Genomic DNA, 64,745 nt, shown 5'->3' on the forward strand with positions numbered 1-64,745 from the left:
TCTTAAATGGTCTTTGAAAAGTATTTCTTGGTGTTGATGTATACAAAAATCTTTAAATTATAGTTGTGGGTGAAAAAGATAAGTACTTCAAGTTGCAAAATTGGTCTAGGAGGAACATTAAGAAAGTAACTTGCTCTGAAATGGTCTTTGAAAGGTATTTCTTGGTGTTGAGGTATCCAAAAAGCTGTAAAGTCTAGTTGTGGATGAAAAAGATAAGTACTTCAAGTTGGAAAATGGGTTTAGGAGGGACATTAAGAAAGTAACTTGCTCTGAAATGCCTTTTGAAAGGTATTTCTTGGTGTTGGGACACTCAAAAAGCTGTAAAGTATAGTTGTGGGTAAAAAATATAAGTACTTCAAGTTGAAAATGGGTTTAGAAGGGACATTAAGAAAGTAACTTGCTTTGAAATTGTGTTTGAAAGGTTTTTCTTGGTGCTGATGTATTCAAAAAAAGCTGTAAAGTATAGTTGTGAGTGAAAAAGATAAGTACTTCAAGTTGGAAAATGGGTTTAGGAGGGACATTAAGAAAGTAACTTGCTCTGAAATGCTCTTTGAAATGTATTTCTTGTTGTTTAGGTATCCAAAAAGCTGTAAAGTTTAGTTTTGGGTGGAAAAGATAAGTACTTCAAGTTGGAAAATGGGTTTAGGAGGAACATTAAGAAAGTAACTTGCTCTGAAATGGTCTTTGAAAAGTATTTCTTGGTGTTGGGGTATCCAAAAAGCTGTAAAGTATAGTTGTGGGTGAAAAATATAAGTACTTCAAGTTGGAAAATGGGTTTAGGAAGGACATTAAGAAAGTAACTTGCTTTGAAATGGTCTTTGAAAGGTATTTCTTGGTGTTGAAGTAACCAAAAAACTGTAAAGTATAGTTGTGGGTGAAAAAGATGAGTACTTTAAGTTACAAAATGGGTTGGGGAGGGAAATTAAGATAGTAACGTGCTCTGAAATGGTCTATAAAAGGTATTTCTTGGTGTTGGGGTATCAAAATATCTGTAAAGTATAGTTTTGGGTGAAAAATATAAGTACTTCAAGTTGGAAAATGGGTTTAGGAGGGACATTAAGAAAGTAACTTGATCGGACATGGTCCTTGAAAAGTGTTTCTTGGTGTTGAGGTATTCAAAAAGCTGTAAAGTATAATTGTGGATGAAAAAGATAAGTACTTCAAGTTGGAAAATGGGTTTAGGAGGGACATTAAGAAAGTAACTTGCTCTGAAATGGTCTTTGAAAGGTATTTCTTGGTGTTTAGGTATCCAAAAAGCTGTAAAGTATAGTTGTGGGTAAAAAAGATAAGTACTTCAAGTTGTAAAATGGGTTAAGGAGGGCAATTAAGAGAGTAACTTGTTTTTAAACGGTCTTTGAAGAGTATTTCTTGGTGTTGAGTTATACTAAAAGATGTAAAGTATAGTTTTGAGTTAAAAACAATAAGTACTTCAAGTTGCAAAATGGGTTTAGGAGGAACATTAAGAAAGTAACTTGCTCTGAAATGGTCTTTGAAAAGTATTTCTTGGTGTTGAGGTATCCAAAAGCTGTAAAGTATAGTTGTGGGTGAAAAAGATAAGTACTTCAAGTTGCAAAATGGGTTTAGGAGGGATATTAAGAAAATAACTTGCTCTGAAATGGTCTTTGAACAGTTTTTTTTGGTGTTGAGGTATCCAAAAATCTGTAAAGTACAGTTGTGTGTGAAAAATATAAGTACTTCTAGTTGTAAAATATGTTTAGGAGAGATGTAAGGAAAGCATATTGCTCTGAAATGGTCTTTGACAAGCATTTCTTGGTGTTGAGGTATCCAAAAAGCTGTAAAGTATAGTTTTGGGTGAAAAAGATAAGTACTTCAAGCTGGAAATTAGGTATAGAAGGGACATTAAGGAAGTAACTTGCTCTGAAATGCCTTTAGAAATGTATTTCTTGGTGTTGAGACACTCAAAAAGCTGTAAAGTATAGTTGTGGGTGAAAAATATAAGTACTTCAAGTTGGAAAATGGGTTTAGGAGGGACATTAAGAAAGTAACTTGCTCTGAAATGGTCTTTGAAAAGTATTTCTTTGGTGTTGAGGTATCCAAAAAGCTGTAAAGTATAGTTGTGAGTGAAAAAGATAAGTACTTCAAGTTGGAAAATGTGTTTAGGAGGAACATTAAGAAAGTAACTTGCTTTGAAATGGTATTTGAAAAGTATTTCTTGGTGTTGTGCCACACAAAAAGCTGTAAAGTATAGTTTTGGGTGAAAGAGATGAGTACTTCAAGTTGGAAAATGGGTTTAGGAGGGACATTAAGAAAGTAACTTGCTTGTCTTAGTCGATTACGTCATTCTATGCCCATAAATGAATTCCCGTCATGACCTTCTGATAGGGTTCTACTGATTATGTAATCAATTTCTCATAAATCCATTTTTCTAGTCGATTACGTCATTCTAAGCCCATGTATTGACTCCAGTCATGACCTTATGATAGTGTTATACTGACTATGTACTAAATATATCATTACACCATTTGTCCTACTCGATTACGTCATTCTATGCCCATGTATGGACTCCCGTCATGACCTTCTGAAAGGGTTCTACTGATAATGTAATCAATATATATAATAACTCCATTTTAAAATACGAGTAAGTAATTATATTCACATGTATGGACTACCGTCATGAACTTCTGATAGGGTTCTACTGATTATGTAATCAATTTCTCAGAAATCCATTTTCCTAGTCGATTACGTCATTCTATGCCCATGTATGGACTCCCGTCAGTATTCTATGCCCTTATTTCTGGACACCATGACATACGCGATCGATTACGCAATCAAGTTCTCGGAAATCCATTTCCCCTTCGATTACGCAATCAAGTTCTCGGAAATTCACTTCCCCTTCGATTACGCAATCAAGTTCTCGGAAATTCACTTCCCCTTCGATTACGCAATCAAGTTCTCGGAAATTCACTTCCCCTTCGATTACGCAATCAAGTTCTCGGAATTCCACGTCCCCCTCGAGTCCTAGATCAATAACATTGTTCCCGTTAGAATTCAATGCGCATGTGCAACCTTCGCCCCGTAGTTATTACACATAGAAACATCAAATAAATCGACCTAGGAAAAAGAGGCCATTGACCGATTACGCAATCATTCTCCCTAGGGAGGCTATGCCCTTATTTGGAGCATAAACCACGTGGTTCGTACCGGAGTAGAACCCCCCTCTCTACTCAGAAATTATTACGTATATGAGGGGGTTTGCCCCCTGGTCAGTACGTCGCTCTTTACACTAAAGTTCGAATTTTGTTTGAATCACAAATCCCTGAATCACAAAGGCCGTTTAATTAGAATAGATAGCTCTTTTGAAAGTACTACAAAACACTTCAGCGTAAAGAGCAAGGTATTGACTAGGGAGCAAACCCCCTCATATACGTCATAATTTCTGGTCGTTCTAAGTTTTAATGTTGCTCCTTACTTTCAGTTGAAAAAAAAACTTTTTTTTTATTTAATTCCTGATCGTTTATTAAATAATGCTAGGAAATCTGGCGCCCCCTTCATAGAAATGTCCCTTCCCCCAAGGGAATACCCTTCATTGAAAGATCCTCCCACGTAACCTTCCTCTCCCTTTTTTCGAAAGTAAGGCAAATGTTTTCAGGCTTGTAACTTTTGATGGGTTAGACTAAATTTCATGAAACCTATTTATTAAAAATCAGCATAAAAATTTAATTCTTTTGATGTATCTACTGGTATCAAAATTCTATTTTTTTTTAGTTTCGGTTACTATTGAGCCGGGCCGCTCCTTAATAATACGCCGGTTTTGATATCCTATGTGTGAAACTAAACTTGTATTAAACAAGGAATAAATTTTCCCAGACCCTTGAATCAAAATATTGTACTTCTTCTAAATTTTTGAGATATAATTACGAAAAAATCAGTCTTGAAATGTTGAAAAGCTCCAAAATTTTGATTTTGGAGCTTGTTTTGTGAAAGAAGGGATTTATATATTTCTGCATATAACTTATATTGTCAGTGAGTTATATATATTTATAAGTAGTAGGTTAAATGTCAGTAAGTTATAAATTTCTGTATATAACTTATATAGTCAGTGAGTTATATATATTTATAAGTAGTAGGTCAAATATGTCAGCGAGTTCTATATTTCTGTATATAACTTATATATTCAGTGAGTTATATATATTTATAAGTAGTAGGTTAAATATGTCAGGGAGTTCTATGTTTCTGTATATAACTTATATATTCAGTGAGTTATATGTATTTATAAGTAGTAGGTTAAATATGTCAGGGAGTTATATATTTCTGTATATAACTTATATAGTCAGTAAGTTATATATATTTATAAGTAGTAGGTTAAATATGTCAGTAAGTTATATATTTCTGTATATAACTTATATAGTCAGTGAGTTATATATATTTATAAGTAGTAGGTTAAATATGTCAGTAAGTTATATATTTCTGTATATAACTTATTTAGTCAATGAGTTATATATATTTATAAGTAGTAGGTTAAATATGTCAGTGAGTTCTATATTTCTGTATATAACTTAGATATTCAGTGAGTTATATATATTTATAAGTAGTTGGTTAAATATGTCAGTGAGTTCTAATTCCTGTATATAACTTATATATTCAATGAGTTATATATATTTATAAGTAGTTTGCGTGTTTTGGTACCTCCATAGGAGGCACGGACCAAGGGGGAACCTTGTCCCTGGGGGTCCATAAGAGAATTTGGGACACCCTCGCCCAGGGTCATAAATACAGGCGGAAGAGGAAAAGGGCCCCTCAAATGTACACTCAAACGGACCCACTGGTTTGTCCACAAGTCCCATGAGTTGCAAACCTTCTCTCAGTAATGGGTTAAATTGCATGGTGATGCAGAACACCATCGCGGGAAGATCCTCTATAGGAGGACAACTGTGGCAGGGCGTAAGATCCAGATCTATGGACAACGGCCTCTGCAAAGGGTTGCCTCCACCCTTTCGGGGTACTTACAAGACTGGGACCTTGCGGTTAAATCTATTCCCACTTGAGGATTGGCGCCCCTTGAGGAAATTATAGCCTAGTAAACGACACAGCATTTGCACAGGATTCTGATTAATTGACAATTTTTCTGGGCTTGGTATTTTTTGAGGGGCGTGTTGGGGCTGAAAAACCTCTTCCTAGATAATTTATCTATTATGAGCTGCCTCCCTATAGTAGCATAATGTTTTTAGGCATGAATATATAATGAGTCGGAGGTAATAGGCTTGAAAATGTCTGTGCAGGATTTCGACTCTTGTTGATAGAAGAGCATTGCCAAGTGCTGAAAACCATGTTGTGACCAAGATGAGCCCAGGATTGCATAAAGCCCCCATTCATGGAGGTCCCAGAGACTTCTTGCTGTCCGGTTCTAAAACGGCTTAAGCACTTCGGTGTCGACTTGAGAAGATATGTGATCCCCGTCTTGCGCTGGTATCCGGGGCGAAAATAATTCGCCCCGGATAGTAATATATATATATATATATATATATATATATATATATATATATATATATATATATATATATATATATATATATATATATATATATATATATATATATATATATATATATATATATATATATATATATATATATATATATATATATATATATATATACATGTATATACAAAGAAGTAAAAGAAACTCGTCGTTGTCACCCAAACTTACATATATATATATTTATTTATTTGTGAATATTTCATCGAAAACAGCACTACAATTCTTTTTGAAAATGGGCATTTTACCATCCTCCGGCATGAAAAAACGGTCGAGATAGGTTAGGACCGTGAAAAATTCGTTTGTGCCCTTAACTTTGGAAAAGTACTGTTCAAGTGAATGACGTCACAAATAACGCGAATTCCAACACTCTGATGGTTTTAATATCTCTAGCGAAAAAAATAAAAGGAAAGAGATTTAAAAAATGGTCTTTATTTTCAGCAAACGAAGCAACTGTTCATTACAAGTCATCAGAACCCTTCAACGTTCTATGTGTTCCCTGGAGAGCTCTCCATTTTCCCGAGCAAAGAGTAGCAAACAAAGCTGGCTCATTTGGAGGTTGTTATTTACAATGAGAATCAATATACTCAAGCCTATCGCGTACCGAGTGCCAGGGCCTGGGTTCGACTTGTAATTTATCGTCAGATTGGCTTCTGATGCTTATTTTTGGAAAAATATTTATTGTTACAAAATTGGCATGTACGTTGCTTGCGTGTCAAACTGTGGGCAATATCTTGTGGTATCTTTTTTTGGATAAGCTAGATACCCTGGTACCAGGTTTAAAGTCTTCTTCAAGCAAGTAATATTTCCTTAGTGCATTACCCAGGTGTGTTAGTCAATTTCATTAGCCCATATGTATTTAAATTGCCAAAATCTGATTTGGAATATATGTTCAAATGTATACAAAGAATATGAAAAGAATTGGGGCTTCAATAGATGGATAATATAACGTCTCTACTTCAAGTTAAACGCATAAAAACGAGACTTGTAATAATCTTCAAGAACGAATAAATATTTTTTGCTGTGAAATTCGGGTTACTTTTTATCATATTCTTTTTTTGTCAAATTCATCTCGAGTCTCCCGTTGATAGAGACAAAATCTATCTGCCATTTATAGCGATAAAACGCAAAAGTAATTCTAAAAAAAAAACAGATCTTTCCGCAATGATGTAGGCCATAGGTGCTTTTTACTGTGATCATTTGAAATCGTCTACCCAATCGTTTTTTCAGTCTTAATCTTGTTTTCATATCACATTCATTTGGAAGTATTGCGAGGACACCCAACCGTGAATTCTCCTTAAAGTCTGCCGTCAGTACAAGTAAGAAAGGAATAAAACCATTCAACTCGGATCTTCCTGTTGTTAAACCAGAAAAAGCTACAACAAAACTAAACGAGTTACGCAAGCGACCCCCTGCTATTCCAGCCAATCAGAGAAGCCTAATTAGGACTTGTACCTTAATTAATGCTCCAATTGTGGGTTTTCTTTACAACCAGATTAAGTAATGTAATATGCACTTGCAATCCATAATAGGGGGAAGAGTTGCTAAATCTTAGCTACCCAGAGCTGCGATACATTAATATGGAACTAGATACCCTGGGTAGTATAATAGATGGTTAACTTGAGAGAATAAGAAAGGCAAAGACAATATAACTACCTTAATTGGTCTTTGGCTGAAATAATTGATGGTTTTTACTTTGCTCGGCTCCTTTAGCGATGAAAATATCTGAGATAGATTAGGGAGGTAGACAAATTTAATTGACCTTAATGAAAGAATATATCAATTAACTAACATCGCCGTTGGTTCTATTTACTTTTAAGTGAAATTTTGGCTTGTCATCTTCATTGGTCTTATGTTAAAATGAAACTTACAAGATGTTCCACTCCTGGGGATGATTCGTTTTAACTTGACATGACAAGGTAGCTGCTGGATTTTCTTCTTCGGTGTTGCGACTGCCATAATTCTAAAAGCGTTATGTGACCCTTTTTGTCAAAGGGTTATTAACATCTTATTACATAAAATATGCTTAATCGATTGCCATAATCTGCATTCCTGTAACTTATTTGGGTTTCAAGATAATTCATTTTCTACATTTCCAGAAATTTCTGCGTTCCCGTATTTTAATCTGTGTTAAAATCTTTTGATAAATTTTCTGCATTTCTGTGTTTTCTCGGAGGTTCAAGATCATTCAGAGTTTCGATTTTTTCCAAAATGCACTATATATCCTTTTCTAAGATTATGTTTAAAAATAGTAAGAGATTCTATTTTTCCCAAAGTGCACCATATATCCTTAATTAAGGTTATATTTAAAAACACTGCCTCGAACGTTAGAAGAATTGATCTACCCTACATTTTTTTTTCTTACTTAGATTTCAAAATAACAAAACAGTTAATTAATGTTTATGCAGTGGTGGATCCAGGGGGCACCCCCCCCCCAACATAGTCTAAAGTAGTGTAATTTACTTAATTAGTGGAAGTTTGCGTTAATTAAACTTGCTCCTGGCGCAAGTTTATCGGATCAAGCTATCCCCCCCTAAAAAATCCTGGATCTGCCCCTGTGTTTATCAGGGCACTTGAGCTTAATGATATTTTTTGGATATGCAGCCCTGGTTCTTGAATTGTTCATATATAATCTGTTTTTTGTCAATAATGAAACAACGGGCTATTTCTGCTATTAAATAAGATTCTTCATTTTATTAAATTATTTCAATTACCTAATTTTATTTCTACGTTCTTATAAATATCATTTCGTTAATCATTGTAATTTCGGCTCAATAATGCATTTTAGACGTGCAGTCCTGGGTATTGGCGTCACTTAGGAGGGGAGCAGGGAGATAGTTACCCCCCCCAATAATTTGGAGAGAAAAACCTACCCCCCCCCCCTCGGTAAAATGCTGTAGCTACGCCCCTGGGTCTGGATATATTGCTTGTTGCCACTAAAATAATCTTTGGCATCGAATTTATTTCAAGTGCCATTTTTACTTACTCGATTTAATAACAGTCATTTGTTCAGATTTACTATATTCTTATGATCACTTTTTTATATATCAGTGCAAGCTCCTTCAGCTTTATTTTCATAGGCATAGTCCTGGACCCTGATATAGCTGTATTAATTTACTCTTTGCCACTAAAAACAAAACCTTTGTATTCAATTTATTTTAAATACCATTTCAATTTGTATAATTTATTTCATATTATTGCAATATTTCAATTGGGCTGTTTATACTAATAATATTAATTTAGTAAGAACGTTAATATCATCACTTCGATATCAATTTTCTCAACAGTTTCATTCTGTTCATCACAGCAATCTGGATTTGTGTTTCATGAATGTTGAGGGTGGGTCTTGAAAAATTCAAATATAATATTTATTTTATCACAAGTGTACACTTAGTGCAATTTTATTTGGGGGTTATTTTTTTTTATTGGGTGCAATATTTAGTGCAATTTTATTTGGGGGCAATATTTTTGGGGCTTAATTGAGTATTTAAATCTACGCATAACAGTAATTCCTTTGTTATAATGGTTGCTTATTGTCCAGAAGTGTGGACTTAGGTCCCACCGATGACAAGTTATGTTTGGCAAAACCTTCATTGTGTCGACGTGGTAACTCAACGAGCCACAGTGGTGTCAAATTGGGGAGAGAGAGGCTATGCCTCCTAAGTTTTTTGTCCCATTACATTTTGAAATAATCTTTTTGGTGCATATTTTCAAGGTAATTTTTTTTTTTAGCATTTTCATTGAAAAAACGAGAATTTTACTCCACCCCTAAAATTCCTGGAATTGACACCACTGGGCTACCATTCCCACTCTGACGGCTTAATTGTAAAGATGTACTTGATCCGAAAATTTTTCGCAAGATCTGAATATATTAATATTATTTGAAAATGTGCATGTGTCTCCAGAGGTGGCTTGATATCCATTTGTTGCTCAGCTGAATGTCAGGAATTATCACGCCCTAGGAGGCGAAAATCTCGGAAACTGATGGCTACCATGCAGATTCAGATAAGGTCGTCGCAAAACTTCTCTGTGCAACTCTGAAGACACCCATCATAGTGGGAAACCAAAATACACTCTACGTTGAAAGCACCAAAACAGTTTGTTAAACGTAAACACTTCACTTTAGCCAGAAGGGGAGAAAAGGTTGGGAGTAAGACAAAGGTAAATGACAAAGGTGAACTGAAGTCACTAAAGTAAGTTTCAGAAAACCTTGATAAAAAAAGTATAACAAAAAAACATGGTCTTTCTCCCTCTTTGATTTGGAATTTGACCCTCAGATGATAAACAATTACTTGGGGTTCCGGTTATGTTCATCCTCTACAGGAAGCCAGGTATTTTTAGTAAAAGAGACTCTTCGACGACACTAATAAAAAAAATATGTTTATAAATTTTAATCAAACAGAAAAAGAGAGAACGTCGACCCGTGTTAAAAAGTATTAAAAAGGGTGCTTGAATCCATTCGTTTCCCTTTGCACATGTCAATCCTTATCTCAGGAGATAAAATAACCCCGCCTCATCAAATCCAGCGCGCTAATGCTAAAGGGTAAATTTAGACAGGCAAGGAAATGTAATTTCTGGAGAGACAAACAAGGCCACCTTTTTTAAGCCTGTTTTGTTCTTTGGAGGTAGTAAAAAGAAAGGACAGTTTTTGGGTTACAATATTTTTCACAAATAACTTGTCTGTTTTTCTACGTTTAAACCCTTACCAACAGCTTAATTTTCGTCTTGTAATTATGTAGTGCATTTATATTCCAACACTGCGTAAAACTATTACCGTTTAATACTATTAAAATTAAATAATTGAACGAATTTGATGTTTATTCTACTTTTCTCCAGTGGATCAAGTGCCAGTACATCAACTAAAACGTACTGGTATTACAACACACTCCCAGCCAATCACTATCGAAATACTATCCTGTGATTTTGTACAACGGGTAGCTTCCGTGTCTCTGAGGAGAAAGAATCTAACCTGAGGCGTCTGTATGCTTCCAACAATCGCAGGAGCTAGGAACATACGCACGAATTTTCTTTGTGGGGGGGGGGGGAATAATAAACTAGTTATATTTGTAATTTGAGAAAGAAGTGCCCAAAAAGTCATGATCATGTAGATTTCCTGGGGGCCTGGCACTGAGGCTCCCTCTGGATACGTCCCTGACCAGACTATATAGTTTTTTCTTGTACCTTTTTTATGCTTGAGGGCTAGCGACGATTTTAATTTTATTGCGCGATGGGGGGGGGGGGTAAAGAATCCTAGATTCTTGTGCCATTGGGAAGGAGGCCAAATATTCTTACGATCCTCACAAAAGAGTATACGTTTTTTCTGTTTGATTTCTATCGACAAGTGCTTCGGCTAGTCAAGTAAAATAACTATAAATCATCTACTAAAGCAATTTTCAACTTTCCTTGGCCAAAAGAGTGAAAACAAAGTTAAATATAGTAATCTGCTGCTCCGATTCCAAAATTACATTGTTCCTTTTTGGCCTCCTTTTGAGTAATAAAAATTCTAAGCTTGCTCTCGAATATGACCCAAAATAGCGGACATAAACTTTAAAAAATGCTTGCTGAGCTCGTAAATTCTTCCTTAATTGCGTAGACTTTGAAAATGAACCCGGTGGCTGAAAGTAATCACCTGACTTAAAACCAATGGGTTGCTAACTCTTTAAGCTCTTCATACACATGGTTTCTTTCTGCGACATGAAGTTACCTTTCCAAAAGGTGGCTTATATTAGATTACGTTGATCACGCTTAACCAAGAGAAACGAGGCGATTATAAATAATGAGGATCGTCGTAACTTTTTTGAATAATCATTTCTATATTCTGCCTTGGAAATTTTCAATTCCCAAAGCATACAATTTGTTTTCGTTTCTAAGTAGTAAGTTAATTTTTGTTGCACAGACGCAATTTTAAATTTGCCTCAATTTGATTTTTCCTAAAGCACCGCGTAAGAATTTGGGTCAGAAATAGTCCAAATCGGTAACAGATCAAGACAGCTACTTGCAAATACTTGCAAAAGCTTACTGAATGAGCAAAATTATTTTGCTCGATTGAACACCTTTTAATCATAAAAATGAGTTTCTTCCAAAAAATTAAAAATAAAATTCAATTTTGCAACCCCGTAGATCCTTTGAAATAAGTCAAAATATTGCTCGTTTATACCACAGTATATAAATAATAGATTATATTATCTTAATATAGATTATAAAATAGATTATATATGATAGATAATATAGATTATATTATATTATATTATAATAGGTTATATTATCTTTATACAATAGTTTATACTGATAAAATAAATATTCCATGAATTGTCGATTATTAAGAGGAGGGATTGGAGATTATTGATATACGAAGCACAATAAGTAATTAATTAATTTAATGGGTTAGGAGAAGCGCTTTTTTCTCAAATTTTTGTAAAACTTTCAATTTAATACTATTTATATTTTATAACATTTAAATCAAAACTTTCAAATTTAAAACTCAATTTTACTCATCCATTCCACAACTACTCTTTCCCTCCATAGTCGACTCCGTCTCAATTTATCCACATAACTTTCAAGCCAAACATTCGCCAATGGAATTTTGACTTACTTTTGACGTTGGAGAAGCACTTTTCAACGCAATTCAATAGATGCGATTGCCTTTTGAATACCAAAAATTAAAAAAAATAATTGCAAATATGCAATAAGCTCATTGAATGTAGGACAAATTAAGAAACAGTGAAAGTTGTAACTATCCATAAGGGCTGTCCGAATTATCTCCATGAAACTGAGCCAAATTCAAATTTTAAGAGTCATCATACACATTTTTAAAGAAGCATTTCCCAATTATCCCACTAGAATTTTCGCACCCCTTAGTAATTTTCCTTCCTCATGAAAACAAGACCAAATTTCATCTTCTTCCTTTGAAGCTGCAGTTTCATTTTGCAGCACAATTTGTAATTTGGCTTAATATGTGGAAAAACCAAATAATATGCAACAGTGCAGATAGTTGTTCCTAAAAAGGTACTTTCTCCACCAATATTTGGGCAGGAAGGGGCCTAGCTACAGGCACAGTAAATGACCTCTCCGCAATATATTGTTTTCTTTATTGTTGGGATGGCCTATAATTACTGAATAAGTTTTTTTGGCTAACTGAAGTAGTATTTTTTTGATGTTATAATCACTTTGCAAGATCATAAGGTATAGGTATTATCAAGGAAGCACACTTGTGCCTCTATAAAGAGGCGACCCACCACAATGTTAAGCGATTTCCGGTCCTAGCGGTCGCAGAGAGACAGGGGTAATCGCATTTTGTAGCCCAAGCTTAAACTAAGAAACGTGCAAAACTTCACCCCCCTCCGACTTTATCTTCATGGGTAAAAGTGGGCCAGAAGTTTCGACCCTCCGACGGCAGCCCCCCTTTAACGTTGTCAGATTGGGTTGAAATTTAGAGGTTAAGCTTTACTAGGGCCCGGGAGCCTATCCTCGAAATTTCAGCTCAATCTGATCTCTTCTTCCCTGTTTTCAAAAAACCAAATATAGCCATTGAAAATTCATTTCTCTTTTTTTTTTGTTATCCACTCCTACAGGTCATAGTTGGCAACTGATCCAGGTGAATGAGGACTCATTCGAAGCAGAATTTGACCTGTTAGGGCCTTTTGATATTTTCAGACCGAAAAAATTATCCTCCGAATTTACATTTACGAAAAACCTCGTTTTCCTATAAGAGCCCATGTTAATTTTTCCCACCACAGCCCCCTTTAACATTGTCTGATCGGGCTGAAATTTAGAGGATAAGCTTTCCTGGGGCTTGGGAGCTTATCCTCGAAATTTCAGCTCAATCTGATCACTCCTTCCCCGTTTTTCAAAAACCAAATATCAAGTTTTTTGGGGATTTGCTTGCGTCAAAAATAGATTCCACTTACTAAAAAACAATTACAATTGTGTCTCTTTAGTACAGCGGTCGATACTCCTGACTGTCAGGCGGAAGACCCGGGTTCGATTCACCGTCAGAGGAAATTTTTTATATACTGAATTTAAAGTTTAAAAAAGAAACTCAGTTTCTTTTTTAAATTATTTGAAAAAAATTACATTTTCTAAAGAGTTAAAGAGGCTGAGTTACAAGGTCAACCCTTAAAGCGTACAGGGATTAGGAGGCACAGTTGGGGGGCTGTTAAAGAGGCTGAGTCACAAGTTATAAACTGTACAAAAACGTGCAAAAATTATTTGAAAAAAACTACGTTTTCTAAAGAGTTAAAGAGGCTGAGTTACAAGGTCAAACCTTAAAACGTACAGGGATTAGGAGGCACAGTTGGGGGGCTGCCGCCCCCCAAACCCCCGCTTTTGCAGCCTTTAAATAAAAAAAAGTTTTTTAAACTGAAAGTAAGGAGGAACATCAAATCTTAAAACGAACAGAAATTATTCCGTATATGAAAGGGGCTGTGCCCTCCTCAACGCCTCGTTCTTTACGCTAAAGTTTTTATTGTTTAAAAAAAAGAGTTGTGAGAGAGTCAAAATTTAGCGTAAAGAGCGAGGCGTTGACGACGGCACAGCCCCATTTCATATACGGAATAGTTTCTGTTTATTTTAAGTTTTAATGTGGCTCCTTACTTTAAGTTTAAAAAACTTTTTTTTTTATTTTAAGGATGCGAAAGTGAGGGGTGCCCCCCAACTGTGCCTCCTAATCCCTGTACGTTTTAAGGTTCGACCTTGTAACTCAGCCTCTTTAACTCTTTAGAAAACGTAGTTTTTTTCAAATAATACTTGAATAAGTTAGTTCGTAGTAATTCAAAAGCCACCACATATTAGGAATTACCAAGAATTTTAAATGAGTGCCAAAAAAACTGGAAACACATTTTTGATTTTTTTATTGTTACTAACCAACAGTTATTTGTAAAAAGAAGATTGTTGAAAAACAGTTGTTGAAAAAAGACGAAAAAAAGATCTAGCGTTCAGGATACGGAAAACCCAATAATCATATTAACGCTAAGAATTTTGACTGTTTCTGCATTTTATAAAATGAAATATAGTTGTTTTTTTTGAAAAATCAAAACTCAGAATTATTTTAAAAACCAGACAAGATGTAGAAATGCAGATTATACCCCATAGATGAGCACATTTCTTTTAATATATGTTTTATTAATATTCAAATCAGAAAAAAAATGTCAGACCGTAATCAGGGCCGTATCCAGGAGTTTTTTGGGGGGAGGGGTTACAAAAACACTTTAAAAAACGCATGAAAAATTTGTTGATACTCATTTTTGTTACGTCTTTTTGAGTCGTGCAAACATTTCAGGAGGGTGGGGTTACCCCCCCCCCCCCCGGAAACGGCTGTGACACCTTTTGAATTACCGCAGCCGAGACATCGTGTTTCATTCAAGTAAATATAGTTACACTTTCAGTAATGTTTTTTTAATTACACTGATTAGTATTGATTTTATATAAAAAAAATTGCAACAAGATCAGACTTTTTCTTATTTTTCAAATTTTTATCTCCCTTACAGGTCAAAAATAAAATAAAAAAATACATGAATTACAACTATTGGCAAAATATTTTTCTTTTATATTAATAAATAAATTTAATAAAATTGTCAAGTCTTTTAAAAAGTTGAACACCAATTTGGTGTTTTAGACAAAAAAAAAAGAAAAAAAAACGGCCTTTTACTTGCATTTTAGCCATGCACTCGCTGTGTTTTTTGGACCGAAAAAGGCTCGCACGCAACAGACAAAGCAAAAATGTAGAGCAATTTGCAAAATTTGGTTTATAAAAAAACTAAAAAAACTAGAAAGTGTAAGAGAACGCATTGCAAAAACGAAAGCCATTCACGGAAACTTGGTTTATTCCATCTGTTAAAACGTTAAAGAAAATTTAAAAATATAAGCCCAAGCTGTTTCTTTTTTTTTTACGTAAAAGGACTCACAACACATACGGTAAAAATGGAAAAGCAATCGCATAACTTTGGCTGATTTCTTCTGATAGAACGCTAAAAGAAAACTAGAAATATAGAACGCCCTACCCAACTACATTTGTTGATCTTGCTTTGGTTGTCGAGGTTGCAGCAGGTTACACCTACCGGGACATAGCTTACTCGATTTGTTCTTAAGTAACAAGACTCAGGCACAACGGATGTGGCAAAAAACGAAGAACCACTCAGATAAATTTGTTTAATTCCTTCTGTTAGGAAGCTAAAGGAAAAACTGAACCCTCAACTGCTAAATCGTCTAAAATGCTAATTATTAGAACCTTTGGTCGAAGATGAACTAATAATAAAGAATTTAGGTCATATAATTGTGAAATAAATAACAGATGCGGAAGCTGCGGCCTATTTCCTAAAAATTAGGCCTAGTATTCATTGGTGCAGCATTGTTCAGCCCAGTTTGGCTTCTAATGCCTCTCGTTTATATGATTAACATATTCTATAAAAAAAAAAAAAAAAAAAAAAAAAAAAAAGATGACCGCACTTTTAAGCTAATTTTAACTCTATGGGTTTGGTTTGGTTTGGGTACAATGGCTGATAAATAACTAAAACCGGTACCATTTATTGAGCTCAATTGATCTGTCATTCATTCATCGATTGTTAGATTTTAACTCATTTGTTCAGTAGCCTAATGTTTGTGAACGCAGTCCTGGCGGCAATTTTTTTTTATTATTTGATCCAATGTTCCCTATACAAAGTCCAGCTCGGCTCTTTGCTATCCTAATGATAGCATTTATGAGCTATCTTGATTGTAATATCGTCATCTTAAACTAATAGTCGGAATCAGTATTGCTAAATGCCTGGTTGTGCCACCGCAAAAATGCACCAATTCCTCATTTTAGAGCAAAATTATGCCAAAGGTGCAATTTTCCACAAAAATTCCCTGCTATAAATGCACCGATTAGATAAATTCAATGCACAACTACCTTGAAAAAAAGACCTTCTAATGGTGGGAATGTTCCACATTTGGCAAAACTGATAACAGTTTCTTTTCCAGGAGTAGTAATGACAGCAATACCTTCGTTACGGCTGACTATAAGATCATGTATGCGCAAAAACTTTTGACTTTTATTAATTTACAACTTTTCTATCATTTCTTAACTACGGTTTTACTGGCTTAGAAGCCTCTCCCAGAAAATGTATACTCTATAGATCAAATCTGGCCTACGATGAAAAACCAAGTTCTCCAAAAACATACGAGATGGTAAGCGTTTAAGCTCTGAGCTTTGATCGCCAATAAAAGGAAGAATAATGGATTAATGGTGACAGTCATTCAAGCTAACGCGTACAAAAGTAGAATTTCAATACATTTTACACAAGACTGAGTATTTGTGATTACAAAATATGTGCAAAATTGTACAAAACTGTACAAAAGAGTACAGTTTTGTAAATGAAATCTCACGTAATATAAATGAGTAAGATGAGTGTTATGAGCTATCTTGATTATAATATCGTCATCTTCAACTAATAGTCGGAATCAGTATTGCTAAATGCCTGGTTGTGTAAAGGTGATTTTACCAAGTCAGGCACAAATACATATTTTTGTTTATTTACATATAATACATATATTTATACAAAACTGTGTAAAGGTGATTTTACCAAGTCAGGCATAAATACATGTTATTATTGGGGATTGGGGCCAATAATAAAAACATGATAATTGGAATAGAAAGTGCCCAGAAATTCGAAATCCAGGAGGGACACCAGTACTTATTTACAATCCGGTAAAAACGCGAGACAGCCACTCAACAAAAGCAAAGATCAAATAGGCATTACCCGGTAATTCATATGAGACGCTGTATAAACAAGGGGTTTCTCACTCCTTTTTTGGGGGCTTAGGGGGAATAAAGGTACCTAGGTTAGGTTAAGTATTTAATATAATACGCTTTACCACCACCACCCCCTAATCTGCGAATATATAACCCAAATTTGTTCATAAACTGTTATATTTTCACCCTACTTTTTTTATTTCATTAGCATTAACGAAACTTCACTTCTCGCGTGTGTACCGGATTCTAAATAAGTACTGGGACCCCCCCCCATCTATGCACTTGCCTGCATCAACTGTTGTTCTTGTTCAGATCTTGGTAAGTATGTCGTGTCTTTGCGAACCAGTATCCTGTAATTTTAAATTTTAGTGTCTTTTTCCTCCAAACAAAGGTTACCATTATGGCTGCTGTACTGGCTGCAACCTAGTAAAGAGTGAACCAAGGTTCATAGTAACCAATAGTTTAAAAACGTGTTTGAATATAATATGTGTAAGTACAGCACAGTGGTAGATCCAGGGGGCGAGGGGCGCCCCCCCCTAGCGTAGTCTAAAGTAGTGTAATTTACTTAATTAACTCACGTTCGCGTCAATTAAACTTGCTCCTAACGCATGTTTATTGGATCAAACTATTTTGCCCCCCTCCTGAAAAATTGTTTTCGGATCAACCTATTTTGCCCCCCCCTCCTAAAACGATCCTGGATCTGCCTCCGGTACAGCAGTAGTTTTAGAATATAAAGATATACTAATTATTATGATTCAGTTTATTCAAGATTGTATTGCAGATATATCTTGCGTAATCTGCGCAGCAATAATTTTTGTTATTTTTAAGTTTCAACTTCGTTCTATACATCCGCGAGGAAAGCTTTTTTATTATTTAATTTGGACAAAAGTCGGAGTTATTGCCATACTGGGCATCAAAAGAATTTTTCTTTAAAGTTTTCTTTTTTAAAATCTTGGTCTGCTCTGTCCAATGCTGTTTAGATTAGTACATAATTGCATACAAGGGAGGGGGAGTAGGAAGTCTACTTAAGACAAGTGAAACATACCGTTCAAAAGCCTGCTCTAAACACTTTTTTCATTGCCCATCCTTGGAAAAATTGTCTAGTAATCTGTGCTTTGATGTTTGCTCAATGAAAGGTAAAAGGGTTGAACACTCTTGTTCATTTAGTTAAGAATCCCTCAGCCACAAAGATTCACCGCTTCGAACTAATCATTTGTATGGTGATGACACCTCAATTTGAGCGAAACAAACCCTCCAAACTACCTGTCTATTTTTTTTCCTTAATCAAAACTGGTTCACCTGCTTTATTTTTAGCTAAAAAAGAAGTCATATGGAAGCTAGACTTGGATGTGTAAAGGGGCTCAGAAGAGAGAAGTGGACAAAGGTAAGATGCTCTTTGATATAGTAGGAAATCAAATGTCAGCTATATGAAGTCAACCACTCACCCCGAAAAAAATATCGCTTTTGTTTTGACTTATTTTAAGACCCAGTACAAGGAAGGTTTTTACATACCTAAGATATGGCTAAAATAATTCTAATGCCTATTGGGTACTAGATAGCCTATTGTGAAATACGCTATCAAGTCTGAAATTTTGATTTCGAACAAAAAAGAGGATTTTAGGCTGAGGCAGACCCTTTTAAAAAAGGACACAAAGTAAAATCCCTAGTTCTTTCCAGAGCTGCTATTTTGGTCTTTGGAATTTCTATATTCCTCATATACTATCCAAGGCCGTATTCAGGGGGAGGATTAGGGGATTTGATCCTCCCCCCGAAATGTTTTTCTGACACATAAAAACGTAACAAAAATACATATAACCAAATTTTTTTCTGTTTTAATTTTTTTTGTAACTCCCTCCCCCGAAAAAATCCTGGATACGGCCCTGATAGTATCCTTTGTGTAGATTAAATAAAAAACAAGTTTTTTCAATTGAAAGTAAGGTGCAACATTAAAACAAAAAGAACAGAAACTATTTCCTGTATGAGGGGGCTGCCCCTTCCTCAACCCCCGCTCTTTGCGCGAAAGTCATCAAGTTCTTTACAAATACTTCAAATTCAACGGGCCTTGTGTTTGAGCAGAATTGATGTAAAAAGGCAAACTTTACCATAAAGAGCGATGGTTGAGGAAGGGGTATCCCTTCTGATATACGGAATAATTTCTGATCATTTTAAGTTTTAATGTTGCTTCTTACTTTCAGCAATATTACATTTCTGACCGTTTTTTAAACCATGTAAGTAAATCCCCTTCCCTCTTTCAGTGTAAACCCCCCTTGAAATTTCCACTAAGATACTTTACTCCCTGGGGAACCCCCCCTCCCCCGAAGAAAATACCCCCAAAAATTTCTTCGCTTAGTCCCCAATAACAAATGCTGTATGTAAAAAACGGGCGAATTGCGTAATTTATAGCCCATTGCCCAGGGACTATGGGTGGTAATATCATCCCCAAAGGCATAGCTATTGAATCTTTTTAACTATGCTGATCTTAAAATTAAAATTTAAAATTGAACTTAAAATGACTATCTTAAAATTTTGATCGGATGTCCTTGGGAAAAAAAGAGGCTTGGGAAGGGGGCTAGTTGCCCTCAAATTTTGTATTAACTTAAAAACGGCACTAGAACTTTCGATTTCCGATCAAATGAGCCCTCTCTCATTCTTCTACAATTCCTGGTTTGATATCCTGGGAAAAAAGCCAAATAAACACGCATCCGTGATCTTTCTTCTGGCAAAAATGCTAAGTTCCACATTTCTTTTATTTAGGAGTTTCATATCTCTACGTTAGGGCTCTATACATACTGAATCTGATGGCGTGATTTTCCCTAAGATTGCGTGCAGTTTTGGTTTTTTTTCGATCCTTTTCAAGAATTGGGTAAATTGTCTCAGGCTCGTAGCTTTTGACGCGTAACATTAAACTCAATGAGTTTTATATATTTGGAATCATATAAAAATGTAATTTTTTTGATGTAACGATTAATATCAAAATTCTGTTTTTTAAAGTTTTGGTTACCTGTCTCTCCTTACTTACAGTTCATGCAATGAACTGTTTGATTCTGTGCTAACATGAAAAATGTAAAATATACTTTTCATGCAAACATTTGTTTGCTAGTAACATCTGTTTGGATTCTTTTTTCTTATGGTTCAGTCTTCTTAATATAAAAATTTTAAAAGACTACGCCGCATTTTCGTCATCACTATACTTACTATTAAATACAAAAAAAAGGTTTTTTAACTGAAAGTCAGGAGCGACATTAAAACATAAATCTAACAGACATTATTCCGTATATGAAAGGGCTTTCCCCTCCTCAAAGCCTCACTCTTTACGCTAAAATTTGACTCTTTGTTACGACTCTACTTTTTAAAACAATAAAAATTACTTTGTAAAACAGTAAGAATATCACCAATAAAAGCCCCAATGCGTGTTTATTTGTTTTTTTTTGTTTTTTCCCAGGGCTGATTGTATCGATATAATGGTCCCAGAAGATCGGAGAGGCTGCAATCGAACGGAAATTAAAAGTTCTAGTGCTCTTTTTAGGTGACCAAAAAGACTAGAGGGCAATGTCTTCTGGCAAATATAGCAAAATTCCACAATCTTGCAGATAGGAGCTTAAAATTTCTACAATAAAGTTCTCTGGTGTGCTGAATGTGATGGTGTGGTTTTCATTAAGATTGCTTTATTTTTAGGGGGCGTATCCCCCCTATTTAAAAAAGCAGGCGAATTTTCCCAGGCTCGTAGCTTTTGCTGGGTAATACTAAACTTGATAAACCTTATATATTTTGAATCAACATAATGAGCTGATTTTTTATATATATATTTTTTGATATTAAAATTCGTTTTTTTTAGTTTCGGTTAGCCTACTATTGAGCCGACTCGCTCCTTACTTACTTACAGTTCATTAGCGCGAACTGTTTGACTCTTCCACAACTTACTACTGGTTTATATTACCACTATTTTTGTGAGTGATAAAAGAGCGTAGAAAAGAGAGAAAATTCCAATTACTTTGAGGCCCGAATAAGATAAAAGAAAACAAACTAAATTAATCACAAGTGAGTTCGAGTTCACCTGGTTTAATTAAACTAGCCGTAAACTGAAGATCTATAAAAAAAAATCTTTTGAACTACCTAATATACCAAAAACTTGGTTCAACCATATGCATCCTTCCTGGTGGCGTAGCTAGGGGGTGAGGCCAGTGGTGCACTCAGAAAATAATTATGGGGGGCTGACTGGGGGGTCCCTGGGGCAATCAAAGGAAAACTGTAAAAGTTCCTTACGAAAAAACAGTTTTTTAAGGCATTTCTTTAAGTTTATTTTAGCTCTTTGAATGCAAGTTTTGAGTAGGGACTTAGGAACGAAGGATAAAACCAAGCAGATTAAATAAGATTTAAAAACAAAATGGTATTTTTTCAGCCCCCCCCCCCTCCCCCCATGGGTACACGCCTGGAAGAGGGGGTGCAATTTCAGTGGGATTTGTTGGGGCGCCATGTCGATAAATTTAATGAAATATAGACTGATTTGAATTTTTAGGCCGTGGGGGAGGGGGGGCTGACATTGTCCCAAGGCAATGAAAAACCAACATACGTCTCTCATCCTTCCCTCATCCCCCCTAGGTACGCTCAGTTTATGTGATTATTAAAAATTTCGAAGTATGGGGACCAATTAGGCGTGTTCTTTTTCAATTTAAAAAAAAAAAAAAAAAAAATCAAAAATAGCCACCCATAGATCTTGAAACATATCCTCCCACTACATTTTCGTTAATTTGCGTCCCAATATATTGCAATAGGCTGTCGTTTTAAATGTCTGTCCCTGGTACTGCAATATTGTAAGGTCGTTTTTCGAGATTAAACTATTTTTTCCTGAGAAAATGAGGTTTAGCAACATTACGATCGACGCTGCTATTTTCAGATTCAATAGCATTATAAATAATTCAATTTCACAATGTCTTTTGTTTTTTTAATACCTATTATTACCTTTGGTATATTCTTCGTATGTTCTGTTCTACTTATATAACCTACAATTGGAAAAAACCCTTTGAGCCCATTGCTGATTGGTTGAAAGCTAGTACTGACTCAGGTAATTTAGGGTTGATCCCAATTTTCATTGGTTATGATTGACTGTGTTTGCACTCGTATGCGGGATGTGGACTACTCTGACCTTAGGACATACTGTGTTTGTGGTTTGAACTGTAACTTTTGGAAATAAATTGTTAAGTGGAATTGTAAAAGAAACTACAAAGGTATGGACTTTTTACTAAAAAAGCTGTTATTGCCGTTTTATTTGGTTTCTTCAGGAAATTCTAATTATGGGAAAAGACCCTCTTTGATGTTCCTTTACTAGCACTTAAGTGGACGCAGCAGAATAAAATTTTCTGAAGGAATAAGGGAAAGCTACAGGGTGCGATGTAGCGATTTTTAAACAGGCTAATCAAAAAAGTGAGTAGTTTAAGCTTCAAAATTATTTTGTAAATTTGATATTCAGTAATAATAACAGCATTACAGCATTTTTGTTTTGTTGTTTTTTTTATTTTTTGCGATAAAGTAACCAAATATTGTCTATCAGATATGGACATATAAATGCTATAATTAACAAGGCAGTGCTAAGGGCTCTGTAGTCAACACCTCCCACACACCAAAAACATTAACTAAAGATAGGAGATTTCTGGTTATTCCGTAATAGTCCACCAAATACAAATTGACCACCCTTCCTCTATGAGCTCTGCCCTTTCTTTGACTAAGTTAGTTGATACAGAAAAAAAGCTCACATGGATAATGTAATGCAATAGTAATATTTAGCCTCAAATATACTTATTACAGTGTTTGTGATAATTGCCGTGAAAAGTTCCTAGACATGTTAGTGCTCTTGGGATGGAGAGTGGATCAAGGTTATATAATCAAGTTTCAGGGAAGAAACGGAAAATAGGACAATTATAGGAAATCTACGAAAAACTGGGCCTGTCCTAAAAATATTGAACTCGGAAATAGCGCCTTTCATTTTGGCTTGTCCACTGTAATCGCGGCTGATGCAATCTTTCGACACATTACGGCTGTAATTTGCTTTGATTTTTTTTTATCACTCCTCGGCTCAGAAAAATTTTTGGGCTTGACTGACTATTTCTGAATTAGTTCATAATAGTTCTAGGTGAAAATGACCAGATAGTTAGTTTCGATCAAGCACCAGTTAGATTTTTTCTTTATTTTTCACTTCCATTGTCAAAGTCGTTTGCTATTGATACAAGGCCGTATCCAGAATTTTTTTCGGGAGGGGGGGGAGGTAAAAAACTTTATAGACGCATTTGTATGCATTTTGTTACTTTTTTAAAAGTCAGAAAATAATTTCAGGGGGTTTCAAACACTGTATCCCCCCTCAGGATACGGCCATGGTACCTACAATATATTTTGTTCATGACGCAAAATTAAGAAATATATTTATATTGTTATCTATATAAATACTACTACTATTATTACTTCTAACAACCCACTGCAGCACCAAACCGCCTAGGTCAACACTACTACGTAGGCTCATCCTCCACCCCATTCAGTTTGAAACCTCCCTCTTTACATACTCTCAAGAAGTTTCCATTTTACTTAAATCTTAACTTAAGACATCATCTCTCCCCATGTGGGGACGACCTGCTTTTTGTTTGGCTCTAAACGGTTGGCCGACAGATATAACATAAAAAAAAATGCTTTCCCCATTCTTTATTTTGGGACGACTGGAGAAAAAACGCCTTCCTTACCCTAAAACAGTATTTGAAGACCCCATACCTTTCTCCCCCAAATACATTCCGAAAGCTTCAACTCAATCCAACTGCCTGAGACAAAACATAACAGATTTGCTAAAACTACGGCTGGGAGCCATCTCCATTTTAGCCTAACCTATGGTAAATGCTCACTCAGCCTAGGACTTCAGGTACCCGCTGTATAATATCACATAATTGTTCTGAGAGACGAAGATTAGTGATTGGCCACGAGCTACCGACATAGACAATTATGTTGGTAGAAGATATGCACTCAGACGGTTTAAGATACTATTTAATTGAACTTATTATTAAAAATAATGTTTAGAAGTGCTTGCAATTAGTAATTGCATAAGTTTCACTTTTTTTCTTAAAACAGTTTATGATACAACCTAATTTTTAGGTCTATCTTGTTAGCATAATCACAGTAAATTTGGTTGTATAGATACGTTTAACCTACTCCGCTTCATTAGTTTTTATTTAAAATCTCCACATTTTTTTTATTTTCAATCCTTTTTCCCATGTTGCCACTACTTTTACAACAATGTGAGTAGCAATCCCTTTCTTGCAGTATTAAATATTTATTCTATTAATATTAGTTAACATTGATGTTTGCCTACCTTTGTTGGAAGCCAGTGAAACTATACTATTACCATATCAAACAGTTCGTGGTAACGAACTGTAAGATAGGAGTGACACGGCTCAATGGTAACCGAAAGTCTAAAAAACGAAATTTTGATACCAATAGATACATCAAAAGAATCAGATTGTGATTCTGATTTCAAATATATAAGTTTCATCAAGTTTAATCTTACCCATCAAAAGCTACGCGCCTGAGAAAATTTGGCTTATTTTTGAAAAAAGGGGGAAAGACCCCTAAAAGTTATAGAACCTTAATGAAAATCACACCATCATATTCAGCATATTAGAGAACCCTACTGTAGAGTTTTCAAGCTCCTATCTACAAAAATGTGGAATTTTCCATTTTTTGCCAGAAGAAAGATCACGGATGCGTCTTTATTTGTTTTTTTGTTTGTTTTTTTCTTTTCCCCAGGGGTAATCGTATTGACCCAGTGGTCCTAGAATATCGTAGGACGGGTCATTGGAACTGAAATTAAAAGTTCTAGTGCCCTTTTTAAGTTTCCAAAAAATTGGAGAGCAACTAGGCCCCATCCCACGCTCATTTTTTTCTCAAAGTCGCCCAATTAAAATTTTGAGATGGCCATTTTGTTCAGCATAGTTGAAAACCTAATAAATATGTCTTTTAGGATGACTTAATCCCCCACAGTCCCCGGGGGAAGAGCTGGAAGTTATGAACTGTGCCCATTGCTTACATATTGTATTGGTTATTGGGAAGTATACAGACATTTCCAGGAAGGATTTTTTTCTGGTGGGGGAGGCTGGAAGAGGGTGTTACTCGGGAGAATCTTTCCGTGGAGGATGTTTCTTTGGGGTAAGGGACATTTTTATGAAGGGGGCGCCGGATTTCCAAGCATTATTTAAAAATCAATCAGAAATTAAATTAGAAAAAAAACAAGTTTTTTCAACTGAAAGTAAGAAGCAAAATTAGAACTTAAAACGAACAGAAATTATTACGTATGTGAGGGGGGTTTCCCCCAAGTCAATACCTCGCTCTTTACGCTACAGTTTTTTTTTAGTGCTTTCAAAAGAGCTATCTATTCTAATTAAACGGCCTTTGTGATTCAGGGGTTTGTGAATTAAAAATTTTTTACTTTTAACGTAAAGAGCGTGGTATTGACTAAGGGGAGAACCCCCTCCTATGCGTAATAACATATACGTAATAAAAAAAGACAATAAAAAAAACAAGCGATACGGCTCAATAGTAATCGGAACTTTTAAAAACGGAATTTGGATGTCAATAAATGTATCAAAAGAATGGACTTATAATGCTGATTCTAAATATATAAATTTTATTAAGTTTAGTATTACTCACCAAAGGCTACGAGCCTGAGAAAATTTACCTGACTTTTTAAAGAGGGGGAAACATCCCCTACAAGTGAAAGAATTTTAATGAAAATCACACCCTCAGATTCAGCGTATCAGAAAACCCTATTACATAGGTTTCAAGCTCATATCTGCAAAAATCTGCAGCTTTGTATTTTTTGCCAGAAGAAAAATATACGAATATAGAAGTTCGTTACGTAAGTTAATTTGTAAATAACGTCAGAACCAAATTTAGAGACAGCCATTTAGCAAAAGAAAATTAAAATTTTTATGCAAATTTTGTTTACTTATTCAATTACGGTGAGCCAAAATAAAAGCTGCATTAACTAAAAAACGATCAGAAATTAAATAAAAAAAACAAGTTTTTTAAACTGAAAGTAAGGAGCGACATTAAAACTTCAAAAGAACAGAAATTATTCCGTATATGAAAGGGGCTGTCCCTTCCTCAACGCCTCGCTCTTTACGCTTAAGTTAGACTCTGTCTCACAGCTTTATTTTTTTAAACAATAAAAAACTTTAGCGTAAAGAGCGAGGCGTTGAGGAGGGGACAGCCCCTTTCATATACGGAATAATTTCTGTTCGTTTTAAGTTTTAATGTTGCTCCTTACTTTCAGTTTAAAAAACTTGTTTTTTTTATTTAATATTTCAAAGAATCGTGGCTGTTGTTTAACACCAGCGACAACAGCAACAAAACTCGTATTTTGGACCCATTAAAGAAAAAAACTAACGACGCACGTAGGCATCTTTTTTGGATAAGCGGGGGTTAATATAAAATAATATTTGATAATTTAAATAAGAAGTTTTTAGCGCTTTGAGAAAAGCTTGGCAAAGGGTTTTTGGCAGTGGCGTAATCTTATAAAAATTCTGGAGGGAGGGGGGAGTCGGAGCCAATTCTCCCAAATCAAGTGAAAATCACAGTAAAAACCGAAAAATAAGCCATATAGTACCATAAAGTTAAAGATATACTAAAGATAACTGACGCGTTTCTGTGGATGCTTGAATTATGTAGGCTTATCTTAGTTTTGACAAGGTTTTTGAAAACACTAAATTTTTTTGCTGGGGGGGGGGAGCTGAGGTCTCAGGGACAAACCGGGATTTTGGGATATTTCCCCCTTTCTCCATAGCAAGTTATGCCCCTGGGTTTTGGGCAATTATCTAAGAAGTGTGAAAATGTATTATAAGACTTAGTCGAGCTTTAAATTATTTAAATGTCACTTGTCAAAAAAACAAGATTATGCATTTAATGTCACTTGATTTTCGTTAGGACACTGATCTTCTAAGTGATTTAACTATGACTAATGACACATCTAAAGAGTTGTCGGTTTTTATTTTTAAATATATTATTTTTCATTTAAATATCACATTTGGTACATCAAACTTTCACTAAAATTAATAAATTTATTGCAGTCTATTATTCAAGTTGCAGCAGGCAAATAAGCTATCTAATTCCCAGAATTTCATGATTTTATGGTCATTTCCATAATGTCGATGTTCCATCTATACCATCTTTTTAATTGTTTTTGCTGGTGGGACAAATTAGGACCTCCTGAAAATTTTCCTCTCCCCTAAATCAAAATACATCTTTGTTTAATCCTGAGTTATAACTGACTAGGTTGAACCGCTGGAAGCTAGAACAATTGGATCAATATGAGCAAGATCAGCAGCAGCATTGCACAAGTAACCCCAACACAATGCTTTATATCGATATCAATTCAGCAATCTTCACAGGGTTGCCACCGTCAGTAGGATTTTACTAGATCTAGTAAAAACTAGTAAAAGGTCTTGATTTAAATTGAACGGAACTTTTTTTTTTATTTTCAATGATTTCAGGGGAAAAAACTATCTTAAATATATGACATTTTACAATTTTTCCTTGTCTGTAACTTAAAAGACAGACAAGCAGTCACCTATTTTCATAAACAGACACTTCACTTCCGGCGTCCAAAGGTCAACAACATCATCTTTCTGTGTATCAAATCTTACCAACTAAAAATGAAGCTGTAATGACACTTGGATTTGTGATGATTGGGAATCTATTGGAAAAGCCACCCAAAATAAAAACCACCCAAGGTGATTATGTGAATCTCCTCATTCTGAAAAAGTTATTTTTTTCTCAGAATTGCATAAAATGATTCATTTTACTCGTAGATAGAAAGTTTATCATCCTTTCATCCTGGGGTAGAACTAACGTAAATAGTAATATTTGTGGGTTGGGGGTAATTGCGGGTGGGGTACTCGTAATTGAGTTAAGGTTTAAATCTATGATATAGGTTTGATACATTAATAAACATTTATTGTGGTCAGATATTAAATAATCGTCCCATTGTTTATATTTGAGTCTCTTACTAAAATGGCTGCTGACCACTGTGTTAGGTGAATGCCGTGAACTGGAGTGCTTCTTCTCTTCTGAATGAGATGACATATGGTTTCAGTCTGCACAGGGGCGGATCCAGGACTTTTTACGGGGGGGGGGCAAAATAGGTTGATCCGAAAAAAATTAGGGGGGGGCAAAACAGGTTGATCCGGTAAACTTGCGTTATGAGCAAGTTTAATTAACGCAAACTTGAGTTTGCGTTAACTAAACGGAGGAAAACTATTCTCCGTCACGTTTCACAGTCTGACCTCGAAAGTCCGTGCGAATTTTGGAAAGCTTTGTTTCTTTTTAAAGATGCTGCTGGAAATGAACTGTTTCCATACTTGCCAAAGTTCTTTCTGACTCTCTGCAGCTTGCCCCATTCATGTGCTGGAGCAGAGAGACAGTTCTCGATTTTGTCCGTCATAAAAACCAAAAATCGGAATAAGCCAAATATCTCGACTGTTTCAGCCCTTATGAAAACAAAGAAACTTGTCCTCAGGTCGTCAAGTGGAGTCCATGACAGAGTGATCCCCAGCGATTTGACTCGGGCTATCAAGAAATAGAAACAGGTGGATCCCTTGAGTCAGAATTCGACACTAGTCGATGCTTTAAATTCGGATGAGGACGAGGACGAGTAAAGCCTTTTAAGTGCGACTTTTTTAATTATGACTACATGTTTTTCTTTTTATTATTAAATTTGTATGATTTACCTTAGCTGAAGACTATTGACAAAATTGTATTTTTTAAACTAATTAGAATATTGTATGTTATATAAGTTTTCCTTTTCTTGGCAGCCCTAGTCCAATTTGAGTTGTACTTTTTAACTTACATAATTTTACAACTAAACCAGTAGCGGATTACGTCGTTTCCATTTTGAAGTGACATAGATTAAATTGGTTTTTGATTCTCTAGTATACGAACGAGAAAGAATCCAGAAAAAAATCAATTAAAAAAAAATAATAAATTAATTGCTTTAAAATCTGCCAGACATCTTTGTAAGCAGCTTATCCCGAATTTAAAGACCAGCCCAAATAGTGTTTTAAAACTGGCAAATTTCCTCCTAAAAATGTAAAATTTAAGGGTTTAGATTTCAAACCTAAAAACGGAAACTGGGGGACAAATTTCAAAAGCCGTCACTTTCAAACACACCTCAGATTCTTAGCACTTCATCGCCTGAATCGCTTCGTGATGAGTTGTAGCTGTTTGTCTTCGTTGATTGTTTTTCACTTTTTCAATATATCTGAATATTATGACCAGAAGAACATTGATAAATTTAAAGCCGGGCTTCAACAGCAGAATTTCCAGAATCCAAGATTCCAGACTATTGTTTTACGTCTTGCATACACCACATCTGGAACATAAACCCTATCAAGTAGTACATCCAAATAATCCAAAAAAAGGATTTTTGAACTTGTAGGTTTCCGGAATTTTCAATCATACTATGAAAACGAAAGAAAAGAGGAAAAGAGAAAAAAAAAAGAAAAAAGGAGAAAAAAAATGTGAAAATCGTACTGATTATCCTCCTATAGTAAAAATCGATGCTTGATGGTGCGCGTGCGGCGTAGCCGCAATCGCAAAATTTTTTTTTTAGCATTTAGTAAAAACAGATACGATCTAGTAAATTTTTCCTCTCCGATTTAGTAAATTCTTCGAGCTCAGGGTGGCAACCTTGAATCTTCATTATACCCATAGACGTGTTAACATAAATAATAAATCTGTAAGCCTAGAAGCCGCACTTAGCCTTAAAATGTTCTAAAATCTTTCAATGGAAAAGATGGGGCTTGCTTTATCAAGGCCGTTACCAAAAGCCAAGCCCCCTCCCCCGAAATGTTTGTCTGACTCGTAAAACGTAACAAAAATGGATATAAACAAATTTTGTATGCACTTTTTGAGTTTTTTTTGGTGTAAAACTCCCCCCCCCCAAAAAAAGAATTTTTTTTAGTAAAACCCCCTCTGAAAATAAATCCTGGATACGGCCCTGTGCGTTACTCTTCATCCTCTGATGCAGGGGCGCATCTACAACATTATCATTGGGAGGGAGGGGGCAAGAGGGGTCTACATTCGGATATTTAAGGTGTATGGGCTATATAATCATTTTTCTCCACATTACTGGGGGGGCAACTGCCCCTTGCCCCTCCCTAACGACGCCCCTGCTCTGATGTAAACTTAGCTTGGATAATTTTCCAAAATTTGGTCAATTCCCGACAAAAGAAGCTTAACAAATCAACTAATTTATCATCAATTCAAGATCTGGTAATAGTCTTCAGTATCATTTAGCAGAGACTCCCATTATTGGGAATGGTGATTCAAAAGGCGGTATGCTACGAACAATTTGTTATAAAATACATTTTGACTTATTTTAACGGTTGTTTAAAACAGGTCTTAGTAAATAGATGATTTGTTTTGGCCATTGTGTCCAAGATATGACAAAAAGAATTCCATGACGAGATGCCCCATATTCTAAATGATTTTGCAAGTGAGAAAAAAAAAGGATAAAACAGATTTTGGAGAAAAAGCAAAACCTCTAAATATTGAAATCAGGATATGAAACAACAAATTGAACAAACTGATAGAATTTGCTGTTTTTCAGGGGTATGGTATGAAAATTATCGCAAAACATTCCTTAAGTACCCGCAGCCGATTTGACTATAAGTAAACTGAATTTTTCTTATACTGGTATTGTGGAGAACTTGGTCCTATTCCAATCATAACAAATAATGGCAGCTAAACAAGTCAGCTAAATGCCCGAAAATATACATCAGCAGGTTGAAATTTGTTTTAAGGTTATGAGTCAGGGGCGGATCCAGGAATTTTTAGAGGGGGGGACGCAAAATAGGTTGATCCGATAAAATAATTTAAGGGGGGGCTCAAAATAGGTTGACCCGATAAACTTGCGTTAGGAGCAAGTTTAATTAACGCAAACTTAGGTTAATTAAGTAAATTACACTACTTTAGACTTCGCTAGGGGGGGGGGGCGTCCCCTCACCCCCCGGGTTCCGCCACTGTTATGAGTACTAATGAATTCTTAACATATATGAACTACCAAGTCAGTTCAGGGGGGGGGGCAAGAGGCATATGTCTTCAAATATTATGATTCCTCTGGTTTCACGTTGGATTTCTGTAAGTTTAATTTATTTTTCAGTTTTTGATTACTACTATGCTGCTTTGAAGAATTGTGTAGAATAAATTTATGCTTTTAAAATGATAAGTTTATGTTCTGTTATGCTTTTTAAAATATTTGTTTACTTAAAAGCATATACAACAGGGAAAAAATAAATCATGAAATTTTTTAGACAAGATTTTTCTCCCTGTGCAGTCTCTATTACAATCAGAAAACAGAACATGTGTACAAGATATTCTTTCGAGGATTCGGGGCAAACTTCCCTCGAAACAGCAAAAGCAGCTGAATTGTTTGAAGCGTTTTGGATAACGCAGATAAAATTCACAAAATGTCTTTGGAGCAGGTACGTCTGCAGATAGCTTCTATTTGAAAGAAGGGTAAAAGAATTCATCAAAACCCCAAAAATTCCATCGATGTCGTACAAATCTGGACATCTCGGTCGATACGGTCTCGGTCGTGACTCGGTTGAAAGCCTTTTCCTCTTAGAGCTAAAGCTCTAATGCTTTCCCACTTCTGCCCACGAAGAACAATAAAGAATATTGGGTTGATCAAATTATGATTCTAGCCATTGATATATGGCACAGTGACAGGTTCAAGGTGAAATTTTCTCATGGCGAAATTAAAGAAAGGATATGTTCAAAGATATAATTACAAAAGGAAGTAATTCACAAGTAGTTTAATTAATAAAAAAAAATGATATTAGTGGAGGAACCAGTGCGTTACAAAGGATGTAAAGCTATTCTTTACTACAACTCAGTCATAATCTTTGTTTACCCGTCTCAAGGATGATATGGAATTTAGGCTGAACCTTTTTTCCAAATTTGTTTAAATCCAGGTATTGTAACCGAAATTTTAGTTTTAAGCTACGAAGGAAATTCATTGGCTCAGATATGACTCCAGGAAACCTTATATTTAGCCTGAGCTTGTCAAGCAGATAGCTGTGGAGTCTCCCACCTCCCACCCAAGGTTCAAAACTCGTTAAATTATGCCACAAAGGGTGATATTTCTTGACTTCCAGAGCCATATCCATAATTTTTTTTGGGGGATGGGGGTGGGGGGGGGCAAATTTACAAAAAAAAATTTAAAAATAGTGTCAAGAAGTAGTTTTGTGCATTTTTATTACGTTTTTAGGAGCTGGACAAACATTTTTTTGAGGGGGGGGGGCAAACCTCCTAAACCCTCCCCTGAATACGGCCTTGTTGAATTCTTTAGTTTCCTCGTTTCATCGGAAAAAATTTGGCGTTTAGTCCCTCAAAACAAATAAAGAAATAAATCAAAAATAAAAAAGACACCCTTTTACCCAGGGGGGAGGAAAAAAATCCCTTAAAAAGTGGAAAATATTAATTCAGGATAATACCCATAACCAAACACATACGCCAATTTTAGTAACGGAAGATGAGTCTGTACCTGATTATTTCCTCGCTTATTTCTGTTCATTTGAATGTAAATCTATCTGCAATGCATGTGACAATTTTTCCTGAAACCTTTCTCCTGAGATTTCTTTATAAGGCGCTTACTTAGGGTGGGGCGCTTCAGGCCTTCCGTTTCCTATTCCTTCCGAATCCTGGGGTTTTTCTGCACCACAATTCATCGCACTACAATACGTCGGATCATCAAAAAAATGGTGATTCGTAAGAAATTACATAAAATACGCGGAAAATCTAAAGTTGCTATATTCTCTACTTTCTCAGAGTAGGAGATTTTTTTCAAATTCTGTTAATTGAAGGTAATATAGAAAATATTATGTTTATGAGTCAAATTCAAGCGAATAATCTACATTGTAAAACGTATAGTTGGATAAATCTGTAGTAACACTACATTCCTCGATTTAAATTTTGAATTTTAATAGCATTTAAATTGTGTTTTTACTTCCTAAAAGGCAATTTATGCTTGACCTGAAGAACAGCCGATATTTCAAACAAGGTGGTGGAGCAGCTCATTCTTAAATCTTCTTGCGAGATTAATTTGAAAAATGTATTCCCTCTGGTTGTTATTAACGAACTATTGTTTGTATAATATATTTTTTCTATCCACCCTTTGAGGTAAGACGAACACAGTGTTTAAGTCAGAAATCAAAAATTACATCTGTTTCTCCATTTTTAAATACATTTTGGAAAAAGAAAAAACGAACTTAGAACTGACTTGAAACCCAATATAGATACAAAAACGTTGATTAGACATATAAATTGAATGGATTTTATTTAAAAGGGTGAGTTTTTAATACCTCTTTGCACTTTCTGAAAAGTGCCACAACACTGTTTTGGAATTAATGCAGCCGAACTCCCCCGATTTATAATTTTAGAATTCACTCCGTCAAAATATCTAATTAAAAAGCTGTTTAATGTTCGATCGTTTTTTGTTTTTTTTTTTGTTTTTTTATTAGGCATTTCTTTTTATTTGTCTGAGAGTCCTTAGGATAAAAAGCCTCTTAGACATTTATAAACCAAAGAGCTAAACAAGTTGAAAATGTAAAAAAGAGGACTTGGTCAAATTGGCATCTGAAAGGCTCGTTTAGTTTATTTAAACTAGTTATGCGTTTCATCAACTTAATTAGTTAGTTCTAGGAATCTATTTTGTGTGTTAGCAGCTCAGTTTTCAAACAGTCGACAGCTATTCGTTTAGGTAAATCCCAACGTATTAGTCAAAGATAAGAAAGTTAATCAATCAACTACATAATTATTACTTATAAATTTCATTGTAGTTCTGTTGCAACCGATTTGTGTTGGAAAACCTGATTATCAAATATTGACTGCAGTAATATTGAAGGTGGTATGATTACAAATGCTTCAGAAGAGTGCACAACCTGAAAAATACGTTTAACCCTTTCTGAAGCATTAAATTAAAAAAAAAATTTAAAAAAAATTTAAAAAAAAAAAAAAAAAAATTTAACTGAAAGGAAAGGAGAAACATAAAAACTCAAAACGAACAGAAATTATTCCGTATATGAAGGGTTGCCCCCTCATCAATACCTCGCTCTTTATGCTAAAACTGTTAGCACTTAAAAAAGCTTCCTTATCTAATTAAACGACCCCTGTGTTTTAGTAGCCGTTCTTAAAAACTTGGGACAAACAGTCAAACTTTAAACCTTAAGATACACGAATATATCTCTATATAAGGTGAATAGATTTTACATGGCTGGGAGATCGAGTAGAACTTTCAGTATATTTTGGAGGGGGGGGGTCCAGATAAAGGGACTATAAAGGAGAAAGGGTAGATTTATTTTTCTCTAGTATTCACAAAAGAGAATACACTACGCTTTTTCCTTTTTAGGGGGTGTCATCTAAAAGTTAGGGCTCTGGTGCTATTTCTCTCCATAATTTGTTTAAAATTTTGACGAAGACAATTCTATGAAATCAAAAAATGTATTATTAGAGGCCAAGCGCCAGCAAGTCAGTCAGCCTCATTAAGCGTAGCATCTTAAATTTAGAGGAGAAATCTAGATCGAATTCAAGGGACCACTCCTATTTATCACGTCTTTTATTTAGAGCTACGGGTTATAATTTAAGCTTGATAAAATAAATTGACATGCTGAATAGTTTAAATATCCTTTTGAGTTAATAATAGTGGCCGCAAAAATTACCGACATCGAATATGTCCCTTTTAAGCAAAAGAAGATGAAGGGCCAACTTTCTAACTCATTGTCTAATCAGATGTCCATTTATCTTAATGTGTTTGAAATGGTAAATTTGTAAAATGAGATTTGAATGAACTTTACTTGGTCTGATTTGAATAAAAGCGTTGCTCATTCGTTCTGATCTGAATTCCGTTTGTGACAGATCATAGCTCATCTGTTTATGCAGTAAAGAAACAAGAAAAAATCAAGATAGTTACATTTTAATGGGACAGGCAATGCCATCTCCTCCGTCAGATAATTTCCATAAAGATGAGTTTATTTGCTGGATTAATTCAAGAATTGTATCAGATTTGAGAGCGGTTTTTGACATTTGTATGCCTTCGAAAAGTTTTGGAATTGATATTGAGGTAATTTTTAATGCACTTACTGCAATCATATTTCTCAATCAGAGCCAGGCGGGGGGTGCTACGCAGTCTGCCACTTATGGACAGGATTTTACACCTTTGGTACAGCCTTATCAGGGACGTACGCAGGGGGGCTCCGGGCCCGCCCCACCCAGAAATCTCATGATTTTTTATTTTCCCATATTTTTTGATACTTCTCACAGAATAACGGATTTGAAGGATTCCCCCCCCGAAACAGATTCCTGCGTACGTGCCTGAGACTTATAATCCTTCAAACTTACCTTCAAGTTTAATTTGTGTCTACGCCCCACCTCGTGCCTCAAATTTGTATGTTGATCTATCATATAACCTCTCGCTGGGGCGTAAACAAGGGCGTTGGGGTCCGGGCACCCTAAAATACTAAATTTTCCGAATTTCTGGACAGTTCATTTTATAATTATCCATTAAATCTTATATTTTAATTATTCCCATCCCCCCCTGAAAGAAATACTTTGCGTACCTGCCTAACCTCTTGGCCTGAAAACACTTGAAACTATGTCTTTAAAGCTCTTCCTTCACTCAGGGTTGCCACCCCTAGCGATTCTTGTGTATTTCTAGTGTTTTTTTTTTACATTGCCTAAACAAACAATCACTAAATTTAAGCATAAATAGCTAGATTATTAGAGAAAATCACTATATCATAATAAAGGATAAATAAAATATAAATATTTTTTGTCCTTAGAACAAACATTTGAATATATACTACAAATGTCGGAATAAGCTGAAAATCAGTTATCAATTCAGTTAACAATTCAATTCAATTATCAATTTATCAATCAGTTAACAGATTTTTGATACGTTTTTTTAAGTTTTGTAAGTCTCCCCCTCGAAAAAAAAATTCTTTTGTGACCCACCAACCCTCCCTGCCCCCCGAAAAAAAATCCTGGATACGACCCTTGCTGGGGCACTCTTTACGTACCAAGGATGACAGATTGCCATAGATTGTACCGTTTCGCCATCCATCTGGGGTCAAAACATTAGTCAGGTTGTCCCCTAATTGGTTGAGACGAGGTCATAAGGGAGGATTTATAGGAAATTGGTACTTCATGGGAGGGGTAGAGAGTGAAACTTTGTATAGATTGGAATAGAGGAAGGGCATGCGCAGCTGTGTCGGTCTTAGGCGGCTTGGTAGTGCAGTAGTTTTTAGTGTTTGCAGTAGTAGTAGTTGTAAAGTTCTGAAATTGAATAGACTGAAAGGAGGAGTTTGTGCAGCTGTGTTGGCCTTAGATGGCTTGGTAGTGCAGTGAGTTGTTAGTGGTTGTAGTAGTATTAGTTGTGGTAGCTATATCAGATTAGGCTTTATAGTAAATTTAACAGCTCGATTGGTACTTAGTGACCACACTTTGTGGTTGAGCTGTAATGAAACCGGTTTTTGAAACCGAGATAAACGGCATCTGTGCAGGTATGTTTTAGTTAAATATTTAATATATAGAGGTGGTTAGGTTAGGTATGTAATACAATGCGTTCTGAGCGACCTGCTTTCCATAATTCTCTGTTGTAGTCCCTCTTTGTTGTTTTTTGTTGTGGTTTCCATAATTTTATAATAATAATAATATTTTTTTTAATTTTTTTAATAAATTTCGTTACTAAAGTATTATATTTTCATCATATTTGGGTATGTTTCAATATGTTTAACCTAACTTCACTTCTTTGATGAGGTCGCTATAACACGTAAGTGCCACTTGATTTTGTCATTCACCGGGTTTTTATTAAAAAACCTAGATATATGATTCAGCGATTCATTTCGAGTGATTCACTGATTCAGTTCGTTTCACCGCAACACAAAAGAAAGTACATTTTTTATGGATTCCAGTTCTGCGTCATTCGTTTATTTTAGATTTATCCATCAAAATATATTAGCATAAGAGAATTTTGACAGATATTTTCATTGCTTCCAAGTGATATTCCAGTGATTTCGGTGATTCCCTAAGTTGAATTCTGAACCGAGCTGTTTTAAAAACCAAGCAAAAAACAATACATCTTTAAAAAATTGAATAGTAACCTCCCAAAAAGAACTATGGCTCTGAAGACAGCCTACTCTAATAGTTAAAAGGTGGATTTTAACGGCTTGAAATAATTATTTGTTATTTTTTTTAATGAAACTTGATAAAATAACGGGCTTATGCTCTTTCACCACAGTTCAAGCTACGTTCTTACAAAATCTTACTTATATATAATTGGTGAGTATCCGTAACATTTATCCAATCACGTGAGGCTATACAAAGGGTAGCAAAAGCCAATATTTAACTGAGTTTATTTTTCATCATCACAAGAGGGTTTGCCCTGTTTTGTCTCACTGCTAAGGGGTCGAGTTGAAACTTTCAGGAAAAGTTTATTTCGGGAGAGAGCAATAATACCTATAATTTTGAGGGAAGGCGGCAAATTATTCTTTTTCTGCTTATTGGAAAAGAGTACAGTAGGCTATGTAGTTTTTGGCCTGCCGTTAAACAATTTTTTTTGGTGAAATATGTCAATAATATTGAAAAGTAGACCACTTAAGGTTTGCCATTAAAAAGGGTACTTATCTTGAATTCGATAAACATGCGAAGACTCGCATAGAGAATTTCAAAGATACCATTGGAAAAACAGGCTTCCGCTAGCAAGTGAGTTGTTGTTCACTCTGTGACAAAGATTAATTTTTTTTTTGGGGGGGGGGTGGTTGAAGTGTCAAAAAAGGTACTTAGGTTAGGTTACGTATTTAATGCATGCTGTGCTTTACACCCACCCCACCCCCTAATGTGCAAATATATAGCCCAAATTTGTTTCTAAACTATTATATTTTTCATTTCATTAGCATTAACGAAACTTCCCTCATCGCGTGTTTATCGGATTCAAGACAAGTACCAAAAAAAGTACCAGCCTAAGAGACTGTCCCATCATGTTTCTTAGTTTGAAAGGGTAAATTATAATATTATATACTATGCTTCTCTTCAATATCAATAATTCAGAGGTTTCACTAAAAAGAGCAAAATAAAAGCATTAAAAAATGACTTGGAACTTATTTTCTCTGAATTTGCTATAAAGTAAAAGATAATTTGTTTCTACCTACTGCCTAGTAAATGTTGAAATTTTTCTAGTCATTATGAAATGTGGGGTAGTCAACATACTTAGAAAATCTATAGAGGACTTTACCCTCCCCACTCGAAATTTCTGTCTGTTTCGTAAATAGTAATAAAAATACAAATAAACGGTTCTTACGTGTTATAGCGACTGCGCCAAAGAAGTTAAGTTAGTTTAATCCTAATGAAATATAACAAAATATGGTGAAAACATAATATTGCAGTAACAAAATTATGTAAACACTTAGGCTAGATTTATAAAATTTCCGAGATTTATAACCTAACCACCTCTATATATTAAATATTCAATTAAAATATACCACATTATAATGGGTAACTACCCCTCCCCTCTCAAACGACGCCCCTGCAGGTAGCAGGACACGAAAAATATTATTGAATTTGCACTTTTTGAGATCTAAAAGCTCTTTTAGATTTTCTTTTTAAAGAAATTTTTCAACGCCTATCTGAGCCTTGAACTTGGTTCAAATAGATTTAAAGACGATCAGTCTGAAAGACGCCATATAAACTTGTTTACAACCTGAATTTGCAATCTCATTTAAATAATTGCCGTTTCCTGTTATTCGCAACATTCCCTTCTTCAGAGGTAAACAGAAACTGGGTTGCTCCCCTTTCTTATTTTAGATCCAAGACAAGTTATATATAGAATAGTGTAATGTTATGGCGGAGAATGTGCTGATAACCAAGGTAACTTTGAACTTGTTTGGTAGTTTCAGGGATTAACGCAGTCAACACAGGTGGAAATTGGTATTTACAAAGTCGCGATTACAAAAATACTAGTAAGAATATTTTAAGCACAAATACAATAAGAACGGTATGATAAATGAAAGAAAGATGTTTTCCGTTACTAGACATTTTCGCTAGCGAAAAATGAACCAAATTCTGTGTAGACAGGGACAAAACACGTGAGTGTCAGTGGCGACAACAAAAATATCTTTGGAGTATTTTCATTGAAAAAACCTTTATTTTGTAATCTTAAAGTAAACATTAAGTTAGAAATGCGGCCCTATAGATTCTGAAAAATAGGCTACATTTTGCCCCTCCTCTAAGTTTTGATGGTAATGAGTTTGGCTGGTCTCCAAACTTAGCTCTCAAATACTTTAAGGAAACACTAGACGGCCAATCATTTTGATCAAAAGCTTCCGTCAATCAATTGATTAAAGCATGATTGACCGTCCAGGATCCGATTGAGTCATTCAAACTTTCTATCAACCACCGTCAACGCTTGACTCAAGCGTCAAACTGGCTCCTAGATGGTCAATTATACTTTAATCAGTTGATTGACGGACTATTTTGATCAAAATGATTGACCGTATAGGGTGTCCTTTTGGGTAGTTACACATCTCTCTTGAGATTATGGTTGCAGCAGCAGCTGCAACCTAGTAAAGAGCGAACCCACAGCCCATAGTAATCAAAAGTTGAAAATGTATTTTCTAAAAAACTGTCTAGTGAGAAAAAAATTTCATTTGACACTGAATCAGGAATGATAACTATTGTTTTGGTTAATTTTAGGAGTAAAAGTTTATTGCGAAAAGAAATTTATGGGGATTTCGGAAAAGAGCCAGGAACCCCTTGAAATTGGCGTCAAATCGAAATAGAAAAATCACTATTGGAATCAGCATAGTCCAAAACCTTTTGCAGGATAATCACAGTCCCCCACCTCGAACACCAAGGAAAATGACTTTTTTGCATGGGTAGAACGGATTTCTCCCCTTTTTTTTTTTAGAAGGGCCTGAGGGTGGTCAAAGCATCATAGAGCGGTACTTAACAGCTCCTTTGAAAGGAAATTAAATTTTTAAGTGTCATTTTTGATTGACCAACAAGATTGGAGGAAAAATAGCCCCAAATCCCTACAGGCCCCCTCCCCCAACTAGTCCTATAAAAATTTTGAGATTACCATTTTGTTTAAAATAGTTCAAAAATCCAATAAATGTGGTTTCGATCATGTTATGACTCTCCAGAGTTCATGAGGAAGAGATGTCTATGGTATCGGGCGTATCGATATGCAGCGTATCGTTACTGTCCGTAACCATATCCCAAATTTTATTTTTGGGAATTTGTATCTAAAGTTGTTTTTTTTAGTCATTTTCTAGGCTCATTTTTCAAAGCATGTTCCGGAAAGGTATCATCATTGCAACGGCAGCTGCAACCTAATAAAGAGCGAACCACAGCCCATAGTAACCAAAATTTAAAAAACGCGGTTTGAAAAAAAAACTGCATAGTGAAGAAAATTCCCATCTGACACGTGACTCAGGAACGTTAACTATTATTTCGATTCGTCTTAAAAGTAGAAGTTTATTGCGAAAAGAAATTTATGTTTATTTCAAAAAAAAGGCCTCACACCCCTTGAAAATGGCGTCATGTCAAAATGAAAAGTGTACCATTGGAATCAACATGGTCAAAACCTTGTACAGGGAAGTTACAGTCCCCCTTCTTGAACAACAAGGAAAATCACTTTTGCATCGGTAGCACTGATGTCTCCCGTTTTGTTGTTGTTTTTTTTTTCTTTTTTTTTCAACAGGTCTAGTGGGCTACCAGAACATCTCATAGAGATTCTTAATAGCTTATTCAAAAGCTATTTCTCATATCTACGTGCTTTTTATAAATTCTGCCATCTTCCAGTGCCATATGGCAGTATGGCAGTGCCATATGGCGAGTATTTCTCAAAGGGTGGCACTAGCAGGCTACCGGAATATCGTTGACAGCTCTTTTATAGCTCATATAAAAGATATTGCACATATTTACGTCTTTCATATAAATTCCACCATCATCAAGTTCAAATGGCATTAAAAACGGCCCTTTTGGTGTCGTGTCTCAAGTGGAAAAGCTTCAGGATAAAAAAAATTCTTTCCAACGAAATGTTTTGCTGGAACTCGAAGAAATAAAAAAAATCCAATTTTTCTGTTGGAATTGTGACTTCCTTATTTAATTCATAACAAGTCATAAAAAAAATCCAATTTTTCTGTTGGAATTGTGACTTGCTTATTGAATTCCAAGAAATCATTGAAATTATTAAAATTTATGTTCTTTTCAGTAGACAAAATGTAATTTTCCCCGTAAATAAGCTATATCAATCAACACGGTTTGAACTTCAACAGTAGTTTGAAGTTTCTTGAATATCATTTTAAATTTGATTATAGGACCATTGAAAGTAATATGTTCAGTATGAGCTCAATTAAAATACTTGATTAGAGCAGAAAAAGGGGAATTCTAATTGAATTTTGAGTATAAAAAGATAATTATAACAATAAGGAAATATACTTTTACTTTGAAATACGTTGAGCTTTCTTGTCTGCAAAATGAACACGCAGAAATTTATGTACAAAAATGATCATTTAACTTTTACAGTCGCTTTTTTAAATACATTTTTTGTGAGTTTCTGTAGGTAGAAAAATTATTTAGATCCTATCCTAACGTAAACAGTACTAACGGTGAAAATACATTGCTTTCTGAATTCAATTTTTTCTAATTAAGAACGAAAATCCTTTTGTGGGAACAACTTGTGTTTTTGCGATGAACGTCATTTTTGTAATGAGACCCAAAAAGCGTTTAAAAAAAAGTTGCTCCCTGGATTTGGCATAAATTTGCTGCTTACGCTGAATAACCAAGTAAGCAAATATATTGAAGAAAAGAAGACGCCTATAAGGGTATTTTAGTCCTTTACGTACACGTAAAGGAACCAAAAGCTTCCCCCAAAAAGAAAATTTTCTAAAATGGTGCATATTTCAACTGCACTCAGAAATACTGCACTTTAATAGCATGAATCGTGCTTCAAAAAATCCGATTTGCTGCAGGATTAATTAAAAAATAGGACGTTAGCCCAATAAGTTTTATCAAACAGTTCATAGTGTTAAACTGTAATTAAGCAGCGACTCAGCTCAATTGTAACCGAAACTCAAAAATGGAATTTTGATAACAATTGATAAGAATAGGGTTTTTATGCAGATTGCAAATATATATTTTCATTACGTTTAATATCTACCCACCAAAGGCTCCAAGCCTAAGAAGAAAAGGGGATTTTGATCGATTAAGGGATTTTGAGAACAGGGAGCCTAATTTTCTAAAAAGGGAGAAATACACCCCCCTCCCCCAAAAAAAGTCAAAAAGTCTTAATTTAAATTAGACCTTCAGATTCAGCGTCCCAACAACTTACTCTTAAAAGTCTAACTTAATAATATAAGTTGTTCTTGAGACATTACTAAAACGAAACAATAGTAAAAAAAGAGAAAAACGAGGATTATAAAAGCCAGAGCATTTATACAGAGCATTTTAAAAACTAAACGTTTTCCAGGTAAAACATCATCACAGATTAGGTTAGGTTGCAAAATGTGATTTTTTTTAATATTTAAGTAAAAACGATCAGAATTAATTAGTTCATTATAAATGGGGCTTAAATAGGTCTCTCCCGTGTCTCTATTGAGAGCAACCTTTCGGTTAATGTACTTTTTTATCTCAACTGCCTCCCTGAAAACTTGGATGAGACCTTTAACAGGGGCAATAATGGAGGTGTTATCGAATAAAACGAAATGGTGCGGGTTGTCATACACATGCTGAGCCAAGGCGGAATCAAAAGTCTCAGGCCTTTGGCATAGTTCCATAGCTTTGTCGATTGAGGACCTGTGTTCCAACAATCTCTCCCCCAATTGCTGATGGGTTCTTCCAACATAGAAACAGCCGCAAGAACATGGAACCCTATAAACACCACTGCCCAAAATAGGGCTCGTTTTATCGTTACCGCTGTTAAAATAGTTCTGGATTTTATTAGAATTTTTGAAGGTGACATTTAAGTTATGTTTTTTAAGAATTCTTTGCAATTTGTCACCTAATTTGGGAAAATAGGGCAAAACAGTAAAAACTTTTTTTTATCACCCACTAAAGGGATGATATCCGTTGGAGGTTGTGGAGATGATGAATCATTTTCTGCCTTTTTTTGTCTTTTTTCTATGATGGATTCCAGTAACTTGATGGGATATCCATTTCAAAACAAAATGTCCTTCAGATGTCAATTCAAAATTTCAATTCTGGGATTATATGAGCTTTTGAACAAATTCTTATTATACGATCAACTAAATATATAAATGCTCCTCTTTTTACACAAGGAGGGTGATTGGAAGAAAAATGCAAATAACTATCATTATTTGTACGTTTTCTATAAATTGAATATTCAAGGCTGAGAGATTTATTGAAGATTAAGACGTCTAAAAAAGGCAGTTTCTGGATTATCTTCCACTTCCAAGGTGAAATGATAGTTGGAATCGAAACCATTAAGATGAAGTAAAAAAGCGTTATGGTCTATCTCCGTGATTCAACACAGAGATAACATCATGAAAAAACCGACACCAGCCTCACGGTTGCAAAGGACAAGTATCGAAATTGGAGTTTTCAATAAATTCCATGTAAAAAGTGGCCAAAAAAGGTGAAAGGCTCGTACCCACAGGGAGCCCATTTTTTTGGGCGAAAAATTGATTGCCGTACCGAAAATATAAAGAATATCTGTTGCAAAGGCGAACAAGTCGCATAATGGTTTCAATATTTAATGTTTTGTAATCCATCCGGTCAATATTATCTTCTAGTATCTTTTGAAGGGGAAATTCACATTTTTTTATATCCCATGATGTATACAATGAAAAGGCATCAAAACTGGCCAAAATTGTGTATTTTTCTATATCAAGGGTTTTAATTTTTCCACAAGGTGTACTGAATTTTTAATGTAAGAAGCTTGCGTCGACATAAGAGGAAGAAAAATTGTGGCTAACCATTTTCCCAGTCTGGAAGCTGGCGAACTATAAGAGGCCACAATTGAGCGCAGAGGAACTCCATCTTTGTGAATTTTTTGGAGACCATAGAATTAAGGAGCGGAGCAACCTTTAGGGTAAAACATTTTGTACATTTGTGGAGTAACGAGTCTTTCTTATTGTAAAATTCCCAGCTCTTTTCGTACTTCACGGGTGAACTTGTCGGTGGGGTATGACTCTATAGGTTTATAAGTGTGAGTGTCGGACAAAATATCCGTAACTTTTTTATTATATGAAATTTTATCAAGGATAACAATTTTATTCCCTTTGTCAGCCCTGGTGATAATGATGTAGAAATTATTTGAGACATTGCTTTGTCACCTTTTTGAAAGTTCACATGCTCATAGATTGTTTTGATTTAATTCAGCGTCCGCCTAAATCTTCCTTATATTTGGTCAAACAGTTCGTGATAACGAACTGTAAGTAAGGAGCGACCCGGCTCAATGGTAACCGAAAGTCTAAAAAACGGAATTTTGATACCAATAGATACATCAAAAGACTCACATTTTAATTGTGATTTCAAATATATTAGTTTCATCAAGTTTAATCTTACCCATCAAAAGTTACAAGCCTGAGAAAATTTGGCTTATTTTCTAAAAAAGGAGAAAAGACCCCCTAAAAGTTATAGAACCTTGATGAAAATCACACCATCATATTCAGCGTATCAGAGAACCCTACTATAGAGGTTTCAAGCTCCTATCTACAAAAATATAGAATTTTCCATTTTTTGCCTGAAGAGGGATCACGGATGTGTTCTTAATTGTTTTTTTTCTTTTCCCCAGGGGTAATCGTATTGAACCAGTGGTCCTAGAATATCATGAGAGGGCTCATTCGAACAAAAATTAAAAGTTCTGTTGTCCTTTCTAATTGACCAAAAAAATTGGAAGGCAACTGGAGCCATTTCCTTACTCATTTTTTTCTCGAAGTGACCCGATCAAAACTTCGAAATGGCCATTTTTTTCGGCATTGGCAAAAACTGATCAAATATGTTTTTGAAGATGACTTAATCTCCCACAGTTCCCGGGGGAAGGGCTACAAGTTATAAACTTTGCCCATTGTTTACATAGTGTTGGTTATTGGCAAGTATACAGGCGTTTTCGGGAAGATTTTTTTTTTCGAGTGGGGGGTCAGGATTAGAGTAGGGGTTACATGGGAGGATCTTTCCAAGGAAGATATTTCCTGGGGGGAAGGGACAGTTTTATGAAGGGGGTGCCGGAATTCCCAGCATTATTTAAAAAACGATCAGAAATTAAATAAAAAAACAAGTTTTTTTTAAACTAAAAGTAAGGAGAAACATTAAAACTTAAAACAAACAGAAATTATTACGTGTGTAAGGGGGTTCGCTCCCTAGTCAATACCTCGCTCTTTACGCTACAGTTTTTTTTAGTACTTTCAAAAGAGCCATCTATTCTAATTAACCGGTCTTTGTGATTCAGGGGTTTGTGATTCGGACAAAATTCAAACTTTAACGTAAAGAGCGAGGTATTGACTAGGGAGCGAACTCCCTAATATACGCTAATAAAAACATACGAATATAGATTTAATTCGTAAGTTATGTTAAAACAAATTTCGAGAAAGCCATTTAGCCAAAAAAGGAAAATTAATATGCGAATTTCGTTTTAATTATTCATGTACGGTGAGCCAAAATCAAAGCTGCATTAATTCAAAAACGTTCAGAAATTAAATAAATAAAAACAAGTTTTTTTAACTGAAAGTAAGGAGCGACATTAAAACTTAAAACGAACAAAAATTATTCCGTATATGAAAGGGGCTTTCCCCTCCTCAACGCCTCGCTCTTTACGCTAAAGTTTGACTCTGTCTCACAACTTTATTTTTTAAAACCTTAAAAACTTTAGTGTAAAGAGCGAGGCGTTTAGGAGGGGAAAGCCCTTTTCATATACGGAATAATTTCTGTTTGTTTTAAGTTTTAATGTCTCTCCTTACTTCCAGTTAAAAAAACTTGTTTTTTTTAGTTAATTACCTTAAGAGATTCAGAAGATTCTCTTCTACCCGAAGAGATTGTTATATGCTCTTTGGACTATTGGTTACAAAATGGCTATCCCATGATTACGATCGAATGCGTTAGGCAGAAAAAGGATGTCAGGGAGGGGGTGTTATTTTCACTCCATCGCATTTGACTCTTAAAAGGGAACTAGAACTGTAAATTTCCAATCAAAACAGCTTCCTCTAAAGTTCACAAGACCACTCACTTCATAAAAACCTTACATACCCCCGGGGCATAAGTTACAAACCTTACCCCTTGACTCTGGAGGGTGTTTCAAACCCAAAGCCCTTGTTGTGTGATCTCTGAACTATTTTTGAACAAATTACTATCTCCAAAATTTTAATCGGATGCATTTGGGGAGAATATGGCGTAGGGGGTATCTGCCCTCCGACAATTTTGACTCTAAAAAGGGCACTTGAACTTCCAATTTACAATCCGATGAGCTGATTTCTAATCCTCGGAAGTTTATACGACCATCCTTTCCATAAAACCTTATATGCCCTCGAGGCACAACTTACAACCTTTAGCCTGAAAGCTGTGGGTTGGGAGAAGGGGGGGGTTCTCATCCTCAAAGATATGATTTCCGGACCTTTAAACTACGTCAGACAAAATAGCTATCTCGAAATTTTGATTGGAGGTATTTGGGAAAATGATGGGCATAGGGGGCGGGATGGTTGTCTTCCAATTACTTTCAATTTTTGAACAGGGTAATTGAATTCAAATTTAATTTTGAATCGAATGAGCCCTTTTTGAAGTTTCTACTACAACACATAGTCATGTTAAAAATCAGATGTATTTCGGGGAAATACGACGTGCGTATATATGTGTGTTGGGGGAAGGGTATCTGCCCTCCAGTAACTTTGCCTCTTAAAAAGGGCACTAGAATTTCTTATTTCCAAGCCAATAAGCCCCCTCCAAAGTTTATACCACCACCCTTTCCATTTAAACCTTATTATGCCCCGTGGCATAACTTACAACCTTTGCCCCGAGGAGCTGTGGAGGGAGGGGGTTGTCATCTTCAAATACATAATTACCGGACCTTTCAACTAAGCTGAACAAAATGGCTGTCTCAAATTTTTTAGTGGACGTGTCTGGGGGAATGATAGGCAGGGGGGGGGGTAGCTGCCCTCCAATCACTTTAACTCTTAAAAAGTGCACTAAAGCCTCTGATTATCAATCCAATAAGCTCCCTCCGAGGCTTATACGACCACCCATTCTATAAAAATCCCTATATGCCTCGAGGGCATAACTTACAACCCTTGCCCTGAGGGTGTTGGGAGGGAGGGGGGTGATTGTTATCCTCAAAGACGTATTATCTGGACCTTATAACTACGCTGAACAAATTGGTTATCTCAAAATTATGATTGGATGTGTTTTGGGAATGATGGGCGTCGGAGTAGCTACACACCTATCACTTTGACTCTTAAAATGGCAGTAGGACTTCTGATTACCAATCAAATGAACCCCCTTCGAAGCTTATCTACTTACAGTCTACTTAATACTTACATAGCATAACTGTCAACCCTTGCCCTGAGGGCTGTGGGGGTTATTATCTTCAAATACACACTAACTGGACCTTTCAACTACGCTGAACATAATGACATCTAAAACTTTTTAGTAGATGTGTTTGGGGGAAGGATGGACGTAGGGGTGAGGGGGGGGGTCAGGTGCCCTCCGATCACTTTGACTCATAAAAAGATCCCTAGAACATCTGATTACCTATCTAATAAGCCCCTCCGAAGCTTATACGACCACCCCAAGAGCATAACTTACAACCCTTGCCCTGAGGGCTGTGGGGGGTTGTCATCCTCAAAGACATAATTTCCAGACCTTTCAAATACGCTGAACAAAATGGCTATCTCAAAATTTTTATTAGGTGTGTTTGGCGAAATGATGGGTGTGGGGAGGCTGGTTTCCCTCCAATCGCTTTTGACTAATAAAAAGGGTACTATCCCTCTAAATTTTCATTGAAGCTGTTTTTGAAGTTTCTACGACAAGTCCTTCTATAAAAAGTGCCCTGGTCTAAAACAAACAAACAAACAAACGAACCAAAAAAAAATATATAAATAATATATTGTGCCCACATTACTTAGGCAGCGCTATTGCGCTGCCTACGATAACTGAAGACTGAGGCAACTCTCATCTCAATTGTGTTTACCATATATTTGATACTTAGGAGAGTCTTTCTTTTAAAACAACTGCTTTTTAATAACTGTCCAAAACAAATTATATATTATATCAGTTATAACGCTGTCATGTAAATCCGTAAAGTGTAACCCCATCTTGAACTACCACCGTCGAATGTTCATCATTATAATTTTTGTTTTATTTTAGATGAATCAGAAATGCAAGGTTTGCGGCGAACCGGCCGCGGGTTTTCACTTTGGCGCTTTCACCTGTGAGGGGTGTAAGGTTTGTGTTGTTTCATTTTAGTTCATCACAATTAAGCTGTTTCTAAACTTGGCTTTTATAATTTTTACTACACCCTATTATATATTTGCAAGGAAAATAGTCTTGTTGAAAGACAACAAATTTCGTAAAGTAAATTTTGAACTAGATTCTATTTTCTTGTTCGATAAAAAAGAGCAACTCTTCTCAACTGAAAGTAAGGAGCAAAATTTAAACTTAAGACAAACATATATTTTATATATGGCACTGAGGTACCGAGGAGGGTTGCTACCTCCTCAGTACCTCGCTCTGCACGCTAGTGGTTTTTAAACTTTAAGCAAAACTCCTTATTCAAATTAAACGGTCCCTGTGTTTCAGGATTCGTTCTTAAGGAATCCGGACAAAGAGGTAAACTTTAGCATAAGGAGCGGGGTATTGAGGAAGGGGTAACCCCCCTCGTATACGGAATAATTTCTACTCGTTTTAAGCTTTAGTGTTGCTCCTTACTTTCTGTTGAAAAAACTTTTTTTACTTAATTTCTAATGGATTTCAAAATAATGCTGGGAATTCCAGCACTCCTCCTTGAAAATCCCCCCCCCAAAAGAAAAATTCCTCAAAGTAAAGCTCTTCCCTCGTAAAATATCCTCCCCCCGAAAAATTCCCCCTGGAAAATTCTATCCTCGCTGAAAATCTAAAATTTACTTTTTAAAAACTTTTCCGCATGCTGACCAATGGTCTGCGTTGCGCAGGTACCGATCTCCTGATTCAATGCCTTCGGCCAGGAGTGCAATGCGTGGCTGAAAATCCCCCAGGAAAAATTTCTTGCGAACGATTCTACCTTAACAATTCTCTTTAATAGGTTTTCAATTGATAACGACTTTCTGATCGTTTTTCAAATTATGTTGGAGATCCACCCTCCATGGAAAATATTTCCCAGAAATTCCCCATCCTCAGTGGAGAATTGTTCCCACGAAAATTCCCCCACGAAAAATTCTCCTGAGGAAAATTTACCCCCCCCCCCCACTATAGAAAAATCCTCCAGACAGTTCTAACCCTTCTGAAAATTTCCCCCGGAACATCTCAATATGTTAAATTTGATCGGCAAAGACAAAGTAAGACAAATAAAAAGAGTTTCTTGTAGGAACTCTCATGAATTTGCCAGTGTAAAATTTCACCTTGAAGGCTTACCCCAGGAAATTTTCTTCCCCACGAAAAATTCTATCGGCTGGAAAATCCCCCAAACTGAAATCCCCCCCCCCCCCAAAAAAATAGAATGTCTGTATACTTCCGAACATCCGACGGGTAAATTTTGTAACTTACAGCCATTTTCCCGGGGGCTGTGGTGGGTCATGTTATTCCCAAAGGCAAAGTTTTTAACCTTTAAACTATGCTGAACAAAATGACTATCTCAAAATTTTGATTGGACAACTTTTGGGAAATACGGGGCGTGGGAGGGGGTTAGCTGCTCTCCAATGGTTTTGGACACTTTTGACTTAGGTAAAACTTTTCATTTTCGATGAAATTATCCCTCTCTTGATATTCAAGGATTACTGGTTCGATACAATCACCCTGGGGAAAAATACAAATAAACACGCATCAGTGTTTTTTTCCTGGCAAAAAAAAAAAAATTCACATCTCAACTCCCTAAGACCCCCAAAAGGCGAGATTCTGCTTTAGTTTAAAATTTTATCTGGCAAAGTCCCTGAGCCATGTCTTGGAGCCAAAGAGGGCCTCAAAAGTGGCCAAACAACTTTTTAAGTTGTGGCCCACTAACACAGTTTTGGAAAACCATAAATAGGGATTCCCGATCGGTTTTAAAATTACATGTAGGCAGGCCCAGGAGAACCTTAAAAAAGACAATTTTGAAAAATCATAAGTTGTGTTGATTTGTGACTCCAGAATCTGTGAGTTATATCCATCTATGTCTCACCTATCTACTATTCGAAACAGCATATCGTGTGTATGGCCAAATGTTACATCGTTTTTCATTGTGCTTTAGATTAGCTTTGCTCATGTAAGCCATAAATGTCTCCATCGGAGCAAAAATAACATTTGTTAAAGGTGCGGTAATTTGAATTTACTAACAATACTAAACTGAACTTATTCTCGTCTCGCATTCCTAAGTCGTAACTACTAAAACAAAGCAACACAGTAAGCACTCGAGATAGAATTTAGAGAAAGCAAACGTAATCGAAAATAAAAATTGAAAGTAATATTGGCTGCATCGATTTGTGACACTCAAAGATGGGCCTAAGATTTGCTAGTCTCTGATAAGCTTGAAGCTTACAGAACATGTAGACAAGGCTGGGTAGCATGGGCGTAGGCAGAATTAGGCAGCATATTGTCTAGGGGGGGGCAGTCGACAGTGTGATGGAGTTTTATCAACTGCTTTTTCAAAACCATCTGCTTTTTCAGCCATATCTAATGTAAATTTGAAGGTCTAGGGGGTCAGTTACCCCCCCCCCCCCTGCTCCCCCGTCCCTACGCCCATGCCGGGTAGGCCTCAATGAAACAAGGTACTTGGAAACAAGGTAGTTTGGTCGCATCGATATTTGCTAACACCTCAAAGTCGGCCAGCAAATTTCGCTTTCTCCTATTGTATCTAGATAATATCTATTATTTATATACTGTGCTTTCTCCTATTAACATAAACTTACAGGGCATGTAGAAAGAGACTAGGGGAACACAACGAAAACAAAAATATATAAAAAAAATGTTGTAATAATTCGTGAGGCCCCAAATAGACCGTATTTTCTGTTTACGATTGGATGGTGACTTACTGGGCAAAGTAGTCAAATATAAGAAATTACTTCACAAAAAAGATGGGTAGCCTACTGTTCTATTATCTGTAACACACGCGCGAAGTGAAGTTTGGTTAATGCTAATGAAATGAAACAAAATAGAATGAAAATATAGTAGTCCAGAAACAAATTTGAGCTATATATTTGCACATTAGGGGGGGGGGGTTGTAAAGCATAGTTTATATTAAATACGTAACCTAACCTAATCCAACCTAGGTACCTTTTAGTCCCCTAAACCACGAAAAACTAAAGATTAAATATAGTTCCCGGAGTGACACAATCATTTATAATGTCAATCTTTATACAGCGTCTCGTATAAGTACCGGCTACCTTCGCGCGTGTGTTACAGATAATAGTACAGTACCAAAATATGTTTCACTAGTTTGTGGCACCCCGGAGCGAGCCAAAAGCCGTTTTTCTCCGATTAGCATGAAACTTCAGGGTAAGTAAACTGGACCAAGTCGACCTTGGTAAGGGTCGACTTACCAAGTCGACACTTTGGAAAAAATTGACTGCATCGATTCTTGGGGCTATAGGTTCTATTTTTTTGGGGGGGGGGGGCTGAACTGCTTGAAATTTCAAGGGTATACGAGGCCAAGGGAGTCTCCTTCGAGGAAAGCATTATGGTCCTATTGACTCTTAACGTCTGGTTAACGTCGAAGGAGAAATCTTTTTGATCACCTCGACATACATTTATTTTAACAAACAAAGAGTTACAACAAAATAGAAAATAAGGAAATTTTTTAAATATTATGGTGGGTTAGCATATGTGTTTTATCCAAGGTGTTCTGTAGGATGGCTTCAGAAATATAAATGACCTAAATTACTTAGATCTTCAGTCCATATAAATAAAATGTGTCTCCTCTTCCACGCAAGTTTTCTAGTTAAATTATCATTAAAAAACAGTGGTTGACTGAACGTTTTGACAGAATATTCAAATTTTACCCAAAATATTATTTTTTAGTTCAAAATTTTAGTCCTTTAGCAAAAAAAATAACTAAAACTACATGAACATTCCTAAAGTAACCAACAATGGACGTATGTCAATAAAAAATAAATCGGAAATAATTAAAGGTGATGTTTTAATAAGAAAAAAAAGTTTTTCAAAGCTTAGTCGAAACTGCTTGCTCCAACAATTACCGATGTCCATTTTAAAAGTTTTATTTAGGCACCAAATTTCTAAATATTCGAGTAAAATAGGGCCAAATAGAAAGTTTTGACAAAAAATATTGGTCTTTCAAACGAATAAATTAAATTGGTAGTAACACAGGCTATTATTGTAATAAATGTTGTTTTTTAATTTTTTCTAATCTTTATTTGTCTCAGGATTTTCTTCTTTTTGTTGTTGATGTTTTGACAAATAAAATTATTTTCAGAGAACTACAAATGACCCTCAAGCCTTTTAGAGTGATGAAGGGGGTTATCCCTGCTCATATTTACCGTAGCACTTATTTGAAAACTTTGAATTTATTTTGTCGTTGGTACTGAAAAAAAAGAAAAAGAAAAAAAAACAGCAGGAAATTTCAATCGTTTTCAGCAAAGTGCCAATCAGGCTCTAGTCTTTAGAGAGTTTAAGAATGGTAGTCCAACTCTAATGTATGGTAATTCTTGATCGTTTTAAATTTGGGTCGACTATTCATTTTGCATCAATTCGTCTTAGGATTGATCTATTCGTCCAAAATTGTATCTGTTATCTTCATGTTTGATTTTATTATTCATTTTAATTTCTCTTCGTTTTGGGTTTCATTTGTTATATGGCTATTTCTGCTTTTCTTTGAAAGACTTCTTTTTTTTTCAAAATTGGTTTAAATTAGTTTGAAGAAAAAAGCTTGTTTATTCTATTTATTACATTTATTGTAAAACATACTGAACCAGTGTGAATCTAAAAAAAGTAGGTTCTCTACTTGTATATTTGTTTATTTTAAGTTTCCATCCTGAATTTACTTTTTGTTCAATGTTTGTATGTATTTTGGATAGGGGGGGGGGGTAAGTTTTTAAGAATTTGGTTTTGAATTTTGCGGTCTTTGCATTAAAGAAATGCATGGTCGTATTAAAGAAATGTTTCGTTTGAATAAGCTTCTTGTAATATTTTTGATCAGGAATGTTTTTGAAGAGAGAGCCAGGGGGTCATAATCATAATCTTATAAAGTTCTTTAAGTGAAAAAAGTTGTTTTGATATGTAACAAGCAGAAATTTTTCTTTAATACAATCCAAAAACAGTTATACTTAATTTTCACACCCGTTTTCTGCATGAAAACTCATTATACTTGATCCTTCAGGGTCGACATGGTCCTTCTACCCGGGTAACTTAAAATTTAATTATTTGTATATTCTTTTTTAATCACCCTGCTTAGTTTCATATTTCTCAGTCGTTGAGCTGTGCGGAGACCTTACCAAAGTTGCCACTCGGCGAAAAAAGAAATTACTAGATTTTAGTATTTTTGGTTGATTCAGTGATTTTCTTCAATAATCTAGTTACTTATGTGCTGATTTAGTGATTTTGTTTTGTTTAGGCAGCATAAGAAATCACTAGAAATAGTGATAAATTACAAGGGGTGGCAACCCTGAACCTTCGCTCTCTCTTTGTTAGCTATTAACGGGTTTTTCCTTCTCCTACATTTAATATTCGAATCGTTTTAAAAACTAAGGGATTTTTCAAACTTTTGTTGCTAATTTCAGTATGAAAGATTATATTCTTTCCTATTTCTGTTTCTAGTTTATTATCCCCTTACTAGGGGGAACAGATTTAGGCCATTCTTGAAACTTCCATTCATAAATATAAAAACAGCATTGATTGTCCTGTGGATTTGAACAATCGAAATCAAATTAATTTGACTTAAAACTTATTATCGTTAACTAAGTAGCTAAATAACTTAACTGAAATTAGTTAAAGTTCTAACGAAAATTGTGGTTCATATCTATGCACTAATATGTATCTCTTTAAGCTCACTCGCTCCAGTTTTAGTATTATTTACTGTTTTTAAATCTCGTCATATTTCTGTAAGTTATAATCAATTTTTCTTCTAAAATTTTTGTTGCTGTTGTTAGGTTTGAGGTTTCGCTCTCCACGTATGATCTGTAATTTATACTAACTAGGTTTTATAATATTGATTATTTATAATATCAATTATTTAATATACATTTATAATATATAATATAATATATTTATAATATTAATTATTTTTAATTTTTTTAGTCTTTCTTTGGAAGAACTTGCAACAACAGTTCTAACATTCCTGAATGCAAAAACAGCGGTAATTGCTCAGTTGATAAGAAGAATCGCACTGTGTGTAAGGCATGTCGTCTTCGTAAGTGTTTTATGGTTGGTATGTCCAAAAGCGGATCCAGATATGGACGTCGTTCAAATTGGTTCAAGGTCCATTGCTTAATACAGGAAAAAATGGACGTTGATTTTGGTACAAATTCTTTCGGTCTTTACGGAGACTTAGATCACGATCCTTTATCACATCTGGGAAAGAGCACATCCCTTTGTGATGATGTTTTTCCCGTTGGATCGATATCACCAAGATCACATACATCAGATGAAACTGTTGAAAGTATTGGATGCCAGTCTACGATCTCAAATATATATAAAAGAGAAAGTACAAATTCTATTTCGGTTTCTAGTTCTATAAATGGTGCCTATGCAGAGGATATCTTCCAAGAGTTACCGATGGACCTGAGTCGGAAACATGTGTTAGATGATGCAGCAGAAACTCCTAGCTTGAAATTTCATATGGGAGGTACTGTTTTTGAAGATCCAACAGGGGCTTGTCGTCCACTTGACTTAACAGTGAAAACAAGAATACCTTTGGCATTTCAACATGAGTCTGATCCTCAGTTTACTTTATGACAAATAACCAACAATACTGCTACAATTAATTGTGACATTGACATGGATATATTTTCTACAAATATGCATGATTTGGTAGCTTGTGATGCATCAGTCCTTCCTAAGGTGATTGGTTATACCATTAGTTTTTTTTTTAATAGGTCAAGGCTTAGGAATTTTAAATCGTGCCAAGCTAAAAGTTATTCCGCCTTCATGAAGCCGAAGTTTGGAGTCACCAACTAAAATGGAGCTTGTTATTTGGATCTTGCTATTTGGAGCCAAGGTATTCAAAATTCATAAAACGAGAAAATCAGACTCGGGCGATTGGAGCCGGTTGTTTTTAAATACGTTATTCCATCTTTATAGAGCCGGGAAATCAGAGTCAAGTAATTAGAGCCAGGTAATTTGGATCAGGTTATTCCGCCTGTATAGAGCCGAAAAATCGGAGCCAAGCGATTGGAGTATGAAAACTGTTCATGTTAGTGGCTCTGTTGATCATTAAACGTGTGTTGAGGCACTCACTCTTGGAATAAGTGCCTTAATTGTTATATTATAGTTCAAAATCAAAGCCATTTGTGTGTGGAGTTTAATAGGCCCCTTTATTTTTTTTTTTTAGAGTAATGTTGTATTTACAGTTAAGAAATAGTAAACATGAATGCCGATTAAGGATACCATTTTTAAGAGGGCCAGATGGGTATATCCGAGTGTCAAATATTAGTAAAGAATGCATAAAAGGGGAGTTAGTTAAATAGTTTAGCATCGCGAATGGGGGTTCTCCAGAGTCATGACCTTTTCCACCTCTGAAGAAAAACCCAAAAATTTGTTTTTGAACTAACCTGTCTATTAAAATTTTACAACAATGAACGCTACGTAAATATTTCGCATTACAGTGAAGAAATATCTGTTTGCTAGTAATAAGTTCGTTTGAAATATGTAAAAATTGTAAAAGGCTTCTATTGACTTTTGTTTTCACTTCCTTTTTTTTCAAATTGAGTTTATTATTGATTAGCACGACGGTGGTAATTGAAAAGGTAGTATGTTACACTATGTATAAAATACAGTAAAGCGGAAAAACTGAAATAATATGATTTGGGTTTTTTGACGTTATTCAGAAGCATTTGTTTGTAAAAGAAACTTTTTTTCAGGCATCCAAGTTATGACAAAAAAAAATAATGGTAACGTCAAATGGCGTCGTTTAGGGGTGGCAAGGGGAGGCAGTTGCCCCCGAATAAATTAGAAAAAATCATTATATAGCCCATGTCCCTTGATTCTCTGGATGTGGACCTGTTTTGCCCCCTCAATAAAAATGCTGGAGCTACGCCCTGGCCAACATCTAATATATTAGTGGTCACCTTTTTCCTCTGAACAAGTTGGTATTTTCTGGGCCAATACATCGACTTTCTTGAGTTGTGAGAATCAGTCGATTAGTCTATCTTTTTCTGGATGCATAGTGATGCCTAAGAATATAGTTTTAGAAAAGATTCTGAATATTTCTGTAAAGGAGGAAATAGAACGCGATCATTTCGAAAAAAAAGCAAGACAATTTCTAAAAAAAAACTTAAGAACCAAACAAAATAGAGAAACAAGATTAAATCAATCAATTGAGCTTACTTCCAACCTACGACAAAAATCTGATGGCAACATCTGCCTCAACAATCTCTAGCTATTTTTAGAACTGAAAAAGGGATATAACTTACTTTTGGAAAAAGAGACTATTCTAAATTCATTTGGAGCGAAACACGGTATCTAAAAATGGATTAAACTGATAGATGGAATTTGCTTTACATGAGGGGATGGACTGTAATTCTGAATTTTCCGAATAATATCACATAAAATCTTTTGAAATACCACAACGGAGCGTGTTGACTGGGAAATTGCTTTAATTATATTTGTAGCTCCTGTTCTATATTAGGGATTGATAAATAATTGTGCTATCTTTCAATTAATATCCAGTGCGTTATTTCGAAGTTAATGATCATCTTGTACTATTGAAGTATGCTATTTATTACCATAAGGTAACATTCGTCACTTTTTTATTTTCGGGTGAATTTGTCTTTAATTAGTATTGTTTTATAATTTCTTTGTGATTATGATGTTGAAGGGAATATTGTTTTAGTAATTTCTGTTAAAAGATTTTTAGCTGTGTAAAGGCATTAGAGGTGTTTTTATTTTCAATTGCATTTTTTCTGAAATGTAAGAAATAACGTGGAACATTATTTTTTAATTATCTAGCTATATTAATATTGTTTATTTTCTTTTAATCCGCGTTTTTTTTTTGTAATTGCAAACAAGCAAACCAAAAGAACAGGTCAAAGAGAGAGAGAGTAACAAATTCATACACACAACACAAAGAAGTACGATCATAAAATGTAATCAGTAAAGGGAAAAACTTTCTAATTCTGAAGACTGTTTTATGGTGATATTATATGTTTAATATCCTAGTTACTAGTATTTGGGCCCTTTGTAGACCAAATTGATAAATTCCATAAAATAAAACGTCAATTTTTTTAAAATAATATATATACCCGTTTTTGACGCTATAATTCTCAAAACAATTGAATAGACTGAACAGATTTGGCTTCTGAGAGGCTCTGGTTTGGCCAATATATTATTAAAACTTATTTTTACTGAGAATAAAACAACAATAAATTAAAAACAATATTTCAGACATAATTTATATTTGCACAATATTTTTCGTGTTTGTTATTTCCCTGTTTTGCAATTATTTTCAATATTTTCCGTAAATAATATTCTATCCTTCTCCAAAGTGTTTTTTATCTTTTTTTGAAGTATTTAAATTCAAAAATAATTTTTGTTCCGTTTAGGATGTACGATAACGAAAATAGTTGAATCTAAAGAATAAACATCTTTCTTTGGATTTAATATTTAACATGGCACTGTTCAGATTAAGTGTGTTATCCTAAAAAACTACATATCCAAAAATTTCAAACAAAAACGAGGCTTGGGGTTGGCTAAGTAGATATTTTGGGACTCAGACCCGGTAACTCTAAGATAGCACATTCTGATAAACTAAACTCGTCTGTGATAACTACCATATATTATGTTTTTGTGCCTTAATTTTTGAATTTTATCAAGATCCTTCCCAGAATAAACACTTGGCTTGTCCCTGCAAATTTGTTACCAAAGGGGGGCTCCTTCTTTATGGTCCTAATGAACAAGAACCTTTCTGCATTTATAACTAAATACAAATGGGACAGGGACATATCTAGGGAGAGACCTTGGTGCCTGCCCCGCTCCCCGAAATCCCAAATTTTCTTGAATTTATGGGCACTTCTTATTCAAATAAGATTTCTTTTTATATTATTATTGCCGTCCATCTAATAAAAAAGATTTCATTTTTGTCCCCCCCACAAAAAATGCGTACGTACCTAATAGGGATTGTTAACTTTACTTTGAGTTTTGCAAGGGATATCTACAGCATTTGGTCGATTGAAGTAGGCTGAATAAAAGCCCTAGTATATTTAAACGTCTAACCCATTTCATCAGTTGGTGGGTGGAATCCTTTGAGGATGCCACCCAATCCTTAGAGGATATATCTAACAAGAGGGATTCGAATCCCTGTATTTTCCATCAGTTTAAATGGTAGTTTGTAATAATTTGACTAAGAGGCGCTCAGGAATTCAAGAAAGTTTTTGACTTTAGGGAGGACAGGTCCTCAGCACCCTCTCCCCCTTGTACGTCCATGATCCTCAGCCTTCTCCACAAAATCTATAGCCACGTCCTTGATCCGACCGTATTGAAGTGTATGTTTACTTGAAGTTGAGATTTGATGTTTTACGTTAATATGTAATCTAAAATTGTTTAATATTATACGCTTTAATTAGTCTTATGTCCGTTTTTATTTATCGTATATGACAGGAATGGATTCACAAAATCTCTGAGATAGGGGTATAAATAAGTGCTCAGCATCTTAAATTTAATCCATAAAAATAGAAAAGAAATGCGCTTTTTTGGTAATAAAACTATTCCCTAAGTTTTGAATAATAAGATCGTGTGAAATCATAATATGATATAACAAATTCGTATCATACTCTTATAGTCGTAATTTGTATGCAATATCGTAACCTTTAATTATAACTTGTAAATATTTTGGTTCAGAATCATAGAGTGTTTTTGAAATACTGTTTTTAAAAATAGTTTTATAATGTTTTCAAAAATACATACTGTTTTTTAAAATAGTTTTATAACTCAGGTATCACTTAACCGTTTTAGAAAAAGAACACTAACAGTTTGAAAAATATTGCAGAAGAGTTGGGTAAAACTTGTCTGAAGACTTGCCCTGGGCGTCGTATTATCAAGCAGAGCCTCACTGTGTCACATCAAAGGGTACAAATATCTAGGAAAGAATAAAAAAAGAGCCTTATTATTATTATATATATATATATTTATTTATATATATTTATATATATATATATATATATATATATATATATATATATATATATATATATATATATATATATATATATATATATATATATATATATATATATATATATATATATATATAAATATATATAAATATATATAAATAAATATAAATAAATATATATATATATATATATATATATATATATATATATATATATATATATATATATATATATATATATATATATATATATATATATATATATATATGCATACATACATTCCTCATCCATAGCCTGTCATTTGTTGATTGCAATGATTATTTGAAAAAGTGTCTTTGCAAAAAGTGTTTAAATATTTTCGATTCCTCACAGGAAGGGACTTCTTTACTCGTAAATGACCCCTCTAATCATAATCTTTCTAAAATAGGCATTATGTCCTTCCTTATTGTCGATAGTCTTTTCAAGATAAGTACTGGAAAGATTTCCAAAAAGGGACAACCTTCAAGCGAAAGTCATTAATGGGACAATAAATAACCGTACCGTGGTTAAAAATAAAGCCTTAGAAAGAGCCAAACTGCAGTCATTATTGTAATAATATCAGCAATATAAAGAGAAAAAGCAAATGAGACATTTGTATTTTAAAGCAAATATCCAATAAAAGGACAAATCAACAGCAGTAATTCAAAGGCAAAGTGTTGCTCTATAGGGTTTTATAAGAGAGCCAAAAATAATATACTTTCATTTTTGATAAAAAGGGGACATTGTTTTTCATGCATCAATATGCTGTAAAGCAAAATGTATGACAGCATCTCTCGTATCAAACTCTTTCTACAAGTGAAAAAAGCGAACATAACACTATCTGGAGAAAAAAAGTAACTTGTATACTGCTACTACTAACAACTCACTGCAACATCAAGCTGCCTGAGACTAAGAGAGCTACGCATACTCCCCCACACCAGTCTATTTAAAACCTCCCTCGTTGCACTTTCTAAAGAAGCTCAAATTCCCTTAAATACTTCCTTACAACCTCCTCCCAAGCCATTCGGGGACGACGTGCTTATTGTTTGGCCCTAGATGGTTGGCTAAAAAGGACGGTCTTTGGAAATCTGTTATCCACGGATTGTGTCTTTCCCATCTCAAGCTTTCTCTAATTATAGCCCTAGAAAGCGGGATAGAACCACATTCTCTTACAGATTAATGTACGGTTACTCAGATAGGTATCAAAAAACATCCCACATACCATTTCTCCGGAGAACATCTAACAAATCCTCCTCCGTCTTTCGGAGTGCCCAAGTTTCAAAACCATAGTTGACTACTGTCATCACTATAGCATCCAATACCCTAATCCTGGTTTGCAGACTTATCTTTCTATTCATCCAAGCTTTTTTCAACTGTGAAAAACAATCCTGGACTTTGGCTATTCTACTTTTAACGTCTTCACTGTATTTACCATCTTCACTAATAATAGTTCCTTGGTAAACAGAGCTATTCACTTGATCGATCTTACCTTGGCCAAGATCATTTCTTCGACTTCACTCCCAGTCTAAGTGACTTAGTCTTCATGAAACTAATTTTCAAACATATTCTTGCGCCCTGCCCTGACCTCTCGTAACTTCTAAAAAAGCATTCATTTTGGTAACATTTTCATCTAGTATAATCAAATCATCAGTAGAATGTAAGTCAAGGAGGGTTTTACTTTCCCATTTGATTCCAAGGCCTTCCATAATCTTTTCTCCGTTCCATAGGACAAAGTCCATCAAAATGAACCGTCTGATTGGGAATAGAATGCATCCCTGCTTAAATCCTGATTCAATACGAAATCATCAAATAGCCTCAAGTCCTACCCTAACTGCAGCAGTGTTATTCTGATATATAGCACTAATCACTTTAATGTATTTGTCTGGTATCAAACAGTCCGTGGTAACGAACTGTAAGTAAGGAGCGACCCGGCTCAATGGTAACCGAAATTCTAGAAAACGAGATTTTGATACCAATAGATACATCAAAAGAATCATTTTTTAATGCTGATATTAAATATATAAGTTTCATCAAGTTTAGTCTTACCCATCAAACGTTACGCGCCTGAGAAAAATTTGGCTGATTTTAGAAAAAAGGGGGGAAAAACACCTAAAAGCTATAGAACCTTAATGAAAATCACACCATCATATTCAGCGTATCAGAGAACCCTAATGTAGGGGTTTCAAGCACCTATCTACAAACACGCTGAATTTTGCATTTTTTGTCAGAAGAAAGATCACGGATCAGAAAGATCAGTGTTTATTTGTTTTTGTTTTTTTCGCCAGGGGTGATCGTATGGACCAAGTGGTCCTAGAATATCGTGGGAGGGCTCATTGGAACGGAAATTAAAAGTTCTAGTGCCCTTTTTAAGTGACCAAAAAAATTGAGGGCAACTAAGCCCTCTCCCACGCTCATTTTTTCCCAAAGTAATCCGATCAAAATTTTGAGATAGCCATTTTCTTCAGCATGGTCGAAAACATGATAACTATGTCTTTTAGGATGACTTAATCCCCCAAAGTCACCGGGAGGAGGGCTGAAAGTTATGAACTTTACCCAATGTTAACATATGGTATTGGTTATTGGGAAGTATACAGACGTTTTCAGGGGGGATTTTTCTGGTAGGGGGGGGTCAGGAGTTGTGTGGGAGGATCTTTCCATGAATGAAGTTTTCATGGGGGAAGGGACATTGCTATGAAGGGGGCGCCAGATTTTCCAGCATTATTAAAGAAAAAAATCAGAAATTAAATATAAAAAAACAAGTTTTTCAACTGAAAGTAAGGAGCAACATCAAAACTTAGAACGAACAGAAAATATTACGTATATGATTGGGTTCGCCCTCTAGTCAATACCTTGCTCTTTAAGCCAAAGATTTTTTAGTACTTTCACAAGAGCTATTTATTCTAATTAACGGCCTTTGTTATTAAGAGGTCATTTTTAAAGAATTGGAACAAAATTCGAACTTTAGCTTGAAGAGCAAGTTATTGACTAGGGGGCGAACCCCCTAATATACGTATTAAAAATATATGAATATAGAAGTTCGATACTTAAGTTAATTCGTAAGCTACTTATATTTAAAAACGATCAGAAATTAAATATAAACATTTTTTTTTGTACTTTCATCAGAGATATTTATTCTAATTAACAGCCTTAGTGATTAAGGAGTCATTCTTAAAGAATTGGAACACGATTTGAACTTAACGTAAAGAGCGAGGTATTTACTAGGGGGCGAACCCGCTAATATACGTAATAAAAATATACGAATATAGAAGTTCGTTACGTAAGTTAATTTTTTAAATTACGTCAGAACCAAATTTAGAGAAAGCCATTTAGCAAAAGAAAAGTGAAATTAATATGCAAATTTTGTTTTAGTTATTCAATGACGGTGAGCCAAAATAAAAGGTGCATTAACTAAAAAACGATCAGAAATTAAATAAAAAAACAAGTTTTTTTTAACTGAAAGTAATGAGCGACATTAAAACTTGAAACGAACAGAAATTATTCCGTATATGAAAGGGGCTGTCCCCTCCTCAACGCCTCGCTCTTTATTCTAGAGTTTTTTATTGTTTTAAAAAAATGAAGTTGTGAGACAGAGTCAAACTATAGCGCAAAGAGCGAGGCGTTGAGGAGGGGACAGCCCCTTTCATATACGAAATAATTTCTGTTCGTTTTAAGTTTTAATGTCGCTCCTTACTTTCAGTTAAAAAAACTTGTTTTTTTTATTTAATACCATACAAGGATAAAACCTTCGCTAAAGCTCTTCTATGGGCTCAATACAACGCTTGCTCATAATCTATAAAACTGTGGACCTAATAGGCCTGATGACTCAGGCACTTCTCAAAGATTAATCTAAGAGTGAATATTTGGTCGACGCATCGTTTCCTGCTCCTAAAACCTTACTGTTCTTCTCTTAAAACTTTATTTATAGTATCTCTAAGTCTAGCTTCCTACAAAAATCAAGCTAAAAGCGTTATAGTTGCCATACTCCCTCTTATCACCTATATTATAGAGGAGTTTAATTAAAGTGTTTCTAAAATCACTATGTACTTCCCATTTTTCAAAAATCATAGAATTTCAGAATTTTCAATTATTTATTTCTAACTTTACAACACCATATTAAAAAAATTACACTTTTAAAGTTTGGGGCCTTATTAATTATTGATTCTTTTTATGCACTCTCTAACATTCTTTCTCACAAAATAAATCTTCCTTCACTCCCAATGTTTCACAAACTTTTCTATACATTTGAATATTTTTTTCTGTGACTCTATCAAGGTTTAGCACATTCTCAAAATGTTCTACCCATCTCTTTTTCACCCTTTCCTTATCACTAATTGTGCCTCTGTTCCTATATTTAACTGGGATAATTTCAGATTGGCTGTTCCCTCTCAATTTTTCAACATGCTAGTGCAGTATTTCACTATTATGCCGCCTGGCTGCATCTTCCAGACCTTCAGAAATTTTATCATTCATGGCCTCTACTTCACATCTCCTTAATACATATTTTAATGCTTTCTCTACTTTCCTTACGTTAAATATCTTGAGAATCACCAGCTGATAAATTTTGAGGGGGTAGAATATAAATCTAAGCTTTCCAAATAATCCCAGAAACGTCTTTTGAACCCCTAAAGTTGAAATTGAATGTCTAATTAACCTGCAGCAAAAACTTTCTTGAGCCTCAGAGTACAAAAATAAAAATACTTTTTTTTCTCTGCTTTCCGTCAGCATTATCATCGTGCACAGCACATTATTTTGGGTAAAGTAATTAAATAAAAACTATACTTCGGTAATCTTGAAATGTAGTTTAAATATATGGAAATATAGAGAAAATATGGAAGCTCGTAATGGTCTCTATGCTTAAATGAGATGGAGATGTGGTAAAAGTCCCATGTAATCAAGAAACAGTCCTTTGTTGTCCTTCTTTTTCACTATTTTATATACGGGGGGGGGGGTATTTTTTTTATCTGCTCCTCAATCGTATCTCAAAGATATAAAAGACAAATCCCAAAAATTTATTGACTTGACTCGA

At 35.0% G+C, this 64,745-nt stretch overlaps 1 protein-coding gene across 3 annotated transcripts; it reads left to right on the forward strand.

The window, feature by feature from the left end:
- Positions 1 to 18,569: 18,569 nt before the first annotated feature.
- Positions 18,570 to 59,379, forward strand: LOC148947148 (nuclear receptor subfamily 1 group D member 1-like). Of its 3 annotated transcripts, none has more exons than XM_089097285.1 (3): positions 18,570 to 18,609; positions 48,621 to 48,698; positions 54,672 to 59,379. In XM_089097285.1, exons 2-3 carry the CDS (start codon positions 48,621 to 48,623, stop codon positions 55,326 to 55,328), a joined length of 735 nt encoding a protein of 244 aa, XP_088953411.1. In that variant the 5' UTR covers positions 18,570 to 18,609; the 3' UTR covers positions 55,329 to 59,379. The 3 variants fall into 3 exon arrangements, with proteins under 3 accessions (XP_088953411.1, XP_088953413.1, XP_088953412.1); XM_089097287.1 differs by lacking the exon at positions 18,570 to 18,609 and adding an exon at positions 22,398 to 22,450; XM_089097286.1 differs by lacking the exon at positions 18,570 to 18,609 and adding an exon at positions 39,106 to 39,173.
- The last annotated feature ends 5,366 nt before the right edge of the window (positions 59,380 to 64,745 follow it).

Source organism: Artemia sp. Qi Xiang Cuo, chromosome 11, assembly GCF_049724085.1.
Source record: "Artemia sp. Qi Xiang Cuo chromosome 11, ASM4972408v1, whole genome shotgun sequence".
In the NCBI taxonomy this organism is placed as follows: domain Eukaryota; kingdom Metazoa; phylum Arthropoda; class Branchiopoda; order Anostraca; family Artemiidae; genus Artemia; species Artemia sp. Qi Xiang Cuo.

Coding starts and splice junctions, on each gene's coding strand:
- LOC148947148 (XM_089097286.1), top strand. CDS start 39,147: ATGGCGGAGAATGTGCTGATAACCAAG. Junction 39,174..48,620: donor AGAATGTGCTGATAACCAAG/GTAACTTTGAAC, acceptor GTTTTATTTTAG/ATGAATCAGAAATGCAAGGT. Junction 48,699..54,671: donor TCACCTGTGAGGGGTGTAAG/GTTTGTGTTGTT, acceptor TAATTTTTTTAG/TCTTTCTTTGGAAGAACTTG.